Source organism: Thalassophryne amazonica, chromosome 12, assembly GCF_902500255.1.
Source record: "Thalassophryne amazonica chromosome 12, fThaAma1.1, whole genome shotgun sequence".
NCBI classification, from domain to species: Eukaryota; Metazoa; Chordata; class Actinopteri; order Batrachoidiformes; family Batrachoididae; genus Thalassophryne; species Thalassophryne amazonica.
Genome location: NC_047114.1, coordinates 102692742 through 102764830, shown reverse-complemented (window position 1 = coordinate 102764830; position 72089 = coordinate 102692742). Strand labels below are relative to the sequence as shown.

At 42.4% G+C, this 72089-nt stretch overlaps 1 protein-coding gene across 1 annotated transcript; it reads left to right on the top strand.

Annotated features, from left to right (window-relative positions):
• The first annotated feature begins 18621 nt into the window (after positions 1–18621).
• On the top strand, positions 18622–57289 carry c12h7orf25 (chromosome 12 C7orf25 homolog). The gene is made up of 2 exons (XM_034183661.1): positions 18622–18726; positions 55456–57289. The coding sequence occupies exon 2, from the start codon at positions 55469–55471 to the stop codon at positions 56777–56779; it is 1311 nt and encodes a 436-aa protein (XP_034039552.1). The 5' UTR covers positions 18622–18726; positions 55456–55468; the 3' UTR covers positions 56780–57289.
• Positions 57290–72089: the final 14800 nt, after the last annotated feature.

Sequence of the window (72089 nt, the reverse complement as noted above, 5' to 3'; positions counted from 1 at the left end):
AGATAACATTCTGATCATTGGTGACTTTAACGTTCATATAAATAAGCCTTCTGATCCCCTCTGCAAATCATTTATGGAAGTTGTGGATGCATTAGGATTTCGGCAATGCGTTCGGGATTCGACGCACATTAGTGGAAATACCCTGGATTTGGTTCTCGCACGTGGTATTGCTGTCACGAATATTGACATCATGCCTCTTACATCAGTGGTCTCTGATCACTCATTAAGTTTACAGTTTCACTGCCGTGTTTAGTGGAACAACAACCTTATATATCATTACGGCGATGCATCAACTCCTCAACTAAAACTGAACTAGAAGCTAAACTGCCTGATGTCTTAGCCTCACTTCTGACAAATACCCAGTCAGTAGACAGACTTATGGATAGTTTAAACTCAGTGCTCAAAATGACACTCGATATGACTGTACCACCTGTGTTAAAACCGTGCTCCCCAAATCGCAGTCACCTTGGTTCAATGATTACCTGCGTGACCTCAAGCATAAAGCAAGAGGTGTAGAACGGAAATGGCATCGTTCAAAATTAGAAGTATTCCACCTTGCGTGGCGTGATGCTATCTTAGACTATAAACATGCATTACTGGCTACAAAGTGGACCTATTACTCTGATTTGATCAACAAAAACAAGCATAACTCAAAGTTCTTGTTCAACACGGTGGCAACACTTATTCATGGACAACCACCTGTAGTTCGCTCTCCTTTTACAGCACAAGATTTCCTGGACTACTTTGACAAGAAAATAGATGACATTAGGTTAAACATATCCCAGCATGCCTTAATCCAGCCACTACACCCTGCTATTGAGGTGGGCGCCACTACTGACGTATTACCTAGATTTACAGAATTTGATGGTGTCTCTCGAGGCGTGCTGATGAAACTCGTAATGTCAACAAAAAGCACAACCTGTTTATTTGATCCTATACCAACAAAACTGTTTAAGGACCTGTGGTCCACTCTTGAACCGACTGTGCTGGAAATTATTAATCTTTCTTTAACTTCTGGATCTGTTCCTAAATGTTTCAAATATGCAGTGATTAAACCATTACTTAAGAAACCTAATCTTGACCCTAGTGTATTGACAAACTATCAGCCGATATCAAATCTATAATTTTTCTCTAAAATTCTGGAAAAAGTGGTGTCACGGCAGCTTGTAGACTATTTTACTGAGAATAATCTCTTTGAGCCACTGCAGTCTGCTTTTAGAAAATATCATTCCACAGAGACGGCTCTCACTAAAGTGGTGAATGATCTGCTTACAATGGATTCAGACACCACTACGGTTCTGGTGCTGTTAGATCTCAGTGCTGCATTTGATACAGTGGATCATCATATTCTTCTTGATAGACTGGAAAATCATTTTGGGATTACTGGGAGTGCCCTTGCATGGCTGACATCATACTTGACCAGTCATTCTCACTGTGTTTTGTACAGTAACACTACCTCTAACCTTAGTGACATGAAATTTGGGGTTCCTCGGGGGTCTGTCTTAGGCCCCTTGCTTTTTTCCCTTTATATAGCACCCCTTGGGCACATATTGCGACAATTTGGGATTACCTTTCACTGCTATGCAGATGATACTCAGTTATATATGCCGATAACTGATGGAAATCTCGTTCACATAAAATCCTTAGAAGACTGCCTTGCATCAGTGAGAAGTTGGATGTCTAGAAACTTCCTACTTTTAAACTCTGAAAAGACTGAAATGATGGTTCTTGGTCCAGTGAGACATCGGCATCAATTTGACCAGTTAACACTCAGCCTCGGCTCGTGTGTCATACATCACACAGACAAAGTGAGGAACCTTGGGGTAATTTTTGATCCTTCGTTGTCCTTTGGTCTCCATATTAGAAATATTATGAGGACTGCTTTCTTCCACCTGCGAAATATAGCGAAGATTTGTCCCATCCTGTCTATGGCTGATGCCAAAACCCTGATCTATGCGTTCATCTCTTCTAGATTGGACTACTGCAATGTTCTATTTTCTGGTTTACCACAGTCCAGCATTAGGGGTCTCCTGTTGGGAAAGTGTAGGAACACGGACCCACAACAGGGGGCGCAAATGAACGGACAATGGAGTAAGTCAAATAACAACGCTTTACTGTTGTGAATGTGCACAACGAATACAACCAATCACAGAAATGGACAACAGTCAATTTACAAAAGTGTCGTGTGGGCAGGCTCGAAGATAGGAGACGCCTCTCCAAGGTAAGACCAGTACCACACCGCTTCCTCCGCCACAGGACCCCGGGTATACTGGAGCCGCCAAGTCCCGAACTCCCAGGTGGCCACTGCCTCCGCGTGTCGGACCTGGTACTGCTGGCGAGGAACAAAAACACAATTAAAGGTGGGCGCGTTTGCACCCAGTAATCCACACGGCAGGAAAGCTACCTCCACCTCTCGTTGGAAAAAAAGGTCTGTTATCACTCACAAAAGTCACAAAAGGTTACTGTCAAGCAGTCAGCTGAGAATATTACCTTCCAGGTAGAACGATATCTCGGCAATGAGGTGGAGATGCCGTCCTGCTGATATACCCCACTGATGATTGCCGTCAGCTGTCTCAGGTGATGGGTGACAGCTGTCACCGAGGCTGCTCCCGTGAGGCGGCGGCGCCCTCTGGTGCCTGGAGCCCGCACTCCAGGCAGGGCGCCCTCTGGTGGTGGTGGGCCAGCAGTACCTCCTCTTCAGCGGCCCACACAACATCTCCAATTGGTTCAGAATGCTGCAGCCAGACTTTTGACACGAAGCAGAAAGTTTGACCACATTACACCCATTTTGGTGTCTCTTCACTGGCTTCCTGTCCCAGTGAGATCAGATTTTAAGGTTCTGCTACTAACCTATAAAATTATTCATGGACTGGCACCTCCCTACTTAACTGACCTAATTAAACCTTACGTACCGGCCTGGGCTTTACGTTCTCAGGGTGCAGGACTACTTTGTGTCCCTAAGGTGAATAAGAAGTCTGCGGGTCACAGAGCTTTCTCTTATCGTGTCCCTATTCTGTGGAATGATCTCCCTGCATCAATAAAACAGCCAGATTCTGTGGAGACTTTCAAGTCCAGACTTAAGACGCACTTATTTTCCCTTTCATATGGCAGCATACTGGTACAGTTTTGTTTTACGCTTTTTACTCTTTTAATTCATGTTATTAGTAATTGAAGTGGGCCGCGGCCTCAACTTTATCTAAATTCTGGGTCTTTTAGTGAAGTTTAGGGCTAGTGGCCGGCGATCACCTTAGTATTTCTTCTGTTTTTGTTGTTGATTAATGCTGACAAATTATACAGTATTTGTTGTCTTTCTGATGCCTGATTCTGTTTTTTGTCTGTTTAAGGTGCAGCTCCATCCAGAGATGGGAGTTGTGTTTGTGTTGGCGAACCTCCTGTCCTGTGCACCAACAACAATTCATGTATATTTGTCCGTGAATTGTTCAGTGAATTATTTCTGTAATTTATGTTTGTATCATGGCCCAAGCAGAGGGTCACCCCTTTGAGTCTTTTTTTTTTTTTATAAAACGGGTCTGTTTGATACTCACTCTGACACCATGTTTTGTCCCCTCTAGTTTCCACAATAATCCATGGACACGTGTTCTTTTTGGGGCCCTACATGCAGATAGCTTTATTTTCCTCTTACGAGGTCTATTAGATAAGAAACCGACCCTTTTATTTTTTTTTTAACTATATGGATTTGAATGACGTGCGATTACACCAATCATGCTTGAACCCTCGTGTGCATGCGTGAGTTTTTTCACGCGTGTCGGTGACGTCATTTCCCTGTGGGCAGGCCTTGAGTGAGATGTGGTCCCGCCCTCTCGGCTGAATTCCTTTGTTTCACACGCTGCTCGAGACGGCGTGCGTTGCTTTATCAACATTTTTTCTGGACCTGTGAGGAATATCTGAGTGGACACTATTTGAGAAATTAAGCTGGTTTTGGTGAACAGTTTAACGGCTGATGAGAGATTATGGGGTGTTTCTGTCGGTGTAAGGACTTCCCACAGAGCGGGACGTCGCGCAGTGCTTCCAGGCGCCGTCGTCGGCCTGTTTCGACCTGAAAACATCCTGATTTAAGGCTTAATTCACCCAGGACGTTGTGAGAGAACAGAGAAGATTCAGAAGAGGCCGGCATGAGGACTTTATGCGGACATTCCACTGTTTAAGGACATTTTGTAATGAAAGACGTGCGCGCAAATTCGCCGAGTTGTTTCCGCGACAGGAAAAACACCTCCGTGTTGAAAACCATTTGTAAAATTCAGGCGGCTTTTGATGGCTTTCAACAAGTGAGTAACTGAGAAATTGTTTAACAGCTTGGGCATGTTCCAACTTGCCCGTTAAGGTTTCCAACCGAGGTGTTTTTCCTGTCGCGACCCCCCGCCGTCGGGTCCGGCCCGACATGCGACTCTGCCCGCACGTTCTTTCATTACAAAATGTCCGTTAACAATGGAATGTCCGAATAAACTCCTCATGCCGACTTCTTCTGAAAGTTCTCTGACGACTTACTGGGTCAACAGAGCCTGAAATGTGGAATTTTTCAACTTGAAACGGCGAGACGCTGCCGCCTCGAAGCGCAGCTCGCCGTCAGGCTTTGTGGGCCGTCCTTAAAGCGACACTACCAGACCAAAATCTCTCATCAGCCTTTAAAATTTTTACCGAAAACCAGCTGAATTTATTGAATGGTGTCCACTCAGTTGTGCCTTACAGTTTTTGAAAAAATTTTTATCAAACAAAGCAGCAGTCTCTGAGCCATTCATAAACAATGAAAAAATGACGAGAGGGTGGGCGATTCCTCACTCAAAGACTGCCCACAGGCGAATGACGTAACCGACAGGCGTGAAAAAACTCTCGCATGCCCACGAAGGTTCAAGCATGTCTGATGTAATCACACGTGATTCAAATCCATATGGTTTTTGAAAAAAATAATAAGGTCGGATACTTTTCTAACAGACCTCGTACGTCCACCATGCCGTCATGCTCGTGGACCCTGATAGGTATACATGACCCGCCACCTAGTGGGCGGCGCTATTATAGCAATTCCGGCCTTTCAAAATAAAAGTAGACGTCCATCTAACGTGGATATTACAATGTGTATGCAGGCTATACAAGTCTGGAAATACTTTCCATTTTGGTGAGAAATATTCTTCCCAGAATAGATAAATCTCTCTGCGACCAATTATTTAGGCGGCCGCCATGGAAATGTAGACCTATATTTAGGTCTATGTAACGGAGGCCAGCAGGTGTCGCTGTGCAGATGTAGTTAGTAAATCTCACTCCCAATAGCTCAAAAGGATTCTCTGGTCACAAGGCCAGGGCCCTGGGTTTGCAGCCGCTACATCTATATTTATAGGTCTCGGCCCCTGCTCAGTGATTGGCGCTGACGAGCCATGGGGCCGCCATCTTAGGCAGGTCATCTGACCCGCTCCACTCAGTACTGTTCAACGGGCGCAGCGCATTTAATCCATCACAACTCTCTAAACTGATTTTCACACTTTTTTTTTCTGCAAACGTCATACATGCATCTATGATACAGGACAAATGGTTCGTCGTATTTTAATATTCATATTGGGATTAATAGTAATAGAATATTCTGATAGAGCCCTGCAAACAGGTATGACACAGACACATTATATATACATATATACACACACACTAATATATGATAGAGAAGCAGATAGTGGCAGTAAAGTCAACTGTTTTACTAATTTGAAGAGACAATATATGATTATGCTATATCTAAATATTTATATATAAACAAAATACTGACTAATGAATACATTATATTCTATATAAAATATAACAATAGACATAAGGTTATATATCAGAGAAAATGAATATATATATGAGGTTTGTTAGAAAAGTATCGGACCTTTTTATTTTTTCAAAAACCTGATGGATTTGAATCACGTGTGCTAGCATGAACAAACCTTGAACCTTCGTGCGCATGCGTGAACTTTTTCACGCCTGTCGATTGCGTCATTTCCTGGTAAGCAGCCTTTGTGTGAGGACGTGTGTCATGTGCTCGGTGGATTTTCATTTCAAGGAAAAAGACAGAACGACTGGAGCAGCGCTGCATCTAATTTTGCCAGAAACTGGGCGACAGCCAGGTGGAAACCATTTGGATGATTCAGACGGCTTTCGGTGATGATCCTCTGGGCATCACACAGATTAAGGAGCGGTACAACTGGTTTAAAGACGGCCGCACGGTGGAGAGCGAGCCGCGCTCCGGTCGGCCATCAACATGCTGAAATGACTGGATCATTTCCAAATTGCGGAAGAGGTGGACATCAGCACTTTTTCGGCACATTCCACTGTGACAGTCTCATAGGACATGCTGTGACATGCCCACCTCTTCCACAATTTCTCGGATAGTCACATGACTGAAAAGTCACCGAAAGCCGTCTGAATCATCCGAATGGTTTCCACCTGGCAAAATTTGATGCGGCGCTGCTCCAGTCGTTCCGTCTTTTTTCTTGAAAGGTCGGATACTTTTCTAACAGACCTCGTGTGTGTGTGTGTGTGTGTGTATATATATATATATATATATATATATATATATATGTTTTATTCAGCATCCACATAAACAAAATACCAACATAAAAATCTCTTACTAACATAACAAATCAAAAAACAGAAGAAAATACAACAATAACTCAAACGATTTCCCAATTGGGTGCAGCCGAAAGGGCTGAAGCAACAGCTGATAAACGTCAACCCCATACAACCAGTTACTATACACATTTAAATACACTCAAAACAAGTTAACAATCAGAAAATAACATAACTGAACAGAACAATCAATAATGTGATGTGCAAATCAACAAAAAAGAACCACAAAAACAATTAGCCTAATATAACATACTATATAGTAAGAAATTGCATTGTTTTTATAAAGCCTTTTAACCCCTACCAATGAACCACTTGATTTAATACCATCAGAACAATTATTCCAAATTCCAACACCTTTTACAGAAATACAATGACTTTTAACAGTAGTTTGAATCTTTCCTCTCAGATGTCAGTGTTCCTCGCAAATGATAACTGGACTCCCTCATTTTAAACAACTCCTGAACGTGTAGAGGCAAAAGATTATTTTTAACTTTGTACATGATCTGTATCGTAAAATAATCCACTAAATCTTGAAATTTCAAAATACACAGACAAGCAAACAATTGGTTTGTTGGTTCATAATAAACAAACCAATTGTTTGCTTGTCTCTTTGTTGCTTCATAATCCCTCCTGTGGGTTCACCACCTGCAGAGGGGGCCATTGGGGACAGGTGCAGAGAGGATTGGGTGGCGGTCGAGGGTGGGTGGCTTGGTGGCCCGGTCCACGCTCACAGCCTCTGGCTGTTGGGATGTGGAATGTCACCTCGCTGGGGGGGAAGGAGCCTGAGCTTGTGCAGGAGGTTGAGAGATACCGACTAGAGATAGTCAGGCTCACCTCCACGCACAGCTTGGGCTCTGGTACCCAACTCCTGGAGAGGGGCTGGACACTCCACTTTTCTGGCGTTGCCCACAGGGAGAGGCAGAGAGCTGGGGTAGCATTGCTTATTGGTCCCCAGCTCAGTCGCCACGTGTTGGAGTTTACTCCGGTGAACGAGAGGGTTGCGTCCCTACACCTTCAGGCCAGGGACAGGTCTCTCACTGTTGTCTTGGCCTATGGGCCGAGCGGCAGTGCAGAGTACCCGACTTTCTTGGAGTCCCTGGGAGGGGTACTAGATAGCGCTCCGACTGGGGACTCCATTGTTCTCCTGGGGGATTTCAACGCCCACGTGGGTGGAGACAGTGAGACCTGGAGGGGGGTGATCGGGAAGCATGGCTTCTCCGATCTGAACCCGAGTGGTGTTCAGTTGTTGGACTTCTGTGCTAGTCACAGTTTGTCCATCATGAACACCATGTTCAAGCACAAGGGTGTCCTTAAGTGCACGTGGCACCAGGACACCCTGAGCCGGAGGTCGATGATCGACTTTGTAGTCGTATCATCTGACCTTCGGCCACGTGTCTCGGACACTCGAGTGAAGACAGGGGCTAAGCTGTCGACCGATCACCACCTGGTGGTGAGTTGGATCCGCTGGGTGGGGAGGAAGCCGGTCAGACCTGGCAGGCCCAAACGTATTGTGAGGGTCTGCTGGGAACGACTGGCAGAACCCTCTGTCAGCGAGGTCTTCAACTCCCACCTCCGAGAGAGCTTCTCCCAGATCCCGGGGGAGGTTGGAGACATGGAGTCTGAGTGGACCATGTTCTCCACCTCCATTGTTGATGCGGCCGCTCGTAGCTGTAGTCACAAGGTCTCTGGTGCCTGTCGCAGCGGCAATCCCCGAACCCGGTGGTGGACGCTGGAAGTAAGGGATGCCGTCAAGCTGAAGAAGGAGTCCTACTTGTCTTTGTTCGTAAGTGGGACCCCGGATGCAGCTGACAGGTCCTGGCAGGCCAAGCCTGCTGCAGCCCTTGCGGTCGCAGAGGCAAAAACTCGGGTCTGGGAGGAGTTCGGGGAGGTCATGAAGGAGGACTATCGGTCGGCCTCGAAGAAATTCTGGCAAACCGTCCGGTACCTCAGGAGGCGGACGCAGCTCTCCACCAGCACTGTCTACGGTTCGGGTGGGGAGCTGTTGACCCTGACTGGGGATGTTGTCGAACGGTGGAAGGAATACTTCAAGGATCTCCTCAATCTCATCGTCACGTCTTCCGAAGAGGAAGCAGAGACTGGGGACTCAGAGGCAGATTCATCCATTACCCAGGCTGAAGTCACCAAGGTGGTTAGAAAGCTCCTCGGTGGCAAGGCTCCTGGGGTGGATGAAATCCGTCCTGAGTACCTTAAGTCTCTGGATGTTGTGGGACTGTCTTGGCTGACACGCCTCTGCAACATCGCGTGGCGGTCGGGGACAGTGCCGTTGGATTGGCAGACCAGGGTGGTGGTCCCTCTGTTTAAGAAGGGGGACCGGAGGGTGTGTTCCAACTACAGTGGGATCACACTCCTCAGCCTCTCCGGTAAGGTCTATTCCAGAGTACTGGAGAGGAGAATTCGACCGATAGTCGAACCTTGGATTCAGGAGGAGCAGTGTGGTTTTTGTCCTGGTCGCAGCACATTGGACCAGCTCTACATGCTCCATCAGGTGGTCGAGGGTTCATGGGAGTTCGCCCAACCAGTCCACATGTGCTTTGTGGATCTGGAGAAGGCGTTCGACCGTGTCCCTCTGGGCACCCTGTGGGGGGTGCTCCGGGAGTACGGGGTCCGGGGTCCTTTGCTAAGGGCTATCCGGTCCCTGTACAACTGCAGCAGGAGCTTGGTTCGCATTGCCAGTAGTAAGTCAAACCTGTTTCCAGTGCACGTTGGCCTCTGCCAGGGCTGCCCTTCGTCACTGGTTCTGTTCATTATCTTTATGGACAGAATTTCTAGGCCAGGGTGTAGAGGGAGTCTGGTTTGGAACCACAGAATCTCATCTCTGCTGTTTGCGGACGATGTGGTTCTGTTGGCTTCGTCAAATCACGACCTTCAGCGTGCACTGGGGCGGTTTGCAGCTGAGTGTGAAGGGTCCAGAATGAAAATCAGCACCTCCAAATCCGAGGCTATGGTTCTCGACGGAAAAAGGTGCTTTGCCTTCTTCAGGTAGGTGGAGTGTCCTTGCCTCAAGTGGAGGAGTTTAATTATCTCGGGGTCTTGTTCACAAGTGAGGGACGGATGGAGCGTGAGATCGATAGATAGATTGGTGCAGCATCTGCAGTGATGCGGTCGCTGTATCGGACCGTCATGGTGAAGAGAGAGCTGAGTAGGGGGGCAAAGTGTTGTGAAAGTGTCGTGACACGGACCCACAACAGGGGGCGTAAATGAACGGACAATGGATAAGCCAAAAGTAACAATTTAATGTTGTGAATCGCACAACGACGTACAGACAATAACAATAAAGTGACTGTCAATCATACACCAGGTGACGTGTGGGCAGGCTCGACGATAGAAGACGCCTGGCGAGAGAAGAGCCGATCCCACACAGCTTCCACTGCCAACGGAGCTGAAGAACACCGGAGCCGCCAAACCCTGCGCCCCAGGTGGCCGCTGTCTTCAGCAGTCAGACCCGGTACTGCTGGCAGAGAACAGAAACAGTCCTGATGAGTGTGAGGTCGCACACTCAGTAATCCCACAGTCTGTATTCAGTAAGGAGGGAGAACCTCCACCTCCAATCACACACTCGTGCAGCTCCTGAGATAACCACTTATCTGGGTGGGGTGTGAGGCGAAGCCGTCGCAGTCCACACCAAACGCCAACTCCACAGACAGGGTATCCGTCCCAGGAAAACGGCTGCAAAAAAAGATCTGACTAGTACTTGAATTAAGGTTTAGCAGAGAATTACCTGATTGGTAGTTGATTTCTCAGCGGGGAGGTGGAGTTGCAGTCCAGCCTTTAAGGTGGTGGTGATGATGTGGATGAGTGACAGCTGATGCTGATGACGAGTAACAGCTGTCACTCCCGGTTGCTATGACGCCCTCTCGTGCTTGAAGCCTGCACTTCAAGCAGGGCGCCATCTGGTGGTGGTGGGCCAGCAGTACCTCCTCTTCAGCGGCCCACACAACACAAAGCTCTCGATTTACCGATCGATCTACGTTCCGATCCTCACCTATGGTCATGAGATTTAGCTCATGACTGAAAGAACGAGATCGTGAGTACAAGCGGCCGAGATGAGTTTCCTCCGCAGGGTGGCTGGGCGCTCCCTTAGAGATACGGTGAGGCGCTTGGTCACTCGGGAGTAGCTCGGAGTCGAGCCACTGCTCCTCTACATCGAAAGGAGCCAGTTGAGGTGGCTCGGGCATCTTTTCCAGATGCCCCCTGGACGCCTCGCTGGAGAGGTGTTCCGGGCACATCCCATCGGGAGGAGGCCCCGGGGAAGACCCAGGACACGCTGGAGGGACTACGTCTCTCGACTGGCTTGGGAACGCCTTGGGGTTCCCCCGGAAGTGCTGGGGGAGGTGTGTGTGGATCGGGAGGTCTGGGCGCCTTTGCTTGAGCTGCTGCCCCCGCGACCCGATAAAGTGGAAGAAAATGGATGGATGGATGGATGGATGGATGGATGGATGGATGGTTCATAATGTGTTTTTTTACTTATCACTCTTATAGCTTTCTTTTGTAACAGAAAAACTGAATTGTTTTTATTTTATATGTGTTTCCCCAAACCTCAATACAATAGGTTATATATGGGACAAGTAATGAATGATACAGCGTGACCAACGAATGTTGGGGGAGAAAATATTGTGGTTTATACGAAATTGAAATAACCTTTGAATTTTTAAATGGAGAATTGAAATTTTAGATTTGACATAATTTATGTGAGTTTTCCAACTTAATTTATCATCAATAAAAATGTCAAGAAATTTAGTTTCAGATATAATTTCAGTTTCAACAATGTTGAATGATAAGTTTCTATTTAGATTCCTGGGCTTATTTCCAAATATAGTACACTTAGTCTTATCAAAATGAAGTGACAATTTATTAGAATCAAACCAATATTTAAAATTTAATAATTCCTTTTCCATCCTTTCCAAAACTTGTCCCAAATTGTCCCCACTACCGAACACAGTCATGCAATCGGCAAACAAAATACAACGCACAGACTTTGACACCAAACTTATATCATTAACATACAACAAAAACAGCAAAGGCCCAAGGACTGACCCTGGGGCACCCCACATGTGAAACTCAATCATTCTGAATTTGTCGCTGCAAAATGAACACACTGATACCTATTTCATAAATAACTAGCTAACCAGTCAAGGGCTAATCCTCTAATGCTGCACTTTTGTAATTTGTCCAATAATAAAGAATGATCTACGGTATCACATGCTTTCTGTAAATCAAAGAAAACCTCTACAGTATATTGCTTCTTCTCTATTGCATTTGTAACTTGTTCAACAAAATCAATTATAGCCAGAGAAGTGGTGCAACTTTTTCTAAAACCATTCTGCTGTTCACTAAGTATATGATGTTTGGATATAAAATCATTCAACCTCTTTACAAATATTTTTTCCAGAATTTTAGAAAACTGTGATAACAAAGAAATTGGCCTCTAATTTGAAAAGACATGCTTGTCACCAGATTTAAACAAAGGTATCACCTTAGTGGGAATTTCCCAGTCATTAGTGACAAATTGCAAATATAAGTTAAGTAAAAGTAAAAGTAAGTCCCTTCAGCTGCTCCCTTGTTTGCACTTGGGGTCGCCACAGCAAATCCAAGGTGGATCTGCATGTTGAATTGGCACAGGTTTTACGCCGGATGCCCTTCCTGACGCAACTCCACATTACATGGAGAAATGTGGCAGGGGTGGGATTTGAACCCGGAACCTTCTGAACTGAAACCAAGCGCATTAACCACTTGGCCACCACCCCTGCATAAGTTAAACATTTAATAATAAAATGAATAATATTTTTCATCAAAACATACTAAAGTTATCACAGTCAGTTGATTTTTCCCCCTTAATTTATAAACGATGATCATTTCATTTTCATTTACTTCTCTAATGAATATAGAATCCAAAACAGTATTAATTAATTTATTGTCGTCCATAGAATGTTTTACAAGATATAATTGAATTTGATAAATTTTTACCCATGTTAACAAAATAATTATTGAAATGATCTGCAATAACTTTATTGTTTTTTTACGGTTTTATCAGAATCTGTAAAAAAAAGAAAAGAAAAAGAAGTTGGATAATCTTTAACTGCGTTTATCTTGTTAATGATTTTGTTTTAATATCTTCCAAGGTTTGTCAGTTTTTTGAGCATTTTTACTTTGTGGCACCAGCGGACCATATCTCTCGTACAAATTCGAAATAATGGTAATAAAAGATTCACATGATTTGTTGATGTCATCATTATAAATATCACACCAATCCTGCTGCATTAATTCCTTTCTAAAATTCTCAAGAGTAACTTCAGTTAATTTTCTTTTGGTCATATCCATCAACTAAACCTGGAAAGCTGCAAAAACCGGCATATGATCGCTGACATCACTACACTGAAAAAAAAGAATGTTTGAACCAACTTAAAAGAGTGTTACAATTTATAAAAACCTGAATGAATTAAGTTGTTTGAAAGTTAAATCAACTCTAACTTACAAACTTAAGCTCAAATGACTTAATTAATTTATTATTATTATTATTATTATTATTATTATTATTATTATTCATTTACAAATTCAGTTATTTGTAACTGACCATACGGATTAAAAAAAAATCCATATTAAAGTCTCCACAGACAAATAAACGCTTATTTTTCACTGTATTGTACATTTCAGTCAATTTATACACAAATGTATTTATATTTGATCCTGGAGCTTTATAAACACAACTTATGATGATATTTTGTGATTTTTTTTTTCTTTTTTACATTTAATTTCCACAGTGACACATTCCATGATGTTTTCCAAAGAAAATGACATGTTTTGTATAATTTCACATTGATGATTTGAAGATACTTAAAGTGCCACCCCTCCACCATGTTTTTGCATCCTGTTTATGGCAAAAAAACAAACAAACATATCCCTCAATCTGCACGGCATCAACTAATTCCTCTCTCAACCACGTTTCAGTACTTGCAATAACTGAAAAATGTTAATTAGACATTCTTAAACAGTCCTGTATTTTTGAGAAATTTGCAAGAAGACTTCTGTTAGAATGGAGGAAGTCGTATTCGTAATAGGATAATCCTTCAATTGTTCTTCAGTAAAGTAGCAACACTGATGACTAATATTTTCACGAAAAACAATCAGGAACAATATTAGTCGTGAAATCAGTGTTCAGTATCTTCAAAAATTCTTAAGTTAAGTGCCTGAGCAGGAATTTCATCATCAGATGAACAAAAACAGTCTACAACCCCTGGCAATAATGATGGAATCACCGGCCTCGGAGGATGTTCATTCATTTGTTTAATTTTGTATAAAAAAAAAGCAGATCACAGACATGACACAAAACTAAAGTCATTTCAAATGGCAACTTTCTGGCTTTAAGAAACACTATAAGAAATCAAGAAAAAAAATTGTGGCAGTCAGTAACGGTTACTTTTTTAGACCAAGCAGAGGGAAAAAAACATGGACTCACTCAATTCTGAGGAAAAAATGATGGAATCATGAAAAACAAAAGAACGCTCCAACACATCACTAGTATTTTGTTGCACCACCTCTGGCTTTTCTAACAGCTTGCAGTCTCTGAGGCATGGACTTAATGAGTGACAAACAGTACTCTTCATCAATCTGGCTCCAACTTTCTCTGATTGCTGTTACCAGATCAGCTTTGCAGGTTGGAGCCTTGTCATGGACCATTTTCTTCAACTTCCACCAAAGATTTTCAATTGGATTAAGATCCGGACTATTTGCAGGCCATGACATTGACCTTATGTGTCTTTTTTCAAGGAATGTTTTCACAATTTTGCTCTATGGCAAGATGCATTATCATCTTGAAAAATGATTTCATCATCCCCAAACATCCTTTCAATTGATGGGATAAGAAAAGTGTCCAAAATATCAACGTAAACTTGTGCATTTATTGATGATGTAATGACAGCCATCTCCCCAGTGCCTTTACCTGACATGCAGCCCCATATCATCAATGACTGTGGAAATGTACATGTTCTCTTCAGGCAGTCATCTTTATAAATCTCATTGGAACGGCACCAAACAAAAGTTCCAGCATCATCACCTTGCCCAATGCAGATTCGAGATTCATCACTGAATATGACTTTCATCCAGTCATCCACAGTACACGATTGCTTTTCCTTAGCCCATTGTAACCTTGTTTTTTCTGTTTAGGTGTTAATGATGCCTTTCGTTTAGCTTTTCTGTATGTAAATCTCATTTCCTTTAGGCGGTTTCTGTTATGTGTCGGACGCAGCTCGGAGAACCGACCAGCGTTTGAAGGACCCAGTATGAAATAAGCAGAGCACGGTACAAAGGCTAACTGAATTTAATACATAACAGTGATGTGATACAAAACAACAAAAGAGTGTGCGGTCTGGCGTGGTGGTGATACGGTGCGCTCCCAGCAGCGCTAACGGTCCGGAGCCAGAAGCCGTTCGGACCCAAGGACCCCGCCGACACCCCCCAGGTGACCGCAACAAACCGAGTCTGTGAAAGAAGGAACCATTATGTGAGTCCACACTCTACACACAGAGAGACCACTCAAAGGTGTACATAAACAGCAAACACTTCCTGGCTTAATTACTAATCAGCTTCCCAACCTGCAGGCATGGAACATCCAGTTCACAAAACTCCACTGCAGTGGAAGCCAATACATGACTAACATACAGCTCAATATAATAAGGTGTGAGGGACACCACATTTACTGACTGTATAAACGTTAGTCACAAAATCTAACGTACCTCAGGAAGTGTGCTGACGAGCGTGAGACCTCACCCCCTCCTCTTTCACAGACCGTGCATCAAACCCTGGACGTTCTCTGCATCCACTGATGATGAGATGGCTCCCGAGACGACGATCTCACCCGTCTGGTCACAAGGTCGGGTCTCTGGCAAAAACACACTGTATACTCCAGTCTTAAATGCCACCATGTTCCAATCCATATAGATGCACCACAGCTGTGAGTCCTGACGAGCCGCAGGTGATCAGGGTGAGGTCCTGATAACCTCAGCAACACAGCCACTCAGTCCCAAATGCAAGCCACCTGGAAGGAAAAACAAAAGACAGAAACAAAAAGGCAGCCAGGCCCCCCAGCCATACAACAGTTTCTTACAGTTCGGTCACAGACGTTGACTCCAGTTTCCTCCCATTCGTTCCTCATTTGTTTTGTTGTGCATTTTCGATTTTTGAGACATATTGCTTTAAGTTTTCTGTCTTGATGCTTTGATGTCCTCCTTGGTCTACCAGTATGTTTGCCTTTAACAACCTTCCCATGTTGTTTGTATTTGGTCCAGAGTTTAGACACAGCTGACTGTGAACAACCAACATCTTTTGCAACATTGCGTGATGATTTACCCTCTTTTAAGAGTTTGATAATACTCTCCTTTGTTTCAATTGACATCTCTCGTGTTGGAGCCGTGATTCATGTCAGTCCACTTGGTGCAACAGCTCTCCAAGGTGTGATCACTCCTTTTTAGATGCAGACTAACGAGCAGATCTGATTTGATGCAGGTGTTAGTTTTGGGGATGAAAATTTACAGGGTGATTCCATAATTTTTTCCTCAGAATTGAGTGATTCCATATCTTTTTCCTCTGCTTGGTCTAAAAAAGTAACCGTTACTGACTGCCACAATTTTTTTTCCTGATTTCTTATAGTTTTTCTTAAAGCCAGATAGTTTCCATTTGAAATGACTTTAGTTTTGTGTCATGTCTGTGATCTGCTTTTTTTCTACAAAATTAAACAACTGAATGAACATCCTCCGAGGCTGGTGATTCCATAATTATTGCCAGGGGTTGTGTAAGATTAGACACTGATTTTATATGAGGATGTCACCATTTTGTTTCCTTGTTTACACCTTTCTTCAGTTATACGTCTCCACATCTTGTTCATCTGTAATACAGTGTTTTAGCTTCTTCTGGTTATCCATGTAGTTTAATACAGATTTTACAATTTGATGTCCATGTAGCCTGTATGATTGAAAAAATAAATTATGAAACTGAAAATTAAAGTTTTGTAATCTGAAAATAAAAAAAGATTGAAAAAATTAATTTTGAAACTGAAAATTCAATGTTTGTTCTTGAATTTTATAATCATTTAAAAAGTATTATTAAAATCAAAATAAGTGTAAGATATATGTTTTTTTTTCAGTTTAAATAAATTTTTGATTCAGCTCTGTAATTTTTTTGATCAAATAATTTATTTTCATTCATATTTCTTTTTTCCACCTTCAGATCTTTTTTTCACTTTGAGATCTTATTTTTTCGGTTTAGAGAGAATGAAAGTTTATTACGAGGCTTTAAACCCTCGAGATAAAGCTGTTTGTTGTGATCGATGTGTAGCAGTTGGTTCAGTGGATCGGTATGTTGTACCGGATAGTGAATTTAATGACGATGTAACAAAGTCGACCGCCCGTAAATCCAAAGCTGCCCGTAAGAGCGCTCCGGCTACCGGCGGAGTGAAGAAGCCTCACTGTTACAGGCCCGGTACTGAGAGAGATCCACCGCTACCAGAAATCCACCGAGCTGCTGATCCGCGAGCTGCCGACGAGGTCAGCCTCGCCGGCCTCCTGCAGAGCATCACAGCGGAGCTCTGAAAGCGGGGGTCGGTCTTAAAGTCTCACCAGGTGCTGGAAGGGCAGCTTGTGGATCAGCAGCTCGGTGGATTTCTGGTAGCAGCGGAGTGCCACAGTGCCAGTGTTCTGTAACGGTGAGGTTTCTTCATACCGCCGGTAGCCGGAGCGCTCTTCTGGGCGGTCTACTTGGTTGTGTCCATATTAAAGCTACCTTCAGATCTGCTGAGCCTGGACTCTCTGTGTGTGTCACTGAGAAAGCTCGTAACTCTTCACTGCAGCCTGTAAAATGAGCGATTACAGGCTGCGATGCTGCGCTGCGTTCACGGTCTTGTGTGGATTTGGGACACATTGGTTTTTTAGGGATAGGTGTTAAACTTTACAATCTTGCATATTTTCCAGTTTTTAAACATCAAAAATGACCAAGAGTGGTCTAGAATGACTTGTAATAAACATCTTTAGCATCACTTTATTTACAGGTATCAAGACAACACAGTGAAGAGAAAGTGTTAAATCAGTATCTATCAAAGTACCCACGTTTCCTGAAAGCAACATCATGTGAGGACTGATTGCTCTGGGGTCACTCACAATTCCACGCCCCTCTCAATTGAAGCCACGCCCTCCCACGCCAGAACGGGCCACAAGTTTGAAACCGAAAAAATAAGATCTGAAAGTGGAAAAAAAGATCTGAAGGTGGAAAAAATAAATTATTTGATCAAACACAGAACCTATCAATATACTTCATATCAGGTCAGAGAAAGAGTTCCAAGGCCGTACAAAGCAGAGAGAGAATTAAAATGTAATGTAAATGTAAATTGTCAAATTAACACAAGAACATGACGTCCTGCTCCAAACCATATTTACACACGTACAAACTCTCTCGTGAGAGTTTTCCAGTTTAAAGCCCTGAAGGAGCTCGCTGCACCTTATTATTATTATACTAATAATAATGCATTATATTTCTATAGCGCTTTACACAGTGCTAAAAGACACTTTACAGAACAGAGAAGATAACAAAGAACAAAGCAACTTTATTATAGAAAGATTAAATAAATAAATAAAAATAAGAATATAAAATCAAACATCTGTGTCTTGTGATGGAATCACTACGATGACCGCTCCAAGATGGCGGCCGCATTTCTTGCACCTCAGCATCCAATGCGACGTCTACTCCTGTTTTTAATGTCTATGTGTGTAGGAGGCAGGGACGAAGGGACTACTTTCTTTCTCTGTGCCATCAGCTTGGAGATTTGTGTTTAAGTTCCTTAAGAACACAGGACTTTTTGATAGGATTTAGTTGACCTCATTTATCTAGTTATTTATTTCTTTGTTTTGTTTTGTTTTTGTCACTCCTTCGTCGATGCTCCACATCTGTAGTTACACAATTGCACAGTTGGTGGCTGTAATGCAACATTCCGGATGCCAACCGCCAATAAATTACAAGAAGAAGAAGAAGCTGAAGCTGAAGCTGCTAGCACTATTAGCTGTGAATTTGAATGATTTAAGTGATCACAACCCGCTGGTTAAAGCTCACGATTCCGTAAGTGAAACTTGTTTGTCTTTAAACGAAGTATTTGAATTGTCATCATGAAAAAAGTGTTTGTGGCTGTAGGGTGACGTCACGTCAGTAGCCGCTTGTTAGAATAACGAAACCAAACAAAATGAAAAAAAAAAGCCGCTGGCTACTTTAGAGATGTAGGGATGGACCTGTTGTCTGCCGGGGTGGTTGACATCCAGGACTGAAGGCGGGCCCGTGGTGTGGTTTGGACTTTTGTAGTGTTTGCTGCATGTTTTATTACCTAAATGTGTCTGTCGTGTGTGTTGTCAGTACATCGGCGGGTCACAAACCAGTGACCATCCAGAAACATTTCAAAAAAGAGCTCGGTGTGGACTCTTGAGTTTATTCTAGAGTTGCAAACATTCATTGATGATTAATCCACAACTAAATTAATCACCAACTTTTTTTCATAGTCTTGCAATTAACCACAATAAGTGACGGGTTTACTACGATGATAAGTGACGGGTTTACTACGATGATAAGTGACGGGTTTACTACGATGGTAAGTGACGGGTTTACTACGATGGTAAGTGACGGGTTTACTACGATGGTAAGTGACGGGTTTACTACGATGGTAAGTGACGGGTTTACTACGATGGTAAGTGACGGGTTTACTACGATGGTAAGTGACGGGTTTACTACGATGGTAAGTGACGGGTTTACTACGATGATAAGTGACGGGTTTACTACGATGGTAAGTGACGGGTTTACTACGATGGTAAGTGACGGGTTTACTACGATGGTAAGTGACGGGTTTACTACGATGATAAGTGAGGGGTTTACTACAATGGTAAGTGACGGGTTTACTACGATGATAAGTGAGGGGTTTACTACGATGATGTGAGGGGTTTACTACGATGATAAGTGAGGGGTTTACTACGATGGTAAGTGAGGGGTTTACTACGATGGTAAGTGACGGGTTTACTACGATGGTAAGTGACGGGTTTACTACGATGGTAAGTGACGGGTTTACTACGATGGTAAGTGAGGGGTTTACTACGATGGTAAGTGAGGGGTTTACTACGATGGTAAGTGAGGGGTTTACTACGATGGTAAGTGAGGGGTTTACTACGATGGTAAGTGAGGGGTTTACTACGATGGTAAGTGAGGGGTTTACTACAGTGGTAAATGAGGGGTTTACTACAGTGGTAAATGAGGGGTTTACTACAGTGGTAAATGAGGGGTTTACTACAGTGGTAAATGAGGGGTTTACTACAGTGGTAAATGAGGGGTTTACTACAGTGGTAAATGAGGGGTTTACTACAGTGGTAAATGAGGGGTTTACTACGATGGTAAGTGAGGGGTTTACTACAGTGGTAAATGAGGGGTTTACTACAGTGGTAAATGAGGGGTTTACTACAGTGGTAAATGAGGGGTTTACTACAGTGGTAAATGAGGGGTTTACTACGATGATAAGTGAGGGGTTTACTACAGTGGTAAATGAGGGGTTTACTACAGTGGTAAATGAGGGGTTTACTACAGTGGTAAATGAGGGGTTTACTACGATGATAAGTGAGGGGTTTACTACAGTGGTAAATGAGGGGTTTACTACGATGATAAATGAGGGGTTTACTACAGTGGTAAATGAGGGGTTTACTACGATGATAAGTGAGGGGTTTACTACAGTGGTAAATGAGGGGTTTACTACGATGATAAGTGAGGGGTTTACTACAGTGGTAAATGACGGGTTTACTACGATGATAAGTGAGGGGTTTACTACAATGGTAAGTGACGGGTTTACTACAATGATTGTTGGGGAAAGTGTAGTGACACGGACCCACAACAGGGGGCGCAAATGAACGGTCAATAGATGAGCCAAAAGGTAACAATTTAATGTTGTGAATGTGCACAACGATGATACAGACAATCACAGAATCTGACAGCAGTCAATACACCAAGGTGACGTGTGGGCAGGCTCGAGGATAGAAGACGTCTGTCCTGAGAAGAACCGGAACCACACGATTTCCACCGCCACAGATCCCGGAGAATACTGGAGCCGCCAAGTCCTGAATTCCCAGGTGATCACCGTTCCCGACTGTCGGATCTGGTACTGCTGGCGAGGAGCACAAACAGTGAGATGTGGGTGTGTGCACACCCAGTAACAAAAACAGAAGGTGGAAAATCACCTTCACCTCTAATCACACACACGTGCAGCTCCTGTTAAACCACTTATCTGGTTGGAGTGTGAAGCGAAGCCGTCGCTGATCACACCAAACGCCAATCCCACAGATAAGGAAACACTTACTGGAAAACGGCTGCAAAGAAGTTCAGACTATTAGTCAGTGTTTTCAGTTTAGCAGAGAATTACCTTCACAGGTACATGATATCTCGGCAGCGAGGTGGAGATGACATCCGGCTTTTATAGAGTGATGAAATGAAGATGGGTGACAGCTGTCATGAGTTGATGTGTGACAGCTGTCACTCCCAGTTGTGTCTGTGGCGGCAGCGCCCTCTCGTGCCTGAAACCCGCACTTCAGGCAGGGCGCCCTCTGGTGGTGGGCCAGCAGTACCTCCTCTTCTGGCGGCTCACACAACAGTGATAAGTGACGGGTTTACTATAATGATAAGTGAGGGGTTTACTACAATGATAAATGACGGGTTTACCACAGCAATAAATGATGAGGGGCCTGCAGTTTACCACGATAAGTGAGGGGTTTACTACAATGATAAATGACGGGTTTACTACAATAAGTGAGGGTTTTACTACAACCCCTGGCAATAATTATGGAATCACCGGCCTCAGAGGATGTTCATTCAGTTGTTTAATTTTGTAGAAAAAAAGCAGATCACAGACATGACACAAAATTAAAGTCATTTCAAATGGCAACTTTCTGGCTTTAAGAAACACTATAAGAAATCAAGAAAAAAATTGTGGTAGTCAGTAACGGTTACTTTTTTAGACCAAGCAGAGGGAAAAAAATATGGAATCACTCAATTCTGAGGAATAAATTATGGAGTCACCCTGTAAATTTTCATCCCCAAAACTAACACCTGCATCAGATCAGATCTGCCCATTAGTCTGCATCTAAAAAGGAGTGATCACACCTTGGAGAGCTGTTGCACAAAGTGGACTGACATGAATCATGGCTCCAACATGAGAGATGTCAATTGAAACAAAGGAGAGGATTATCAAACTCTTAAAAGAGAGTAAATCATCACGCAATGTTGCAAAAGATGTTGGTTGTTCACAGTCATCTGTGTCTAAACTCTGGACCAAATACAAACAACATGGGAAGGTTGTTAAAGGCAAACATACTGGTAGACCAAGGAAGACATCAAAGCATCAAGACAGAAAACTTAAAGCAATATGTCTCAAAAATCGAAAATGCACAACAAAACAAACGAGAAACGAATGGGAGGAAACTGGAGTCAACGTCTGTGACCGAACTGTAAGAAACCGTCTAAAGGAAATGGGATTTACATACAGAAAAGCTAAACAAAAGCCATCATTAACACCTAAACAGAAAAAAACAAGGTTACAATGGGCTAAGGAAAAGCAATCGTGGACTGGGTGTTGTGAAAGTGTAGGAACACGGACCCACAACAGGGGGCGCAAATGAACGGACAATGGAGGAAGTCAAATAGCACTTTTACTGTTGTGAAATAAGCACAACAAACACGGCAAATTACAATAGTAGACAATGAAGTCAAATCACAAAGGTGTCATGTGGGCAGGCTCGAAGATAAAAGACGTCTGTCCAAAGCAGAACCGGAACCACACGATTTCCTCCGCCACCGAACCCCGGGAATACTGGAGCCGCCAAGTCCCGAACTCCCAGGTGGCCACTGCCTCCGCTTGTCGGATCTGGTACTGCTGGCGAGGAACAAAAACAGTTAGATGTGGGTGTGTTTGCACCCAGCAACACGTATGGTGGAAAAAACCACCTCCACCTCTCATCAGAAAAAAACTGGTAAGTGCAGGAGTGTGAGTACTTATCCAAGAGGTAGGAAAAAAGTCCAATACAGTCCCCAGCTGTACTACTCACTATCTGCTATCCAACACACAAGCAACAAAGTATTATTGTCTGGTAGACAACACAATTGGCTGAGTACGTTACCTCCTCGGTAGAGCGATATCTCGGCAAAGAGGTGGAGATGACGTCTTGCTGATATACCGATGCAGATCAGATGATTGGTGACAGCTGTCGTAGGTGATAAGAGACAGCTGTCACCCCGGCTGCTCCTGTGAGGCGGCAGCGCCCTCTGGTGCCTGGAGCCCGCACTCCAGGCAGGGTGCCCTCTGGTGGTGGTGGGCCAGCAGTACCTCCTCTTCAGCGGCCCACACAACACTGGGTAGTTGTAAAACAGCTAACTGATCATCTGCAGAGGAATGGTCTATTTGAAGATTTTGTCAGGTTTTAGAATTCATCATAGTACAGAAACAGCATTAGTGAAGGTTACAAATGATCTTCTTATGGCCTCGGACAGTGGACTCATCTCTGTGCTTGTTCTGTTAGACGTCAGTGCTGCTTTTGATACTGTTGACCATAAAATTTTATTACAGAGATTAGAGCATGCCATAGGTATTAAAGGCACTGCGCTGCGGTGGTTTGAATCATATTTGTCTAATAGATTACAATTTGTTCATGTAAATGGGGAATCTTCTTCACAGACTAAAGTTAATTATGGAGTTCCACAAGGTTCTGTGCTAGGACCAATTTTATTCACTTTATACATGCTTCCCTTAGGCAGTATTATTAGACGGTATTGCTTAAATTTTCATTGTTACGCAGATGATACCCAGCTTTATCTATCCATGAAGCCAGAGGACACACACCAATTAGCTAAACTGCAGGATTGTCTTACAGACATAAAGACATGGATGACCTCTAATTTCCTGCTTTTAAACTCAGATAAAACTGAAGTTATTGTACTTGGCCCCACAAATCTTAGAAACATGGTGTCTAACCGGATCCTTACTCTGGATGGCATTACCCTGACCTGTAGTAATACTGTGAGAAATCTTGGAGTCATTTTTGATCAGGATATGTCATTCAAAGCGCATATTAAACAAATATGTAGGACTGCTTTTTTGCATTTACGCAATATCTCTAAAATTAGAAAGGTCTTGTCTCAGAGTGATGCTGAAAAACTAATTCATGCATTTATTTCCTCTAGGCTGGACTATTGTAATTCATTATTATCAGGTTGTCCTAAAAGTTCCCTAAAAAGCCTTCAGTTAATTCAAAATGCTGCAGCTAGAGTACTAACGGTGACTAGAAGGAGAGAGCATATCTCACCCATATTGGCCTCTCTTCATTGGCTTCCTGTTAATTCTAGAATAGAATTTAAAATTCTTCATCTTACTTATAAGGTTTTGAATAATCAGGTCCCATCTTATCTTAGGGACCTCGTAGTACCATATCACCCCAATAGAGCGCTTCGCTCTCAGACTGCAGGCTTACTTGTAGTTCCTAGGGTTTGTAAGAGTAGAATGGGAGGCAGAGCCTTCAGCTTTCAGGCTCCTCTCCTGTGGAACCAGCTCCCAATTCAGATCAGGGAGACAGACACCCTCTCTACTTTTAAGATTAGGCTTAAAACTTTCCTTTTTGCTAAAGCTTATAGTTAGGGCTGGATCAGGTGACCCTGAAACCATCCCTTAGTTATGCTGCTATAGACGTAGACTGCTGGGGGGTTCCCATGATGCACTGTTTCTTTCTCTTTTTGCTCTGTATGCACCACTCTGCATTTAATCATTAGTGATCGATCTCTGCTCCCCTCCACAGCATGTCTTTTTCCTGGTTCTCTCCCTCAGCCCCAACCAGTCCCAGCAGAAGACTGGCCCTCCCTGAGCCTGGTTCTGCTGGAGGTTTCTTCCTGTTAAAAGGGAGTTTTTCCTTCCCACTGTTGCCAAGTGCTTGCTCACAGGGGTCGTTGTGACCGTTGGGGTTTTACATAATTATTGTATGGCCTTGCCTTACAATATAAGGCGCCTTGGGGCAACTGTTTGTTGTGATTTGGCGCTATATAAAAAAATTGATTGATTGATTGACTGTGGATGACTGGATGAAAGTCATATTCAGTGATGAATCTCAAATCTGCATTGGGCAAGGTGATGATGCTGGAACTTTTGTTTGGTGCCGTTCCAATGAGATTTATAAAGATGACTGCCTGAAGAGAACATGTAAATTTCCACAGTCATTGATGATATGGGGCTGCATGTCAGGTAAAGGCACTGGGGAGATGGCTGTCATTACATCATCAATAAATGCACAAGTTTACATTGATATTTTGGACACTTTTCTTATCCCATCAATTGAAAGGATGTTTGGGGATGATATCATTTTTCAAGATGATAATGCATCTTGCCATAGAGCAAAAACTGTGAAAACATTCCTTGCAAAAAGACACATAGGGTCAATGTCATGGCCTGCAAATAGTCCGGATCTTAATCCAATTGAAAATCTTTGGTGGAAGTTGAAGAAAATGGTCCATGACAAGGCTCCAACCTGCAAAGCTGATCTGGCAACAGCAATCAGAGAAAGTTGGAGCCAGATTGATGAAGAGTACTGTTTGTCACTCATTAAGTCCATGCCTCAGAGACTGCAAGCTGTTAGAAAAGCCAGAGGTGGTGCAACAAAATACTAGTGATGTGTTGGAGCGTTCTTTTGTTTTTCATGATTCCATCATTTTTTCCTCAGAATTGAGTGATTCCATATTTTTTTCCTCTGCTTGGTCTAAAAAAGTAAACGTTACTGACTGTCACAATTTTTTTTTTCCTGATTTCTTATAGTGTTTCTTAAAGCCAGAAAGTTGCCATTTGAAATGACTTTAGTTTTGTGTCATGTCTGTGATCTGCTTTTTTTCTACAAAATTAAACAACTGAAGAAACATCCTCCGAGGCCAGTGATTCCATCATTTTTGCCAGGGGTTGTACAATGATAAATGACGGGTTTACTACAATGATAAGTGACGGGTTTACTACAGTGATAAACGACGGGTTTACTACAATGATAAACGACGGGTTTACTACAATGATAAATGACGGGTTTTACTACAGTGATAAACGACGGGTTTACTACAGTGATAAACGACGGGTTTACTACAATGATAAACGACGGGTTTACTACAATGATAAACGACGGGTTTTACTACAGTGATAAACGACGGGTTTACTACAATGATAAGTGACGGGGTTTACTACAATGATAAGTGACGGGTTTTACTACAATGATAAATCAATCAATCAATTTTTTTATATAGCACCAAATCACAACAAACAGTTGCCCCAAGGCGCTTTATATTGTAAGGCAAGGCCATACAATAATTCTGTAAAACCCCAACGGTCAAAACGACCCCCTGTGAGCAAGCACTTGGCTACAGTGGGAAGGAAAAACTCCCTTTTAACAGGAACAAACCTCCAGCAGAACCAGGCTCAGGGAGGGGCAGTCTTCTGCTGGGACTGGTTGGGGCTGAGGGAGAGAACCAGGAAAAAGACATGCTGTGGAGGGGAGCAGAGATCGATCACTAATGATTAAATGCAGAGTGGTGCATACAGAGCAAAAAGAGAAAGAAACAATGCATCATGGGAACCCCCCAGCAGTCTACGTCTATAGCAGCATAACTAAGGGATGGTTCAGGGTCACCTGATCCAGCCCTAACTATAAGCTTTAGCAAAAAGGAAAGTTTTAAGCCTAATCTTAAAAGTAGAGAGGGTGTCTGTCTCCCTGATCTGAATTGGGAGCTGGTTCCACAGGAGAGGAGCCTGAAAGATGAAGGCTCTGCCTCCATTCTACTCTTACAAACCCTAGGAACTACAAGTAAGCCTGCAGTCTGAGAGCGAAGCGCTGTATTGGGGTGATATGGTACTACGAGGTCCCCAAGATAAGATGGGACCTGATTATTCAAAACCTTATAAGTAAGAAGAAGAATTTTAAATTCTATTCTAGAATTAACAGGAAGCCAATGAAGAGAGGCCAATATGGGTGAGATATGCTCTCTCCTTCTAGTCCCCGTCAGTACTCTAGCTGCAGCATTTTGAATTAACTGAAGGCTTTTTAGGGAACTTTTAGGACAACCTGATAATAATGAATTACAATAGTCCAGCCTAGAGGAAATAAATGCATGAATTAGTTTTTCAGCATCACTCTGAGACAAGACCTTTCTGATTTTAGAGATATTGCGTAAATGCAAAAAAGCAGTCCTACATATTTGTTTAATATGCGCTTTGAATGACATCCTGATCAAAAATGACTCCAAGATTTCTCACAGTATTACTAGAGCTCAGGGTAATGCCATCCAGAGTAAGAATCTGGTTAGACACCATGTTTCTAAGATTTGTGGGGCCAAGTACAATAACTTCAGTTTTATCTGAGTTTAAAAGCAGGAAATTAGAGGTCATCCATGTCTTTATGTCTGTAAGACAATCCTGCAGTTTAGCTAATTGGTGTGTGTCCTCTGGCTTCATGGATAGATAAAGCTGGGTATCATCTGTGTAACAATGAAAATTTAAGCAATACCGTCTAATAATACTGCCTAAGGGAAGCATGTATAAAGTGAATAAAATTGGTCCTAGCACAGAACCTTGTGGAACTCCATAATTAACTTTAGTCTGTGAAGAAGATTCCCCATTTACATGAACAAATTGTAATCTATTAGACAAATATGATTCAAACCACCGCAACGCAGTGCCTTTAATACCTATGGCATGCTCTAATCTCTGTAATAAAATTTTATGGTCAACAGTATCAAAAGCAGCACTGAGGTCTAACAGAACAAGCACAGAGATGAGTCCACTGTCCGAGGCCATAAGAAGATCATTTGTAACCTTCACTAATGCTGTTTCTGTACTATGATGAATTCTAAAACCTGACTGAAACTCTTCAAATAGACCATTCCTCTGCAGATGATCAGTTAGCTGTTTTACAACTACCCTTTCAAGAATTTTTGAGAGAAAAGGAAGGTTGGAGATTGGCCTATAATTAGCTAAGATAGCTGGGTCAAGTGATGGCTTTTTAAGTAATGGTTTAATTACTGCCACCTTAAAAGCCTGTGGTACATAGCCAACTAACAAAGATAGATTGATCATATATAAGATCGAAGCATTAAATAATGGTAGGGCTTCCTTGAGCAGCCTGGTAGGAATGGGGTCTAATAAACATGTTGATGGTTTGGATGAAGTAACTAATGAAAATAACTCAGACAGAACAATCGGAGAGAAAGAGTCTAACCAAATACCGGCATCACTGAAAGCAGCCAAAGATAACGATACGTCTTTGGGATGGTTATGAGTAATTTTTTCTCTAATAGTTAAAATTTTGTTAGCAAAGAAAGTCATGAAGTCATTACTAGTTAAAGTTAATGGAATACTCAGCTCAATAGAGCTCTGACTCTTTGTCAGCCTGGCTACAGTGCTGAAAGAAACCTGGGGTTGTTCTTATTTTCTTCACTTAGTGATGAGTAGAAAGATGTCCTAGCTTTACGGAGGGCTTTTTTATAGAGCAACAGACTCTTTTTCCAGGCTAAGTGAAGATCTTCTAAATTAGTGAGACGCCATTTCCTCTCCAACTTACGGGTTATCTGCTTTAAGCTACGAGTTTGTGAGTTATACCACGGAGTCAGGCACTTCTGATTTAAAGCTCTCTTTTTCAGAGGAGCTACAGCATCCAAAGTTGTCTTCAATGAGGATGTAAAACTATTGACGAGATACTCTATCTCACTTACAGAGTTTAGGTAGCTATTCTGCACTGTGTTGGTATATGGCATTAGAGAACATAAAGAAGGAATCATATCCTTAAACCTAGTTACAGCGCTTTCTGAAAGACTTCTAGTGTAATGAAACTTATTCCCCACTGCTGGGTAGTCCATCAGAGTAAATGTAAATGTTATTAAGAAATGATCAGACAGAAGGGAGTTTTCAGGGAATACTGTTAAGTCTTCTATTTCCATACCATAAGTCAGAACAAGATCTAAGATATGATTAAAGTGGTGGGTGGACTCATTTACTTTTTGAGCAAAGCCAATAGAGTCTAATAATAGATTAAATGCAGTGTTGAGGCTGTCATTCTCAGCATCTGTGTGGATGTTAAAATTGCCCACTATAATTATCTTATCTGAGCTAAGCACTAAGTCAGACAAAAGGTCTGAAAATTCACAGAGAAACTCACAGTAACGACCAGGTGGACGATAGATAATAACAAATAAAACTGGTTTTTGGGACTTCCAATTTGGATGGACAAGACTAAGAGTTAAGCTTTCAAATGAATTAAAGCTCTGTCTGGGTTTTTGATTAATTAATAAGATGGAATGGAAGATTGCTGCTAATCCTCCGCCCCGGCCCGTGCTACGAGCATTCTGACAGTTAGTGTGACTCGGGGGTGTTGACTCATTTAAACTAACATATTCATCCTGCTGTAACCAGGTTTCTGTAAGGCAGAATAAATCAATATGTTGATCAATTATTATATCATTTACCAACAGGGACTTAGAAGAGAGAGACCTAATGTTTAATAGACCACATTTAACTGTTTTAGTCTGTGGTGCAGTTGAAGGTGCTATATTATTTTTTCTTTTTGAATTTTTATGCTTAAATAGATTTTTGCTGGTTATTGGTAGTCTGGGAGCAGGCACCGTCTCTACGGGGATGGGGTAATGAGGGGATGGCAGGGGGAGAGAAGCTGCAGAGAGGTGTGTTAGACTACAACTCTGCTTCCTGGTCCCAACCCTGGATAGTCACGGTTTGGAGGATTTAAGAAAATTGGCCAGATTTCTAGAAATGAGAGCTGCTCCATCCAAAGTGGGATGGATGCCGTCTCTCCTAACAAGACCAGGTTTTCCCCAGAAGCTTTGCCAATTATCTATGAATGACGGTTTTACTACAATGATAAATGACGGTTTTACTACAATGATAAATGACGGGTTTACTACAATGATAAATGACGGGTTTACTACAATGATAAATGACGGGTTTACTACAATGATAAGTGAGGGGTTTACTACAATGATAAATGACGAGCGGCCCACAGTGTACCACGATAAATGAGGGGTTTACTACAATGATAAGTGAGGGGTTTACCATAGCAATAAATGAGGAGGGGCCCGCAGTTTACCACGATAAATGAGGGGTTTACCATAACAATAAATAACGGGTTTACCACAGCAATAAATGAGGAGGGGCCCGCAGTTTACCACGATAAATGAGGGGTTTACCACAACGATAAATGACAGGTTTACCATAGCAATAAATGGTGAGTGGCCCGCAGTTTACTACGATAAATGAGGGGTTTTCTATAATGATAAATGACGGGTTTACCACAGCAATAAATGATGAGGGGCCCGCAGTTTACCACGATAAATGAGGGTTTTACCACAGCGATAAATGACGGATTTACTACAGCAATAAATGACGAGGGGCCCGCAGTTTACCACGATAAATGAGGGGTTTACCACAATGATAAATTACAGGTTTACCATAGCAATAAATGGTGAGGGGCCCGCAGTTTACTACGATAAATGAGGGGTTTTCTATAATGATAAATGACGGGTTTACCACAGCAATAAATGATGAGGGGCCCGCAGTTTACCACGATAAATGAGGGTTTTACCACAGCGATAAATGACCGATTTACTACAGCAATAAATGATGAGGGGCCCGCAGTTTACCACGATAAATGAGGGGTTTACCATAACAATAAATGAGGGGTTTACCACAGCAATAAATGACGAGGGGCCCGCAGTTTACCACGATAAATGAGGGGTTTACCACAACGATAAATAACGGGTTTACCACAGCGATAAATGACGAGGGGCCCGCAGTTTACCACGATAAATGACGCGTTTACCACAGCAATAAATGACGAGGGGCCCACTGTTTATAACGATAAGTGAGGGGTTTACTACAATGATAAATGAGGGGTTTACCACAGCAATAAATGACGAGGGGCCCACTGTTTACCACAATAAGTGAGGGGTTTACTACAATGATAAATGAGGGGTTTACCACAGCAATAAATGACGAGTTGCCCGCAGTTTACCACGATAAATGAGGGGTTTACCATAACGATAAATGACGGGTTTACCACAGCAATAAATGACGAGAGGCCCACAGTTTACCATGATAAATGAGGGGTTTACCACAACGATAAATAACGGGTTTACCATAGCAATAAATGACGAGGTGCCCGCAGTTTACCACGATAAATGAGGGGTTTACCATAGCAATAAATGACGAGGGGCCCGCAGTTTACCACGATAAATGAGGGGTTTACCACAGCGATAAATAACGGGTTTACCATAGCAATGAATGACGAGGGGCCCGCACTTTACCACGATAAATGAGGGGTTTACCATAACGATAAATAACGGGTTTACCACAGCAATAAATGACGAGGGTCCGCAATTACCATGATAAATGAGGGTTTACCAACGACGATAATGAGGGGTTTACCATAAACAATAAATAACGGGTTTACCACAGCAATAAATGACGAGGGGCCCGCAGTTTACCACGATAAGTGAGGGGTTTACCACAGTGATAAATCAGGGGTTTACCATAGCAATAAATGACGAGGGGCCCGCGGTTTACCACGATAAATGAGGGGTTTACCATAACGATAAATAACGGGTTTACCACAGCAATAAATGACGAGGGGCCCGCAGTTTACCATGATAAATGAGGGGTTTACCACAGCGATAAATGAGGGGTTTACCATAACGATAAATAACGGGTTTACCACAGCAATAAATGACGAGGGGCCCGCAGTTTACCACGATAAATGAGGGGTTTACCACAGTGATAAATGAGGGGTTTACCATAGCAATAAATGACGAGGGCCCGCAGTGTACCACGATAAATGAGGGGTTTACCATAAGGATAAATAACGGGTTTACCACAGCAATAAATGACGAGGGGCCCGCAGTTTACCATGATAAATGATGGGTTTACCACAGCAATAAATGATGAGGGGCCCACAGTTTACCACGATAAATGATGGGTTTACCACAGCAATAAATGATGAGGGGCCCACAGTTTACCACGATAAATGAGGGGTTTACCACAGCGATAAATGATGGGTTTACCACGGCAATAAATGACGAGGGGCCTGCTGTTTACTACGATAAATGAGGGGTTTACCATAACGATAAATGAAGGGTTTACCACAGCAATAAATGACGAGGGGCCCGCAGTTTACCATGATAAATGAGGGGTTTAACATAACGATAAATAAGGGTTTACCATAGCAATAAATGACGAGGGGCCCGCAGTTTACCACGATAAATGAGGGGTTTACCACAGCGATAAATGACGGGTTTACCATAGCAATAAATGACGAGGGGCCCGCAGTTTACCACGATAAATGAGGTGATTACCACATCGATAAATGAGGGGTTTACCATAGCAATAAATGACGAGGGGCCCGCAGTTTACCACGATAAATGAGGGGTTTACCATAATGATAAATAACGGGTTTACCACAGCAATAAATGACGAGGGGCCCGCAATTTACCATGATAAATGATGGGTTTACCACAGCAATAAATGATGAGGGGCCCACAGTTTACCACGATAAATGAGGGGTTTAACATAACGATAAATAACGGGTTTACCATAGCAATAATGACGAGGGGCCCGCAGTTTACCACGATAAATGAGGGGTTTACCACAGCGATAAATGAGGGGTTTACCATAGCAATAAATGACGAGGGGCCCGCAGTTTACCACGATAAATGAGGGGTTTACCACAGCGATAAATAACGGGTTTACCATAGCAATAAATGACGAGGGGCCCGCAGTTTACCACGATAAATGAGGTGATTACCACAGCGATAAATGAGGGGTTTACCATAGCAATAAATGACGAGGGGCCCGCAGTTTACCACGATAAATGAGGGGTTTACCATAACGATAACGGGTTTACCACAGCAATAAATGACGAGGGGCCCGCAGTTTACCATGATAAATGAGGGGTTTACCACAGCGATAAATGAGGGGTTTACCATAACGATAAATAACGGGTTTACCACAGCAATAAATGACGAGGGGCCCGCAGTTTACCACGATAAATGAGGGGTTTACCATAGCAATAAATGACGAGGGGCCCGCAGTGTACCACGATAAATGAGGGGTTTACCATAAGGACAAATGACGGGTTTACCACAGCAATAAATGACGAGGGGCCCGCAGTTTACCATGATAAATGATGGGTTTACCACAGCAATAAATGACGAGGGGCCCGCAGTTTACCACGACAAATGAGGGGTTTACCACAGCGATAAATGAGGGGTTTACCATAGCAATAAATGACGAGGGGCCCGCAGTGTACCACGATAAATGAGGGGTTTACCATAACGATAAATAACGGGTTTACCACAGCAATAAATGACGAGGGGCCCGCAGTTTACCATGATAAATGAGGGGTTTAACATAACGATAAATAACGGGTTTACCACAGCAATAAATGACGAGGGGCCCACAGTTTACCATGATAAATGAGGGGTTTACCACAACGATAAATAACAGGTTTACCACAGCAATAAATGACGAGGCGCCCGCAGTTTATAACTGAGGGGTTTACCACAACGATAAATAACAGGTTTAACACAGCAATAAATGACGAGGCGCCCGCAGTTTACTCTATAACTGAGGGGTTTACCACAATGATAACGGTTTTACCACGGCAATAAATGACGAGGGGCCCGCTGCAAACAGTCAATTTACAAAGAACAGAAAAAGGTACACACATTGGTCGGTTGGTCGGTAACTCACAACTTACTGAAACGTGTGGTGGGTTTTACAAATAAATCTGTATTTGTAAATATGTAATTTTTTTCATTTGTAAAAAAAAAAAAAAAGGCAATTTAAAAACTGAAAATTCGGTTTAAGTGGATCTACACTTTTAGTGAATGTGTGGCATCAAATGTATTCATACTGCCATGAACACAGTGTGAATTTTCAGTTTGCAAATTGCCTTTTTTTTTTTTTTTTTTTTTTACAAATGAAAAAAACATTTACAAATAGATTTATTCGTAAAACTCACCTCACGTTTCAGTAACTGTGTGTTATACCGACCAGCCAACCACTGACATCAGGAAACTAATGTACCCATAATGTAATGCGGCATGTGTGTCCAAACGCTAAAACCTTCAAAATTTCAGCGTTACTTTAAAACTAAAACATATAGCTGATGTTTTACTTTGTAAAATGACGGAACCTTGTAATATTACCATTTCTAAAAAAATAAAGCACTCCAAAGAAATAAATTAAATGCAGTGACTTTATACGATATTTTTTCAAGAAGCTCTGGAGGAAATTTCAAGAACTCACTGTGGTTTTATTTTACAGCTTATTACTCTTTTAAAAAAAAAAACTCGCTTTTTTTGGCTGGATCCTCCTCTGTGTCGTCCTCAGGTTGTGGAGAGCTGCTGTCATCAGTCTCCTCCGACGTGCTGTTTACATCATCATCTGTGTATATGAGCGCGTTGGTTCGACTGTGTTCATGCACTTTACAGCATCACTTCCTGTTTTATTCAGTGAATCACTCTGCTAATAAACTCCTGGGATAACTTGACACGAATCACCAACATTAACCTGAACTAAATCTACACATTTGGGTAAAAGTATGTCTCGTTTAAAAAAAAAAAAGGAATGATGCGTTAGCGTGATTTTTACTTCCAGGCGTTCCGGTGCGTCTGGTAAACTTTCCTCTGGCGAAAACCGACATCTCCTCCAGTGTCCTCCTTGGAGAGCAGTCGACCTCCAATTATTTCTCCGTTAATTCATAATACAGGGAGCTGGTTGGAGCTGCGCAACTTCTGCTCATTTTAAAATTCTTTCTTGTAAAGTCCAGCTGTGTTTTTCCGCCGCCATTTTCGCGAACACAGAGCAGGAAGCATCACGTGGTGATGTGACGTAACAGGCATGCGCCACAACAGGCAGGCAATCCGACGTGCAGGTTACATGGAAGCCGATCGGGTTAGAAACAGGCTTGCACCACCTCCTCTGACCCAATCATAATTCGATCAGATTTGTTGAATCTGATCAGATGAAGCTGTTTGATGTCTGTCTGATTGTTCCATCTGATTGTTCAATCAGATTACTTATGGTCCATGTAACTGCAGCTACTGAGACAGTCTACAGAGATGAAGTTGACAGGCTGAGTGAATGGTGCACAGAAAGTAATCTGATCCTGAATGTCAAGAAAACCAAAGAGATCATAGTTGACTTCAGGAAACACAAGGACACCCCCCCCAACCATTAAAGGATTAAAGGTAATCATTGAGGATCTTAAATGGTAAGTAAACACATTTGCTGTGGTCAAAAAGGCGCATCAGAGGCTTTATTTTCTACTAACACTTAAGAAGAACGACCTGTCGGCTGAGCTGCTCGAGGCCTTTTATCACTGCTCCATTGGCAGCGTTTTAACCTGTTATATTACAGCACGGTTTGCTAACTGCTCTGAAAACAAAAAGAAATCCATCAAACGAGTCATAAGAACACCAGAAAAAAATCATTGATCTCCCTCTGCCCTCATTGGATGATATTTTTAGGACCCGCTGCCTCCACCCAGCAAGCAGTATTCTGCAGGAGGGAACACACCCCTCACACCACCTCTTCTCTCTGCTTCCATCCGGCAGCTGTTATCGGGCCTTCAAAGCCCCACCACAAGGCTAAAAACAGCTTCTTTCCTAGAACTGAACAGACACCCCCAAGATCCAGTCACAACATCTGCATTGTTCTAATTAAAACAATGGGGGACATGTGGAATATTTGATTGAACTATTTTAACTTTTTAGGTATATTTGTTAAATGTTGGATTGATTTTTAGCTATTTAAAGTTGGGTATTTTAAACGTTAACTGACATTTTAGAGGGACATGTGCAGTGTGGGATGAAGACAGTGTGGGATTAGTGCGGGATGTGTGGGATATGAGACATAGGTCTGAGTGGAATGGTGTAATTTAGAGGTTTCTGAGTTCACCTCATCCCCCCCCCCCCCCCCACACACAAAAAAACTCTCCTGATGTTCTTAATATTTACTGAAGTATGTGTGTGCGTGAGTCATGTGTGAGGGTCAGCATTGTTTTTGAGGATGTACAAGCAAATTCCATTGTGCTAGTTTACTGTGCAGTGACAATAAATGTGATTCTGAAAAAAATACCAGGTACAAGTTCACAGGGATCCAAATTCCTTGCAAAAGAATCTTCAAAATCTGAACAGAGAAAAGAAGAGTTTAATTGAAATAATGACATCTAAAGAGCAACACCCACACTTAAAGTAAACCAAAATTTGGATATTTTATACTTTCAATTAATTCAAATCTTTAAATTTGTTAAGAAATCCTTTTTTTTCTTTATCAATTTCATTCAGAAAATTATGTCAATGAAAATACTACTACTAATAATAAAGACTTTGTTTTCTATCGCGCATTTCATGATACCCGAAGTCGTTTCACAAGAGTGGGAGGAGGGAGGTAGAGGGCAGGCGGGGTGGGGGGGGTGGGGGGGGATAGGCAAGAGAGGTGTGTTTTGAGGTGCTTTTGGAACTGTGTCAGAGAAGTGGCAGAATGGATGAGAGGGGTAGGCTGTTCCAGAGGGTAGGGGCAGTTACACAGAAAGCCCCATCTGCAGAGGTTCTGAGTCTGGTGCATTGAGTGGAGAATAGGTCCTTGCTGGTAGAGTGCAGGGACCGTGACTGGCAGTAGGGGTGAAGAAGGTCACCATTGCACTAGTCTAGACGGGAGGTGATGAAGGCATGGATGAGTGTTTCGGTGACTGAGCCAGTGAGTGACGGCCGAAGTCTTGAAATGTTATACAGGCGGAAGAAGGCAGATTTGGTGATGCTCTTGACACGGGAACTGAATGAGAGTGTTGAGTCCAGAATGACACCCAGGTTCTGCACTTCGGATGTTGGAGAGGTGGCGCAGCTGTCAGTGACCAGGGTGAGGTCTCCAACTGTTTGAGCAGTGTTGCTGGGGCCACCACCAGGAGCTCTGTCTTGTTGGTGTTAAGTTTCAGTAGGTTGGTGTCATCGAAGTTTTGATATCCTGCAGACAGTTGTTGAGTTGTATTGGTAGTAGTTGTGAGGAGGGCCTGGTGCTGATGGCTCGAGGCAATAACCAATTGAATTACATAATCGCTACAAAGCTAAAAGCTGGGTGATGCAAGTAACAGATTAATATAAAAAATCAACAGATAGTAAAAATGAAAGTCCAGGTATTCACTCTAAAACGTAATGTAAATGAATTCTATATATTCACATACTTACCAAACCAAGGGAGACAAATAGATCAAATTTAAAATCAAAAATACCCCTCAGTAATTATTATAAAAGTATTTAAAAATAATCAAACATTTAAAACCAAATAAAATACAATGGCCCACCACCGACAGATGGCAGCACATCCCAGAAGTCATGGAGGGTACTTCTGCCTTCTTCTTCTCTCCCTCCGTTTGTAGCGAGCTTGGTAGCTCCCTGCTCACTACTACCGTTACTAATAACAGTGGTGGGCACAGTTGCGCTAACCACTAATTGTTGAAGCTGATGTTTTCATTATCGGATTAGCTTTTCAGATAATTTTGAAAACCATCAGCGGACTAATTATCTTCCGATAAATTTTGGTCCGATAATTTTTAGACCGCTAACATATTTTTACAGGTGTGGTGTTGTGTGTTGGGGGGGGTTTGGCTGGACATTTTGGTGTTCTTTTCTTTTCTTTGCTCTCCATGTGGTATGCAAACTGATTTATTGTCTGTGGAGAAGGTGCTGGCAGAAGAGTCCTTCACCCTCATCAACGTGATATGCAGCACCTGTGGATGATGCTCACGTGCAACCTTAAAGACTTTCAGCTGAAGCAGATAATGAGATGGCGTTCTGCATTTAAGCCATGTGTGATTGAAGCAGAATTGCCGGGAACTCGACCTTGTGATGTTCGTTTGTGAGACGCTGAGGACCGCGCCTGGGTTTGACACATCGTGCCTGTGAAGGAGGACGGGTGAGGGACACATGCTGTCAGCACACATCAGAGGTGATTTGATTGTCTGAATAATTGTTAACAGTAATTTGGTATTTTGTTACGCAGTATATGTGAATATTGATGAGAGTTGTGCAGCTTGCTTCTCACGGCCGTGGCGTGTGGACAGATGATCCTCCACCTGTTGTGAGAAGCTGCTCATTTACATAAAGCTTCAATTCAGACCTGAATGTGTTGCTGATAGTGTGTGCCGTTGAAGGATATTAGTTGTAGCTGCTGACTTACCTCACCTTTTCTATCCTTCACAGAGTCGGTTTGTCGTGCCCACCTGGGGGGTGTTTGGCGGTGAACGTGGGTCCAGAGGCGCCGGGCTTCGATCCCTTTGGGCGCTGGAGAGCGCACCGTCCTTCACTCCGCCAGACAGACGCGTTTTATGTTTGTACACCGAGTATTGCACAAAAGGGGGAAAATAAATTGTTTTGTTATTGGAACCGCTTTCTGGTTATTTTAGCGCTGGGTTCAGTCAGACGCAGGTCCGCTCCTCAACCCGCGTCGACACATAACAGTAGTTCCCGGCCATTCTAAAATGGACCCAGCGGCAGAGGCGGTTCCATTTGCCAAAAGAGTTCAAGAACACTTGGAGAAAATACGGGAGCAATTACAGCATCTCGCAAACCAAATTAAACAAACAGACGCCCGTGTTACGGAGCTTGCAGTGCAAGCCGTTTCGCTTCCTGCTGCTCCAGCTGCGGCACCATTGATACCGGTGCAGATAACTCCGTCACCCAGAGATTCGGCGTCCGAACCGATTATTTGTCATCCGGAGCCTTATGCGGGAGACGTTGAAGCCTGTGCTCCGTTTTTGATGCAATGTTCTCTGGTTTTTGCTCAATGACCGGCTTCCTTCTCTTCTGATGGTAGCCGTGTCTCATATGTGACAAATTTGCTCCGAGGTGACGCCTTAGCTTGGGTCACTGCGTTGTGGAGTAATAACTCGCCATTGTTAGGATCCTTTAAGGATTTCTCCCGGGAGTTCCGATTGGTTTTTGACCATCCGGTGAAAACAAATACCGTTGCCCAACGGTTGCTGAATCTCAGGCAGGGGAGGCGGAGTGCAGCGGAGTATTCCGTGGATTTCCGAATTTTTTCTGCTCAGTCCGGTTGGAATGCCACAGCTTTACGAGGAGTATTTGTGGATGGTTTAAATGATTCATTAAAAGACGAGCTAGCAGTCCGTGACGAACCAAACGATTTAGATGAGCTAATATCTTTGGTGATTCGTCTAGATGATCGGATAAAGGAGCGTGGACGCGAGAGAGGGCGGCCATCAGAACGGGTTTTTTCGTCTCGGGGCTTTCCCCGACACAGATCTGGGCTGCCTCTTCTTCGCCCCACTGAGACTCCTCCGACGGGACCTCTGGCTCCTCTCGCGGATGAGCCCATGCAGCTCGGACGAGCTGAAGCCGCTATATTGCCCCGTCATATAAGCGTCAAGAAAAATAGTGGTGACGTATCTCCAGGAGTTCTGGGACAGGCAAAATAATACACACACAAAAAATAAATAAATATTTGGGCTGTTTTTGTTTTTGCAAGGGGTTATAGATTGTTTGGGGAGTTAGTGGCGGTTCTGGTGGAGTGAACGACTGGCAGTTCGGAGCTCGGCTGGACTCAGTTGATCGTTGGTTTTTATTATTTGTACTTAGGTATTTTCTGTTTGGGTCTGGGGTCGTTTTGTTTTGTTATTTTTTATTTCCCTGCTTCCCTAACCCCAACCTCACTCGCCCCAAGACCGTTCATCTTGTGGGTTGTGGGGTGGTGCAGGTTGGTCACGCTGAGCGTTCTCAGAAGACCTCTGCACCTGGGGGGGGGGGGGTTGTCAGGGGCGTTTTTTTTGGTTTGGTTAGGACCCGGTTCCACTCCAGCCTCGGTGGGCCTTTGTACCGTTCGTCATTGGTGTTGTCGGGGTGTGGTGCAGCGGGAACATACCTCTGTCGGAGGGGTGGGCCGATCTGTTGCCGTTCGCCATTTCGGTAGTTCCACCCCTCCCGATAGGCTGGGGTATGGTCGGGTTGGGGCACCGGACGTGTTTCCGGTTTTCCGCTGCGCCTTGGGGTTGGGGCCGGGTTAGTTTTTCCTGTTCCCTTCCCCGGCTTGGTAATTTTGTTGCCGTTCGCCAAAATTGAGCCGACGGAGGGCTCTGGGAGTGATCTGGGGTCTTCCGGGGTGCTGGGGAAGGTAACAGGGTTTATCGGTTGTTTTATTTGCCCCCGGGGTTGTTTAATGTAGTCCACCGGGGGTTGGAATTTTGTGTTTCTTCTGTTTCCTTCCAGGTTCCACCTCCAGGGTTGATGGGACGGTCCTCTGGGGGGGAATTGGCTTGTGGGGCCGACTAGCCAAGTGTGGCCGGGTCTGGGGTTCCTGGGTTGTGGGGAGGGTGCCTCCTGGGGTTTGATGGTACGGTCCTCTGGGGGGGCGCCGTTGCTCCATGTGTACCTGGGGACCTCTGTGGGATTCCGGCTTTGGCTATTTCTCCTGGAACTGGCGGTAAAGGCCTTCTGGGGGGTGTTGGGCTCTGCAAGTCGTTCTGGGGGGGTTGTTTGTTATTTTTCTTTGTGCATTTATGTTTGTATTGTGTTTGTGGGGCTGTGTTGTGTTTTTGCATTTGGGAGTTTTTCTTTTCTTCCCGGGGTTGGATGGGACGGTCCCCTGGGAAGGTTTTGGGTGGGTTTTGTGGTTTTTTTTTTTTTTTTTTTTTTTGTATGTTAGGTTGTACTTGGGACTCTTTTGGGGTTTTTGTTGATGCCAGCCGGCCTTCCAGCTGCGGTGCCCTGTCCTGCTGTCTGCGGTGGACCTTGGGAGCGTTACGCTGTCTGCTTCCTGACGAGGACCCCGGAGGGAGGTGCTGTTCTCGGACCTGGTCTGTTCGGTCGCCGGGAGGCTTCCCGTTAAAGGGGGGGTACTGTTGTGTGTTGGGGGGGTTTGGCTGGACATTTTGGTGTTCTTTTCTTTTCTTTGCTCTCCAGGTGGTATGCAAACTGATTTATTGTCTGTGGAGAAGGTGCTGGCAGGAGTCCTTCACCCTCATCAACGTGATATGCAGCACCTGTGGATGATGCTCACGTGCAACCTTAAAGACTTTCAGCTGAAGCAGATAATGAGATGGCGTTGTGCATTTAAGCCATGTGTGATTCAAGCAGAATTGCCGGGAACTCGACCTTGTGATGTTCGTTTGTGAGATGCTGAGGACCGCGCCTGGGTTTGACACATCGTGCCTGTGAAGGAGGACGGGTGAGGGACACATGCTGTCAGCACACATCAGAGGTGATTTGATTGTCTGAATAATTGTTAACAGTAATTTGGTATTTTGTTACGCAGTATATGTGAATCAATCAATCAATCAATCAACTTTTTTCTTGTATAGCGCCAAATCACAACAAACAGTTGCCCCAAGGCGCTCCACATTGCAAGGCAAGGCCATACAATAATTATGAAACACAGTCTACGTCTAAAGCAACATAACCAAGGGATGGTCCAGGGTCACCCGATCCAGCCCTAACTATAAGCCTTAGCGAAAAGGAAAGTTTTAAGCCTAATCTTAAAAGTAGAGAGGGTATCTGTCTCCCTGATCTGAATTGGGAGCTGGTTCCACAGGAGAGGAGCCTGAAAGCTGAAGGCTCTGCCTCCCATTCTACTCTTACAAACCCTAGGAACTACAAGTAAGCCCGCAGTCTGAGAGCGAAGCGCTCTAATGGGGTAATATGGTACTACGAGGTCCCTAAGATAAGATGGGACCTGATTATTCAAAACCTTATAAGTAAGAAGAAGAATTTTAAATTCTATTCTAGCATTAACAGGAAGCCAATGAAGGGAGGCCAACACGGGTGAGATATGCTCTCTCCTGCTAGTCCCCGTCAGTACTCTAGCTGCAGCATTCTGAACCAACTGAAGGCTTTTTAGGGAACTTTTAGGACAACCTGATAATAATGAATTACAATAGTCCAGCCTAGAGGAAATAAATGCATGAATTAGTTTTTCAGCATCACTCTGAGACAAGACCTTTCTGATTTTAGAGATATTGCGTAAATGCAAAAAGGCAGTCCTACATATTTGTTTAATATGCGCTTTGAATGACATATCCTGATCAAAAATAACTCCAAGATTTCTCACAGTATTACTAGAGATCAGGGAAATGCCATCCAGAGTAACGATCTGGTTAGACACCATGCTTCTAAGATTTGTGGGGCCAAGTACAATAACTTCAGTTTTATCGGAGTTTAAAAGCAGGAAATTAGAGGTCATCCATGTCTTTATGTCTGTAAGACAATCCTGCAGTTTAGCTAATTGGTGCGTATCCTCTGGCTTCATGGATAGATAAAGCTGGGTATCATCTGCGTAACAATGAAAATTTAAGCAATACCGTCTAATAATACTGCCCAAGGGAAGCATGTATAAAGTGAATAAAATTGGTCCTAGCACAGAACCTTGTGGAACTCCATAATTAACTTTAGTCTGTGAAGAAGATTCCCCATTTACATGAACAAACTGTAATCTATTAGACAAATATGATTCAAACCACCGCAGCGCAATGCCTTTAATACCTATGACATGCTCTAATCTCTGTAATAAAATTTTATGGTCAACAGTATCAAAAGCAGCACTGAGATCCAACAGAACAAGCACAGAGATAAGTCCACTGTCCGAAGCCATAAGAAGATCATTTGTAACCTTCACTAATGCTGTTTCTGTACTATGATGAATTCTAAAACCTGACTGAAACTCTTCAAATAGACCATTCCTCTGCAGGTGATCAGTTAGCTGTTTTACAACTACCCTCTCAAGAATCTTTGAGAGAAAAGGAAGGTTGGAGATTGGCCTATAATTAGCTAAGATAGCTGGGTCAAGTGATGGCTTTTTAAGTAATGGTTTAATTACTGCCACCTTAAAGGCCTGTGGTACATAACCAACTAACAAAGATAGATTGATCATATTTAAGATTGAAGCATTAAATAATGGTAGGACTTCCTTGAGCAGCCTGGCAGGAATGGGGTCTAATAAGCATGTTGATGGTTTGGATGAAGTAACTAATGAAAATAACTCAGACAGAACAATCGGAGAGAAAGAGTCTAACCAAATACCGGCATCACTGAAAGCAGCCAAAGATAACGATACATCTTTGGGATGGTTATGAGTAATTTTTTCTCTAATAGTCAAAATTTTGTTAGCAAAGAAAGTCATGAAGTCATTACTAGTTAAAGTTAATGGAATACTCAGCTCAATAGAGCTCTGACTCTTTGTCAGCCTGGCTACAGTGCTGAAAAGAAACCTGGGGTTGTTCTTATTTTCTTCAATTAGTGATGAGTAGAAAGATGTCCTAGCTTCACGAAGGGCTTTCTTATAGAGCAACAAACTCTTTTTCCAGGCTAAGTGAAGATCTTCTAAATTAGTGAGACGCCATTTCCTCTCCAACTTACGGGTTATCAGCTTTAAGCTACGAGTTTGTGAGTTATACCACGGAGTCAGACACTTCTGATTTAAAGCTCTCTTTTTCAGAGGAGCTACAGCATCCAAAGTTGTCTTCAATGAGGATGTAAAACTATTGACAAGATACTCTAACTCCCTTACAGAGTTTAGGTAGCTACTCTGCTCTGTGTTGGTATATGACATTAGAGAACATAAAGAAGAAATCATATCCTTAAACCTAGTTACAGCGCTTTCTGAAAGACTTCTAGTGTAATGAAACTTATTCCCCACTGCAGGGTAGTCCATCAGGGTAAATGTAAATGTTATTAAAAAATGATCAGACAAAAGGGAGTTTTCAGGGAATACTGTTAAGTCTTCTATTTCCATACCATAAGTCAGAACAAGATCTAAAATATGATTAAAGTGGTGGGTGGACTCATTTACTTTTTGAGCAAAGCCGATAGAGTCTAATAATAGATTAAATGCAGTGTTGAGGCTGTCATTCTCAGCATCTGTGTGGATGTTAAAATCGCCCACTATAATTATCTTATCTGAGCTAAGCACTAAGTCAGACAAAAGGTCTGAAAATTCACAGAGAAACTCACAGTAACGACCAGGTGGACGATAGATAATAACAAAACTGTTTTTTGGGACTTCCAATTTGGATGGACAAAACTAAGAGACAAGCTTTCAAATGAATTAAAGCTCTGTCTAGGTTTTTGATTAATTAATAAGCTGGAATGGAAGATTGCTGCTAATCCTCCGCCCCGGCCCGTGCTACGAGCATTCTGACAGTTAGTGTGACTCGGGGGTGTTGACTCATTTAAACTAACATATTCATCCTGCTGTAACCAAGTTTCTGTTAGGCAGAATAAATCAATACGTTGATCAATTATTATATCATTTACCAACAGGGACTTAGAAGAAAGAGACCTAATGTTTAATAGACCACATTTAACTGTTTTAGTCTGTGGTGCAGTTGAAGGTGCTATATTATTTTTTCTTTTTGAATTTTATGCTTAAATAGATTTTTGCTAGTTATTGGTGGTCTGGGAGCAGGCACCGTCTCTACGGGGATGGGGTAATAGGGAGATGGCAGGGGGAGAGAAGCTGCAGAGAGGTGTATAAGACCACAGCTCTGCCTCCTGGTCCCAACGCTAGACAGTCACAGTTTGGAGGATCCCAAAAAATTGGCCAGATTTCTAGAAATGAGAGCTGCTCCCTCTAAAGTGGGATGGATGCCGTCTCTCCTAACAAGACCAGGTTTTCCCCAGAAGCTTTGCCAATTATCAATGAAGCCCACCTCATTTTTTGGACACCACTCAGACAGCCAGCAATTCAAGGAGAACATGCGGCTAAACATGTCACTCCCGGTCTGATTGGGGAGGGGCCCAGAGAAAACAACAGAGTCCGACATTGTTTTTGCAAAGTTACACACCGATTCAATGTTAATTTTAGTGACCTCCGATTGGCGTAACCGAGTGTCATTACTGCCGACGTGAATTACAATCTTACCAAATTTACGCTTAGCCTTAGCCAGCAATTTCAAATGTCCTTCGATGTCACCTGCTCTGGCCCCTGGAAGACAATTGACAATGGTTGCTGGTGTCGCTAACTTCACATTTCTCAAAACAGAGTCGCCAATAACCAGAGTTTGATCCTCGGCGAGTGTATCGTCGAGTGGGGAAAAACGGTTAGAGATGTGAACGGGTTGACGGTGTACACGGGGCTTCTGTTTAGGGCTACGCTTCCTCCTCACAGTCACCCAGTCAGCCTGCCTTCCCGACTGCACGGGGTCTGCCAGGGGGGGAACTAACGGCGGCTAAGCCACCTTGGTCCGCACCGACTACAGAGGCCTGGCTAGCTGTAGAATTTTCCACGGTGCGGAGCCGAGCCTCCAATTCGCCCAGCCTGGCCTCCAAAGCTACGAATAAGCTGCACTTATTACAAGTACCGTTACTGCTAAAAGAGGCCGAGGAATAACTAAACATTTCACACCCAGAGCAGAAAAGTACGGGAGAGACAGGAGAAGCCGCCATGCTAAAACGGCTAAGAGCTAGTAGCTACGCTAAGCTAGCGGATTCCCAAACAGGGAATCCGACACTAGACAGGCTGTGGAGCAGCACAGGTAACGCACGACAACAGTGCTAAAATAAATAAAAATCCACTAGACAGGCTGTGGAGCAGCACAGGTAACGCACGACAACAGTGCTAAAATAAAATAAAAATCCACTAGACAGGCTGTGGAGCAGCACAGGTAACGCACGACAACAGTGCTAAAAAATAAAATAAAATAAAAATAAAAATCCACAGGACAGGCTGTGGAGCAGCACAGGCAACGCACGACAACAGTGCTAAAACAAAATAAAAATCCACTAGACAGGCTGTGGAGCAGCACAGGTAACGCACGACAACAGTGCTAAAAAATAAAATAAAAATAAAAATCCACTGGACAGGCTGTGGAGCAGCACAGGCAACGCACGACAACAGTGCTAAAACAAAATAAAAATCCACTGGACAGGCTGTGGAGCAGCACAGGTAACGCACGACAACAGTGCTAAATCAAAATCCACTGGACAGGCTGTGGAGCAGCACAGGTAACGCACGACAACAGTGCTAAAACAAAATAAAAATCCACTAGACAGGCTGTGGAGCAGCACAGGTAACGCACAACAACAGTGCTAAAAAATAAAATAAAATAAAAATAAAAATCCACTGGACAGGCTGTGGAGCAGCACAGGCAACGCACGACAACAGTGCTAAAACAAAATAAAAATCCACTAGACAGGCTGTGGAGCAGCACAGGTAACGCACGACAACAGCGCTAAATAAAAATCCACTGGACAGGCTGTGGAGCAGCACAGGTAACGCACGACAACAGCGCCAAAAATAAAATAAAATAAAAATCAAAATCCACTGGACAGGCTGTGGAGCAGCACAGGTAACGCACGACAACAGTGGTAAAAAAATAAAATAAAAATCCACTGGACAGGCTGTGGAGCAGCACAGGTAACGCACGACAACAGTGCTAAAAAATAAAATAAAAATCCACTGGACAGGCTGTGGAGCAGCACAGGTAACGCACGACAACAGTGCTAAAAAAAAAAAATAATAATAATAATAAAATAAAAATCCACTGGACAGGCTGCAGAGCAGCACAGGTAACACACGACAACAGTGGTAAAAAATAAAATAAAAATCCACTAGACAGGCTGTGGAGCAGCACAGGTAACACACGACAACAGTGCTAAAAAAAAATAAATAAAATAAAAATCAAAATCCACTGGACAGGCTGTGGAGCAGCACAGGTAACGCACGACAACAGTGCCAAAAAACAAAACAAAAATCCACTGAACAGGCTGTGGAGCAGCACAGGTAACACATGACAACAGTGCCAAAAAATAAAATAAAAATCCACTGGACAGGCTGTGGAGCAGCACAGGTAACACACGACAACAGTGGTAAAAAATAAAATAAAAATCCACTGGACAGGCTGTGGAACAGCACAGGTAACGCACGACAACAGTGCTAAAAAATAAAATAAAAATCCACTGAACAGGCTGTGGAGCAGAACAGGTAACGCACGACAACAGTGCTAAAAATAAAATAAAAATCCACTGGACAGGCTGTGGAGCAGCACAGGAATATTGATGAGAGTTGTGCAGCTTGCTTCTCACGGCCGTGGCGTGCGGACAGATGATCCTCCACCTGTTGTGAGAAGCTGCTCATTTACATAAAGCTTCAATTCAGACCTGAATGTGTTGCTGATAGTGTGTGCCGTTGAAGGATATTAGTTGTAGCTGCTGACTTACCTCACCTTTTCTATCCTTCAGAGTCGGTTTGTCGTGTCCACCTGGGGGGTGTTTGGCAGTGAACGTGGGTCCAGAGGCGCCGGGCTTCGATCCCTTTGGGCGCTGGAGAGCGCGCTGTCCTTCACTCCGCCAGACAGACGCGTTTTATGTTTGTACACCGAGTATTGCACAAAAGGGGAAAAATAAATTGTTTTGTTATTGGAACCGCTTTCTGGTTATTTTAGCGCTGGGTTCAGTCAGACGCAGGTCCGCTCCTCAACCCGCGTCGACACATAACGTGGTGAACAAAAGTTAACAATTACAAACATGTATGAAGTCTGAAATCAAAGATTTGAGTACCTACCTGTTAAATGTTTTGTAGTAGATCTACAGTTCTATCCTCTGCAAACAGAGAAGAGCTGGTTCCAGAAGAAACCGCTCTATCCTCTGCGAACAAAGGAGAACTGGTCACAGAAAAGAAAGAAAGCAAAAGAAAAAAAGCTCATTTCTTTTGACCCCATACTGATTCACTGGCAATATCACACAAGTCATCCAGAAGCATACAGTTTTAACTTTAACTAATTTCAGACAAGTTATTACCTCCGCCAAGGAGGTTATGTTTATGGTCGCATCTGTTTGTTTGTTTGTTGGTTGGTTTGTTAGCAGGATTACTCAAAAAATCCTCAACGGATTTCAATGAAATTTTTACCAGGGGTGTATCTTGGCCTAACTTAGAAGTCATTAAATTTTGGTAATGATCCAGAACACGGTCCGGATCCAGTCATTTTTTTTAAGGATTCTTTATCATTGCAGGATAGGACCAATTTCAACATTTTTGCATCTAACTTCATGAAGACGGGTCACAAAGGCTGAACAAAAATTAAATTACGACACAATAATAATTTAGCATTTGGTTCTCCTCCATTGAATAAACTTGTTATTGGAAAATAAAAAAAAACTTGTGTAGTTCATGCAGTTTCTCTTTATAAATACATTTGCTGAAGATCTAAGGGTTTAACCCTCTTGGACCGACGCCGTCATATACAACGGCTGAGACCAAGCTTTACTAAATTATAAATAACTTTTTAATGATATGAGATAGAAATGTACTTTTTTTTTTTTTTTTTTTTTTGCAGAAAAGTTAACTCTGCGGACTTTCGACCCACCGTATACCATTTTTGTACTCCTCATAGAAGCTGTGTCATGATGTGAGTAATGTGAGTGTCCAGTCGGAATTGGTTCACCTTCACATGGTTTTCCACAATCCAATCTTAGGGTAGATTCACCTCACATGACACACCAAAGATTGTTTTTAGGAGTGATGTGTTACTAGTTTATTATAGTTTGCTGTGTGTTTTGAATAAATGTGTGTGGAAAATTATTTTCCGCTTTACTTTTTCCTTTCTTATTTCTGATCGTAAACCTTTATTACACTTATAAAACACAACTGTAGCATATATATTTTGAAATTACAGGTTGTCCTGAAAAAAGAGACATAAAACTTGATTGTGGGATGCAGGGAGAGCTGTTAACAGAAATAATAAAACATTTATGCCAGGCGAGTGAACTGTCCAAAAAATGCCATCGGACCCCAGAGGGTTAACCACTGAATCTGAAACATGACGGTAGATGCGTGAAACAACGTGGAATAAGTCTCTTTGCCAAAGGGTATTCCAAGTGACGTCAGTGACCCTATGGCCTTGGTGGAGGTTTGTGCTCTCCAAGTGCTTCTAGTTTAAATTAACATCACGTCTGAAGTTTTATAAAGTGAAAATATCAGATATTTAGTTTTAAAGTGATGCACTAATTTTGAAGGTTGTAGTGTGGACATGCTGTGTCCAGGTGCATTACAAACCCGGGCAATAATTATGGAATCACCGGCCTCGGAGGATGTTCATTCAGTTGTTTAATTTTGTAGAAAAAAAGCAGATCACAGACACGACACAAAACTAAAGTCATTTCAAATGGCAACTTTCTGGCTTTAAGAAACACTATAAGAAATCAGGAAAAAAAAATTGTGGCAGTCAGTAACGGTTACTTTTTTAGCCCAAGCAGAGGGAAAAAAATATGGAATCACTCAATTCTGAGGAAACAATTATGGAATCATGAAAAACCAAAGAACGCTCCAACACATCACTAGTATTTTGTTGCACCACCTCTGGCTTTTCTAACAGCTTGCAGTCTCTGAGGCATGGACTTAATGAGTGACAAACAGTACTCTTCATCAATCTGGCTCCAACTTTCTCTGATTGCTGTTGCCAGATCAGCTTTGCAGGTTGGAGCCTTGTCATGGACCATTTTCTTCAACTTCCACCAAAGATTTTCAATTGGAATAAGATCCGGACTATTTGCAAGCCATGACATTGACCCTATGTGTCTTTTTGCAAGGAATGTTTTCACAGTTTTTGCTTTATGGCAAGATGCATTATCATCTTGAAAAATGATTTCATCATCCCCAAACATCCTTTCAATTGATGGGATAAGAAAAGTGTCCAAAATATCAACGTAAACTTGTGCATTTATTGATGATGTAATGACAGCCATCTCCCCAGTGCCTTTACCTGACATGCAGCCCCATATCATCAATGACTGTGGAAATTTACATGTTCTCTTCAGGCAGTCATCTTTATAAATCTCATTGGAACGGCACCAAACAAAAGTTCCAGCATCATCACCTTGCCCAATGCAGATTCGAGATTCATCACTGAATATGACTTTCATCCAGTCATCCACAGTCCATGATTGCTTTTCCTTAGCCCATTGTAACCTTGTTTTTTTCTGTTTAGGTGTTAATGATGGCTTTCGTTTAGCTTTTCTGTATGTAAATCCCATTTCCTTTAGGCGGTTTCTTACAGTTTGGTCACAGACGTTGACTCCAGTTTCCTCCCATTCGTTCCTCGTTTGTTTTGTTGGGCATTTTCAATTTTTGAGACATATTGCTTTAAGTTTTCTGTCTTGACGCTTTGATGTCTTCCTTGGTCTACCAGTATGTTTGCCTTTAACAACCTTCCCATGTTGTTTGTATTTGGTCCAGAGTTTAGACACAGCTGACTGTAAACAACCAACATCTTTTGCAACATTGCGTGATGATTTACCCTCTTTTAAGAGTTTGATAATCCTCTCCTTTGTTTCAATTGACATCTCTCGTGTTGGAGCCATGATTCATGTCAGTCCACTTGGTGCAACAGCTCTCCAAGGTGTGATCACTCCTTTTTAGATGCAGACTAACGAGCAGATCTGATTTGATGCAGGTGTTAGTTTTGGGGATGAAAATTTACAGGGTGATTCCATAATTTATTCCTCAGAATTGAGTGAGTCCATATTTTTTTCCCTCTGCTTGGTCTAAAAAAGTAACCGTTACTGACTACCATAATTTTTTTCTTGATTTCTTATAGTGTTTCTTAAAGCCAGAAAGTTGCCATTTGAAATGACTTTAGTTTTGTGTCATGTCTGTGATCTGCTTTTTTTCTACAAAATTAAACAACTGAATGAACATCCTCCGAGGCCGGTGATTCCATAATTATTGCCAGGGGTTGTATAGGTAATCTCAGTACATTCATGACAGAAGAAATGTATTTGAGACGCTCTGATCAGGCTCCACATGGACAGCAGCATTAAACGTTTTGTATATTGTGCCTAAAACTCTCGTGAATATATTCTCTGGGTTTATAGACGTTGTTATTGTGTTTGTTTTATGTAAAAATGCCAGAAGAAGCTCAGGTTGCTTCTCCATTATTTTCAGTTGGAATCATTGTGAGCTGCAGTCGCTTCCTGTTTGCTCTTAACGTCTTGTTTATGTCAAACACTGTTTGTCCTCTTTGTTCTGAAATTCAGTTTGTGTTTATTAAATTCTGTGCAGCTTAAATGTAGCAGACACGGATTATTTATTTGGAATATTTGTTTTGGCAAGTTTTCATGGTCTCTACTGCCATCTACTGGCCAGTATTTATTTGGAATATTTGTTTTGGCAAGTTTTCATGGTCTCTACTGCCATCTACTGGCCAGTAGTGTTCATGACAGTATTCACCCTAAGTATTGAGATATCTCATAATCCTTTGCGCATGAGAGAGATGCTGCAGCTGATGAAAAGAAATAAAAATGTACATTTTGGTTGTATAATATTCATTTACAATTGTCATCGTGTTTTCTCTCTGTGCTGTTTAAACCGCAGCAGCAAGGATTATGGGTTAGGGTCTGAGCGTCTGGGTGCCAGTAGATGGCAGTGTTCTATTTATTTTGACCCCGGTTATATCAGACAGTTGTCTAATCACAACTTGACTTTTGGCTTCTGCAATTTATTTTTTTTTTTTTTTTTACAAATTAAAAAAATGGCATATCTTACAAAAGCACATTTATATGTAAACACCAACACACACCTCACATTAACATGTTGGTTTTTACATAGATTGAATGAGTCAATCAGTCAGTGTTAGGCCCATTTTATCCATAATCCTTTTGTCTTATGTCTGTAGGGATGGATATCAAGAACTGGTTCCTTTCGGGTATTGTTAAGAAATGAGTTGATCCACCGACATCAATAAGCTTTTTACTTAACGATTCCCTTATCGGTCCTTCAGAGTGGCCGTTGTTTTTGGGGGTGTTTGTCAGGAAAATGATCATTTCTCTACATTGATTACAGACCCTGCAGCGGGTCTGTAATAAACTTTTCTGCAGCACTGCTTTGCTTTGAACCTTGAACCAATCGAAGCAGTGATTTGCAGATCGAAGTAGTGCTTTGATCATTGCTTCATTGATTAATTTTTTTCTTTCGCTTTCCCCTGCTAAAACCCTAAAGAGCATATGGCTGTGAGTATTATTTACCTTTTTTATGTTAAACCGACCTGTTATGGTCTTCTGAAACAGTTGATAGATGTATTTTATAACTTAAAAATGGGACCGATGCTAACACGTTACCATGTCTATGGCATTTTCAATATTAAAATTAGCATTAAGCAGTTACAGCTGTCAAGCGTTTGTTGTTGTAAAAGAGTCAAATGTATTATAATATTTTTTTTATTTATTTTTGTTTATATATTAATAATAGCAAGCACAACAATAATAGTAAAAATAACTAATCTAATGATTTTATACAATTTTAGAGAAAGAGACAAAAAGAACCTGAATAAAAACACAACAGAAAATATAAAACCAACTAACAATGAACAAACATAAATAAATATCGATAATGTCATTGATATCATGTCTGTGTTTGTTGCAAAACTTCAGAATTAGTGCATTATTTAAAATTGAAAGATGTGTGTTATATTTTAACTTTGTACAAATGACAGAATTGACATTAATGGAGTTATTCTATCCGGATTATTTTGATTTATAAATCAAAACCATAAGTCAAAACTGCTTTATTTTCCAAGACCTCTGGCTCACGGTGGCACTGCTATATGAGGTTATGGAATATTGATGTGTGTGTGTGTGTGTGTGTGTGTGTGTGTGTGTGTGTGTGTGTGTGTGTGTGTGTGTGTGTGTGTGTGTGTGTGTGTGTGTGTGTGTGTGTGTGTGTGTGTGTGTGTGTGTGTAGAGTTGAGTTTAGTTCCTCTCAACTGCTTCACTTCTGCAAAATATGTAGTAAACAGGAGCTTCCAGCAGTGGGCAGGGCGCACAAAGACAGAAGTGCTGACTCCTTTGGGTTTGTGGTCGCCTTTGACGTTACCAGAAGCGATCGTTTCTTAGTAGTTGCAGCTGTACATTTTTATTTTAAAAATCAGATAGCAGCTAACGTAAATTGAATGCAGCCCCACCAAATCGTGCTGTTAAATCCTCGTGTTTCACCGATCATAAACTCTCATCGACAAGACAAAGACCAAACGATGCACAGCAATGATTGACATTAAATCAAACAAACATCCTTTGTTTAAAAGCCACCAGGCAACAACCCATTTTCCCCCAAATGTTTACGGAAAAACAGAAAATAAAAGGTCCATGGTTCGTCATCTTTCGTTTATTGTCATCGTATGTCCAGCAATGTGTCGTGTAGCCATGCCCTCCTCTCAGGTCCCACTCGGAAAAGGCCCTCCTCTAAAGGTGGTCTATGCAGGAGATAGGCAGTGATAATGTGGTTGGCAGTCTGCTCAGGCTCCCTGCACTCGCACGCTGCGCTGTCTGTTAGGCCCCACTTTTTCTTGGACGCTTTGAAGCAGCCGCCTCCTGTGTGTAGGCGGTTCAGGAGGATCCACTGCCGGCAAGGTAGGTCTTCTCCTACGATGCCATCTCCAGGATCCGGGACATAATGGTGTAGACGTCTATGTCCTGCCGACTCCCACTCCTGCTTCTATGCCGCCTCCAGCCAGGCTTTGGTTGTCAGATCCTCCGTGATGGAAGTAAGCATCTCTTGCACAGCCTGGTTGTATGAGTGGCAGGACTTGAGTCTGCCTGGAGGTGTTGCCATGGAGGAGGTGCCAATCGTGTTCCTGGGCTTTCCTTGCCAGGGCAAGGGTAGTAGCCTCTTGCTGTAGGCTGGCTGACTCTATTCCTGCTAGGAATGGCGTCCTGACTGCCTACCGTTGCAGGTGGCGCCTGCAACTTAGTACCGGGAAGACCGTGTCAGCAGCATTCCATCTCTGCAACAGAGAAGCAAAAGGAAACTGGAGATCTCCATGGACAACAAACCCCTGGAGTTCCAGCTGGCCCCAAAGTACCTGGGCATACGCTTGGACAGGACACTGTCCTACAAGCAACATCTGAAGGAAGTGAGTACCAAAGTAACAGCAAGGGTCTCACTCATCCATCGCCTTGCTGGCATGACCTGGGGGGCCTCTGCCAAGGTACTACGTATCTCTACACAAGCTCTTGTATTCTCTGTAGCTGAGTACTGTGCTCCAAGTTGGAGCAGAAGCCCACATGTTAAGAAGGTCGATATGGCCATTAACAATGCCCTCTGGATCATAACTGGCTACCTGAAACCCAACCCCCTCCGTGGTTCGTTACAAATAAACATTACATTTAAACAAACAGACAAACATGGATCCAAGTCAACATCACTCGAGTGGAATTTTGCATGCATTATAAGACGCACTTAGAACAACAATCATAAATCCACTACACACAATACCATCAAATAAACACTGTCCCAAAAACAAACTTCACCCCTGCCTCGTTGTCCTACGCCCAAACAAACCCCACAGAACTGAACAGAAGAATTCACACCGTCAGGGGACCCTCTGTAACAGCAAGCAACCCCACATTATGAAAAATAAATTCAGTATTTATTACCAAGGCAAATCACTCCTTTATAATTCGCACCTCATCATAGCAACACTATGGCAAGGACCACCCCCCTCTGCTCCACTTCAAGCTTTCCTTGTCATCGGCCAGACCAACGAACCATGGCCGGACATTTCCCCAACTAGTAAAATTACTGTAAATGTCAGAGAAGGAAAGAAGAAAAAAAAATTTCCACCATGACTTTCAACAACTCTCTAATTACAGAAATTTTAGATGCAGACCATCACTTTAACCAACATCAATTATACAGTAGTCAATATTGCAGAAATTCAATTACAACAGGTTTGCTGCTCACCTGCTAAGGCACTTTTTGTTGGTTGTAAAAAAAAAAAAAAAAAAATCGTATGGTCTATCGTTGTCTGCCGGGAACAGATTTACATCCGGGTCGAACGGCGCCAGTTGCCATTATTCCTGGTTCTTTATGTAATATACTGCCTCTTATAAGGAACCAAATCGGTATATTCCTCAGGTTGAATTTATTGAAAGTCACACTGAAAACCAGGCCCGGGTTCCCAGGAATGGCGCCCACACACGGACTCCATTTCCTGAAAAGACCTCGAACATGGCTAGCACAACACTTTTACACAATAAAGTTTGAGCGTTACAGTGGGTGTGTTTAAGTCTCATAATCCTAATCTTACCGTTTCCCCACAGACGGGGGAGCCCTCCCTTTATCTGAAACTTGTGCTTGTGTGATGGAAGTGAAACCTAACTCTTATGTTGAGACTTTAAACCAGGTTTCAGGCACTTATAAACAGATAACAAAAGCAAATACTTGATAACTAACATAAAATAAGGAATTAGCACAGATATTACCTAACATTTACAACGTGAAAGTCAAAGGCAGGGGGGTAAAAATTTTTAAAATGCACTTCTAATAGACTACAACCCATTGCTTTGTGAGTTTTTAAAAGTATTTCACCAGTCAAAATAAAAAAACAAAGCGTGCAAGGACAGAACTATTCAGAAAGGCCATTTTTACCGTTTTTCATGGTGTCCACCACTAATTATTTTCTATATACCCTGTGCTACATGTGTGCCAAATTTCATGCTTTTTTCTATCATTTGAACAATACTTTTGCTTTGAACCTGTACTATACCACGATCCATGACAAAGGACCCATGATTTACCATGTTTATGAGTTCTTCGACGGTCTTGGTGCTCTTCGTTTGGCCTCTTCACTGATATAGTTTCATGCAGTTCTACAACAGTTGAGGTTTTCTAACGTGGTTTTGGATTGTCTGTGTTGGCTCTCATTGGATTCTCTGTGAATGTCACTCAGACTAACTTCTGTCTGGAATGTGTGTCTTTAGGAATGAAGAAGAAATGTCACTACAGGTGATGGTCCAAGAGCGGATTGGTGTTGCTCAGGAGCTGCTACAGCGGGTGCAACAGCTGAGTCAGTGTCGGCCTCGTACCATCGAGGGGATGGGGAAGCTCTGTGGAAAGCTACGTGCTGAGCTGCGCTTCCTCCGCAAAGTGGAGGCTGGCGAGTTGACGGTGAAAGAGTCGCACTTGCACAGCACCAACCTGACCCACCTCACTGCTATCGTGGAGTCGGCTGAGAGCCTGGAGGATGTGGTTGCTCTTCTGCACGTCTTCGCTTACGAGGATGCTGCCGGTGCAAAGCAGTCACTGGTGGTGGATGTTGTTGCTAATGGAGGTCACACTTGGGTGAAGGCAGTGGGCCGGAAGGCGGAGGCTTTGCACAACATCTGGCAGGGGCAGGGACAGTACGGCGACAAGAGCATCATCCAGCAGGCAGAGGACTTTGTCCAGGCCAGTCACCAGCAGCCTGTCCAGTACTGCAACCCGCACATCATCTTTGCCTTCTACAACGGTGTCTCCAGCCCCATGGCTGACATCCTGCGCCACATGGGCATCTCCATCCGTGGTGACATTGTGGCAGTCAATGCTGTGGCCAAAGAAGAGGCAGCTGACATAAATGAAGACAACAGTGAGGAGCGAGATGAAAGTGATGGTGGAGATGATGACTGTGAGGATGACAACAATGGTGGTGATGATGATGATGGTGATGATGATGATGATGTGTCTGGGCTCAGCCACACCAGAGTGGACCGTGGCACGGTGGTTGCTAGTCTGGCATTCCCTGTCCAGGTGAAGGTGGATGCGTGTCATCGGGCCAACCTGGACATCACCACGCTCATTACGTATGTGTCATCACTCAGTCATGGCCGCTGCCACTTCACCTTCAAGGAGTTTGTGCTCACGGAGCAGGCGGCCCAGGAGCGACTTGAAAAGGTGCTTCCCTGCCTCGATGACTTCATGAAGGGGAAGGAGCTGTTTGCCTGCCGCTCTGCTGTTGATGACTTTCAGGTCATCTTGGACACGCTGGGTGGACCTGGCGAGAAGGCACGTGCGTGCCAGTTGCTGGCTCGTCTCCGTGTGGTGGATGACCAACCATCACAGCGCACACTCTGCCTCAAGCCCAGTGCCAAGGTAAACCGCCGCTCACTCATGATTTTCGGCACTGGAGACTCACTGCGTGCTGTGACCATGACGGCCAATAGCAAGTTTGTCAGGGCTGCAGCCAATCAGGGAGTCCGCTACAGCGTGTTCATCCACCAGCCGAGGGCTTTGACCGAAGGCAAAGAGTGGAGGGCCACACCCGTCTGAGGCGGTAGACGAGCTGCGCATGCAGGAAACCACGACTTCAGATGATGTAAACTATTCACACGAAAATAAAGCAAGGACACGACATCTGTGCCCGTGTCTTACTGGTCAGCGTGATCACATGGTACAACAGTAAAACAGACACTCAGTGAAATCTGTACTACGACAATAATGACATATGTTCAAATCATTGATGTCAATAAAACAAAGTGTCAAAGACGTGACTGCAGTTTGTTCACAGAAGCAATGAAATGTTTTATCGATGTAGAAAATAGACTTTGGAGGATTCACAAGTACTTCAAAGGGCAAAACTTACCAAAACTCTGACGATGGAATGAAGTGAAAAGTTCACGGTGACTAACTGCTTCAGACAGGTCACACAGATCGTGACTAACCTTTCCTCACTTCCACATCATATTTGTCCACATCACTGATCTGTTATTTGAGTCATTTGATTAAAATTATTTCTGTTTCGGTTTCTGACAAGAAAAAGTTATCCTCATGAGTCCAACCCCAGTTCCAATGAAGTTGGGACGTTGTGTAAAGTGTAAATAAAAACAGAATTCAATGATTTTCAAATCCTCTTCAACCTATATTCAATTGAATACACCACAAAGACAAGATATTTAATGTTCAAACTGATAAACGTTATTGTTTTTGTGCAAATTTTGAAATGGATGTCTGCAACACGTTTCTAAAAAGCTGGGACAGTGGTATGTTTACCACTGTGTTACATCACCTTTCCTTCTGACAACACTCAATAAGTGTTTGGGAACTGAGGACACTAATTGTTGAAGCTTTGTAGGTGGAATTCTTTCCCATTCTTGCTTGATGTACTACTTCAGTTGTTCAACAGTCCGGGGTCTCCGTTGTTGTATTTTGCGCTTCATAATGCGCCACACATTTTCAGTGGGCGACAGGTCTGGACTGCAGGCAGGCCAGTCTAGTACCCGCACTCTTTTACTACGAAGCCACGCTGTTGTAACACGTGCAGAATGTGGCTTGGCATTGTCTTGCTGAAATAAGCAGGGACGTCCCTGAAAAAGACGCTTGGATGGCAGCATGTGTTGCTCCAAAATCTGGATGTACCTTTCAGCATTGATGGTGCCATCACAGATGTGTAAGTTGTCCATGCCATGGGCACTAACACACCCCCATACCATCACAGATGCTGGCTTTTGAACTTTGCACTGGTAACAATCTGGATGGTCTTTTTCCTCTTTTGTCCAGAGGACATGACGTCCATGATTTCCAAAAACAATTTGAAATGTGGACTCATCAGACCACAGCACACTTTTCCACTTTGTGTCTGTCCATTTCAAATGAGCTCGGGCCCAGAGAAGGCGGCGGTGTTTCTGGATGTTGTTGATGTTTGGCTTTCACTTTGCATGGTAGAGTTTTAACTTGCACTTGTAGCGACGAACTGTGTTAACTGACAATGGTTTTCTGAAGTGTTCCTGAGCCCACGCGGTAAGATCCTTTACACAATGATGTCTGTTTTCAGTGTTGGTTTTCTGTCTTGCCACTTACATGTAGAAAGTTCTCCAGAATATCTGAATCTTCTGACTATATTATGGACTGTAGATGATGGAATCGCTAAATTTCTTGCAATTGAAAGTTGAGAAACATTGTTCTTAAACTGTTGGACTTTTTCTTTTCATGCAGTTGTTCACAAAGTGGTGATCCTCACCCCATCTTTGCTTGTGAATGGCTGAGACTTTTGGGGATGCTCCTTTTATACCCAATCATGACACTCACCTGTTTCCAAACAGGTGTTCTTTGAGCATTCATAAACTTTCCCAGTCTTTTGTTATCCCGTCCCAGCTTTTTTGAAACGTGATGCAGGCATCCATTTGAAAATGAGCAAATATTTGCACAAAAACAATAAAGTTTATCAGTTTGAACATTAAATATCTTGTCTTTGTGGTGTATTCAATTGAATATAGGTTGAAGAGGATTTGAAAATCATTGTATTCTGTTTTTATTTACATTTCACACAACGTCCCAACTTCATTGGAATTGGGGTTGTAAATCTTGTGCAGACTAACAAGTTGGCACGTTGGCTTAATGGTTAGCACTGGTGCCTCACAGCAAGAAGGACGTGGGATCACTTCCCGGCCTTTCTGTGTGGAGTTTGTGTGTTCTGCCTGTGTGGCTTTCCTCCGGTTTCCTCCCACAATCAAATATAGGGTGTCTCCAAAAAATGTATCCAAAAGTATCTTGACAGCACAGAAAAACCAATCAATATTATCAGACATTTTCTGCATGACCATGTGGCTGAAGCCACAAGTAATGTTTCTCTCCAATGCACAGTTTTCAGTTCAGTCTTTCCTTTTTGATGTTTTAACCCTTTATCTTTTACACCACATGATCAATGTAACCTCCTCGTCTGAACTTTCCGAAGAAACAAATCCTCCGTCTCCACTTTTCCGGAAAACCACCTAGCAAATTCAAGTCTCCTTGTCATTTGCTGGGGAGTTAGTTCGCTCTGGGACTGAATTTTGTATGGGAAGAGATGCAAGTCAGCCCTTAGGATGTGCTTGACAGAACTCCACAATTTTTGTTCTCTGAATTAGGATCAACTGCGGCATTTTTGCTGTACTTTAATGTCTTGCAGAACAAACTTTAGGGTTCCTGAAATGAGAAGAATACCATTATTTCCCAGTAAAACCATTTCCTGATATTCATATTTCAGAGTAGTTTTGGATACTTTTTTTTTTTTGGACACCCCATATTTGTTGTTATTTAGGATTTGCTCCTTTCTCTGCCCCTGAGCAAGGCAGCATCTCTACATCTGGAGTTGGACCCCGCATGCTGGACTGTGGCTGCACACTGGCCCTAGTGGTTGGATCGTGTCTAACTGTAATTTGGACAGTTAAATACAGAGGACATGTTTCATTGTATGTATGTACATATGTACAATGACAAATAAAGGCTCTATTTAGTCCACTGATGAACTGTTTGATGCTGGTGATTCCAGGCAGAGTGCTGATGTTTAAGTTCTGATGTCTCACATTTTTTTTTATTTGTATTTAACTTTTATTTAACCAGATTAGTTCCATTCAGATCAAGATCTCTTTTCCAGTAGAGACTTGGCCAAGAGAGCAGCATCGTGGTTTCATTAATAGTCATAAAAATAAAATAAGAGCAATCAGAGATTTTTGACATCCGCCAATCTGGATCCAGATCACCTCCAAAATTTAATAGTCTTTCGTTGCCTCTATAATAAAATCCCTTTTAAAAAAAAAAAAAAAGTTTAAATTTCTTCACATATTGAATGTGTGACTTAAAAGACAAATGCTCATCAATTAACAATCCTCAGTATTTAAAAGTAGATACTAAATTTGTTGACCTTCCTTATTAAAATCTTTTCAGTCAGTGTTGATCTTGCTATTTTTAAGAACAAGGGTGATGTGCAGAGCTGCAGTAACTACAGAGGCATAAAGTTGATCAGCCACAGCTTGAAGTTATGGCAAAGAGTAGTAGAAACTAGGCTTAGAAAACAGGTGAAGATCTGTGAGCAGCAATATGGTTTCATGCCGAGAAAGAGCACTACAGATGCAGTGTTTGCTCTGAGAATACTGATGACGTATAGAGAAGGCCAGAAGGAGTTACACTGTGTTTGTGGATTTAGAGAAAGCTTATGATAGGGTGCCAAGAGAAGAGTTGTGGTATTGTATGAGGAAGTCTGGAGTGGCAGAGAAGTACATGAGGGTGGTGCAGGACATGTACAAGAATAGTGTGACAGCAGTGACATACGCAGTAGGAATGACAGACTCATTCAAGGTGGAGGTGGGATTACACCAAGGATCAGCTCTGTGAGTCCTTTCTTGTTCACACTGGTGATGGACAGACTGACAGATGAGATCAGGAGGTGGAACTGAAGATGTTGATATTCTGTTTGGGAGTGATGAGGATGGACAGGCTTAGGAATGAACATATCAGAGGGACAGCTCAGGAGCGACGGTTTGGAGACAGAGAGGTGAGACTGAGATGGTTTGGACATGTGCAGAGGAGGGTCCCAGGGTATATAGGAAGAAGGACGCTGAGGGTGGAGTCACCAGGCAGGAGGAGAAGAGGGAGAACAAAGAGGAGGTTTATGGATGTGCTGAGGACATGCAGGTGGTTGGAGAGACAGAGGAAGACACAGAGGACAGGGTGAGATGGAAATGACTGATATGCTGTGGCGCCCCCACCAGGAGCAGCTGAAACAAGTAGAAGAATTTGATCTTGCACTTTTTGAATTGGTCAAGAACATTTTGTTTTGTCTGCATTTCAAACAAGTTGCAGATGAGAACATTGTTCTTGTACTTTATCAAATGCGAGTTGTAAACTGAAAGGCCTCAGGAAGACTGCTACACAGTATATGACAGTGTCATCAGCATAGCAGTGAAAAGTTGAGTTTGGAAGTTTGTCCAAGATTACTTATATAAATAATAATGGGCCAAGCACAGATCCTTGAGAGATGCACTTTTTCACTTGCAATATCTCTGAGGAAGAACTCTCTACTTGAACAACTTGGGATCTGCTTGTAAGATAAATTGCAAACAGCCAAACTTCTTGATGAGAGCAGACCAACACCTGAGTGACGTGCTGACCATCTGAGTTTTTTTTTTTTTTTGGGGGGGGGGTTAAGAGCAATGCATTACTGCTCGTTGGTTTTACACTGACCAGAGGTTGGATTTTGCACAGTGTTTTGCTAATGCCCACTGCCAGTGTGGAAGTGAGCGGAGCACTTTTTCTGCCATTGTTTCACTCAGGTAAGTTGAAAAATCTTCACCCTAAGCTCATTTTGTAGCCAATTACCTCAGGGCGATTCACACAAGTAAATTCGAACCTTAGCAACCCCCAGAGCAACAGTGGTAAGGAAAAACTCCCTCTGAGGAAGAAACCTCAAGCAGACCAGACTCAAAGGGTGACCCTCTGCTTGGGCCATGATACAGACACAAATTACAAAACAATTCGCAAAATGAACATACAGGAAATGTTGGCGGTGCACAGGACGGTTTCCGGAACAGACACCACACCCATCTCTGGATGGAGCTGCACCTCAAACAGAGAGAAAAGAAAAAAAGCACAATCAAGCATCAGAAAGACAAGTACAGTATAATTTGTCAGCACGAAGCAACAAGAAAAACAATAAATACTAAGGTGATCGCCGGCCACTAGCCCGAAGTAGGGCAGTCACAATTATTACAATATTCGCCAATCGCGATTATTTTTCATATTCGCAAATATTTTTCATAATCATGATTACTGTGAATTATTTTATCAACAAAGTTGCATAAAACAACTCAGAATGTGACGTCATCATGCAGCAGCAGCCGCACGCTGCCTCACTCACTTTGTTTCCTCTCATCTTGGTCGGATGGTTAGCGAGGCTCGGATAATAACACGGAGCATGAGGAGGTTCTGGTTCCAGAGCCACGCACTGCTGTGGATGCATTTCAGTTTTGTAGGGCTGGCTTGACTAGCCACGACTACGTCGACGATTGAAATCGTTAACAACTAATTTAGTAGTCGAGTTGTTTTTTATTTAAGTCTTTGTTTTTCTCTCAATTCATAGTTAGATGGTCTAGTGGTTAAGGTGTTGGGATTGAGTCCAGAAGATCATGGGTTCAAATCCCCGCCTGACTGGGAAAATCACTAAGGGCAAGGCCTTTAATCCCCTATTGCTCCCAGTGTGTAGTGAGCGCCTTGTATGGCAGCACCCTGACATCAGGGTAAATGTGAGGCATAATTGTAAAGCGCTTTGAGCGTCTGATGCAGATGGAAAAGCGCCATATAAATGCAGTCCATTTACCATTTATGAGATCATGAGATGAAATAAACGGTCAAATATCCTTAAAACATCCTTAAAAAATGAGAATATATAAAAGAACTGAGCAAAAATTACAGAAAAGCTGTGCAGTGATGTTCAGAGGCACAGATCACAAAAAGCTGAACTTTAACAGCTGTTATTTTCCAAAGGTATGTATTTGTTCAATCTTGAGCTTAATGTCATGTTCAAGCACAAAACGTGACTGATGAGGAAAAAAAAGATGACTTTATCACACTAAAATGAACTGGAGTCAGAATAAAAATACAAGCTCCTGATTTCTGTTATTTTTCAAAGTTATTAAGTTGCAGCTATATGTTTTATTCATTTCAAAGTGAGTTACCTCTTATTGTATTCTGATTTATTTATACAAAAAAAAAAAAAAACATAGGGAGTCTAATCAGCCTGCATTGTTCTGTTCAGTTTATATCAGTTTTCCTGCACGTTTGTGTATTTTTTTCCTTCTTTATAAGAGTTTGGTGTTTGCGACACAAAGTTTTAAAACACAATAACGTGTTCACACTTTTCTTTATAGCACTTCTGTAATTTCAGAAATGCAACAGAAACAACCACAAATCAGAAAAAGTTGGGACTATAAGTAAAATGAAGATAAAAATAAAAATGTTGCACTACTTCTCCACTCAGAGAAGCCAAACGTTCTTCCAGAGTTATGTAATCATACTATGATAGTAGAATATAAAGAAGGGAAAAAAAGAAAAAAAAAAACAGACAATATAATTGTCAATCGCAATTATTTGCCTGACAATTAATTGTCTCCATAAATTCCTAATCGTGACAGCCCTAGCCCCAATCTAGAAGAGATAAATGCAGGAATCAGCGTCTCAGCATCAGCCATAGACAGGATGAGACGAATCTTCGCTATATTTTTCAGGTGGAAGAAAGCAGTCCTCATAATAATGTGGAGGTCAAAGGACAATGTAGGATCAAAAATTACTCCAAGGTTCCTCACTTTGTCAGTGTGATGTTTGACACACGAGCCGAGGCTGAGTGTTAACTGGTCAAATTGATGGTGATGTGATATTAATGCCTCCACACGGGGCAGCAATAATAACGTAATGAATATTAATGCCTCCACACGGGGCAGCAATAATAACGTAATGAATATTAATGCCTCCACACGGGGCAGCAATAATAACGTAATGAATATTAATGCCTCCACACGGGGCAGCAATAATAACGTAATGAATATTAATGCCTCCACACGGGGCACCAATAATAACGTAATGAATATTAATGCCTCCACACGGGGCACCAATAATAACGTAATGAATATTAATGCCTCCACACGGGGCACCAATAATAACGTAATGAATATTAATGCCTCCACACGGGGCACCAATAATAACGTAATGAATATTAATGCCTCCACACGGGGCACCAATAATAACGTAATGAATATTAATGCCTCCACACGGGGCACCAATATAACGTAATGAATTTTAATGCCTCCACACGGGGCAGCAATAATAACGTAATGAATATTAATGCCTCCACACGGGGCACCAATAATAACGTAATGAATATTAATGCCTCCACACGGGGCACCAATAATAACGTAATGAATATTAATGCCTCCACACGGGGCAGCAATAATAACGTAATGAATATTAATGCCTCCACACGGGGCAGCAATAATAACGTAATGAATATTAATGCCTCCACACGGGGCAGCAATAATAACGTAATGAATATTAATGCCTCCACACGGGGCAGCAATAATAACGTAATGAATATTAATGCCTCCACACGGGGCACCAATAATAACGTAATGAATATTAATGCCTCCACACGGGGCACCAATAATAACGTAATGAATTTTAATGCCTCCACACGGGGCAGCAATAATACGTAATGAATATTAATGCCTCCACACGGGGCAGCAATAATAACGTAATGAATATAATGCCTCCACACGGGGCAGCAATAATAACGTAATGAATATTAATGCCTCCACACGGGGCACCAATAATAACGTAATGAATATTAATGCCTCCACACGGGGCAGCAATAATAACGTAATGAATATTAATGCCTCCACACGGGGCACCAATAATAACGTATGAATATTAATGCCTCCACACGGGGCACCAATAATAACGTAATGAATATTAATGCCTCCACACGGGGCACCAATAATAACGTAAGGAATATTAATGCCTCCACACGGGGCAGCAATAATAACGTAATGAATATTAATGCCTCCACACGGGGCACCAATAATAACGTAATGAATATTAATGCCTCCACACGGGGCACCAATAATAACGTAATGAATATTAATGCCTCCACACGGGGCACCAATAATAACGTAATGAATATTAATGCCTCCACACGGGGCAGCAATAATAACGTAATGAATTTTAATGCCTCCACACGGGGCACCAATAATAACGTAATGAATATTAATGCCTCCACACGGGCACCAATAATAACGTAATGAATATTAATGCCTCCACACGGGGCACCAATAATAACGTAATGAATTTAATGCCTCCACACGGGCAGCAATAATACGTAATGAATATTAATGCCGTCCACACGGGGCACCAATAATAACGTAATGAATATTAATGCCTCCACACGGGGCACCAATAATAACGTAATGAATATTAATGCCTCCACACGGGGCACCAATAATAACGTAATGAATATTAATGCCTCCACACGGGGCAGCAATAATAACGTAATGAATATTAATGCCTCCACACGGGGCAGCAATAATAACGTAATGAATTTTAATGCCTCCACACGGGGCACCAATAATAACGTAATGAATATTAATGCCTCCACACGGGGCACCAATAATAACGTAATGAATATTAATGCCTCCACACGGGGCACCAATAATAACGTAATGAGTATTAATGCCTCCACACGGGGCAGCAATAATAACGTAATGAATTTTAATGCCTCCACACGGGGCACCAATAATAACGTAATGAATATTAATGCCTCCACACGGGGCACCAATAATAACGTAATGAATTTTAATGCCTCCACACGGGGCAGCAATAATAACGTAATGAATATTAATGCCTCCACACGGGGCACCAATAATAACGTAATGAATTTTAATGCCTCCACACGGGGCACCAATAATAACGTAATGAATTTTAATGCCTCCACACGGGGCAGCAATAATAACGTAATGAATATTAATGCCTCCACACGGGGCACCAATAATAACGTAATGAATATTAATGCCTCCACACGGGGCACCAATAATAACGTAATGAATTAATGCCTCCACACGGGGCAGCAATAATAACGTAATGAATATTAATGCCTCCACACGGGGCACCAATAATAACGTAATGAATATTAATGCCTCCACACGGGGCACCAATAATAATAATTGAATATTAATGCCTCCACACGGGGCACCAATAATAACGTAATGAATATTAATGCCTCCACACGGGGCACAATAATAACGTAATGAATATTAATGCCTCCACACGGGGCACAATAATAACGTAATGAATTTAATGCCTCCACACGGGGCACCAATAATAACCTAATGAATTTAATGCCTCCACACGGGGCACCAATAATAACGTAATGAATATTAATGCCTCCACACGGGGCACCAATAATAACGTAATGAATATTAATGCCTCCACACGGGCAGCAATAATACGTAATGAATATTAATGCCTCCACACGGGGCACCAATAATACGTATGAATATTAATGCCTCCACACGGGGCACATAATAACGTAATGAATATTAATGCCTCCACACTGGGCACCAATAATAACGTAATGAATATTAATGCCTCCACCGGTGCAGCAATAATAACGTATGAATATTAATGCCTCCACACGGGGCAGCATAATAACGTATGAATATTAATGCCTCCACACGGGCAGCAATAATAACGTAATGAATATTAATGCTCCACACGGGGGCAGCAATAATAACGTAATGAATTATAATGCCTCCACACGGGGCAACCAATAATAACGTAATGAGTATTAATGCCTCCACACGGGCAGCAATAAATAACGTAATGAATATTAATGCCTCCACACGGGGCACCAATAATAACGTAATGAATATTAATGCCTCCACAACGGGGCACCATAATAACGTAATGAATATTAATGCCTCCACACGGGCACCATAATAACGTAATGATTTTAATGCCTCCACACGGGGCACCAATAATAAGCGTAATGAATTTAATGCCTCCACACGGGGCACAATAATAACGTAATGATATTATGCCTCCACACGGGCACCAATAATACGTAATGATAGTAATGCCTCCACACGGGCACCAATAATACGTAATGAATTTAATGCCTCCACACGGGCAGCAATATAACGTATGAATATTAATGCCTCCACACGGGGCACCATAATAACGTAATAATATTATGCCTCCACACGGGCACCAATAATAACGTAATGAATATTAATGCCTCCACACGGGGCACCAATAATAACGTAATGAATATTAATGCCTCCACACGGGGCAGCAATAATAACTAATGAATAGTAAGTGCCTCCACACGGGGCAGCAATATACGTAATGAATTTAATGCCTCCACACGGGGCAACCAATAATAACGTAATGAATTTTAATGCCTCCACACGGGCAGCAATAATAACGTAATGAATATTATGCCTCCACACGGGGCACCAATAATAACGTAATGAATATTAATGCCTCCACACGGGCACCAATAATAACGTAATGAATTTTAATGCCTCCACACGGGGCAGCAATAATAACGTAATGAATATTAATGCCTCCACACGGGGCAGCAATAATAACGTAATGAATATTAATGCCTCCACACGGGGCAGCAATAATAACGTAATGAATATTAATGCCTCCACACGGGGCAGCAATAATAACGTAATGAATATTAATGCCTCCACACGGGGCAGCAATAATAACGTAATGAATATTAATGCCTCCACACGGGGCAGCAATAATAACGTAATGAATATTAATGCCCTCCACACGGGGCACCAATAATAACGTAATGAATATTAATGCCTCCACACGGGGCAGCAATATAACGTAATGAATATTAATGCCTCCACACGGGGCACCAATAATAACGTAATGAATATTAATGCCTCCACACGGGGCAGCAATAATAACGTAATGAATATTAATGCCTCCACACGGGGCACCAATAATAACGTAATGAATATTAATGCCTCCACACGGGGCACCAATAATAACGTAATGAATATTAATGCCTCCACACGGGGCACCAATAATAACGTAATGAATATTAATGCCTCCACACGGGGCACCAATAATAACGTAATGAATATTAATGCCTCCACACGGGGCACCAATAATAACGTAATGAATATTAATGCCTCCACACGGGGCAGCAATAATAACGTAATGAATATTAATGCCTCCACACGGGGCACCAATAATAACGTAATGAATATTAATGCCTCCACACGGGGCAGCAATAATAACGTAATGAGTATTAATGCCTCCACACGGGGCAGCAATAATAACGTAATGAATATTAATGCCTCCACACGGGGCACCAATAATAACGTAATGATATTAATGCCTCCACACGGGGCACCAATAATAACGTAATGATATTAATGCCTCCACACGGGGCAGCAATAATAACGTAATGAATATTAATGCCTCCACACGGGGCAGCAATATAACGTAATGAGTATTAATGCCTCCACACGGGGCAGCAATAATAACGTAATGAATATTAATGCCTCACACGGGCAGCAATAATAACGTAATGAATATTAATGCCTCCACACGGGGCAGCAATAATAACGTAATGAGTATTAATGCCTCCACACGGGGCAGCAATAATAACGTAATGAATATTAATGCTCCACACGGGGCAGCAATAATAACGTAATGAGTATTAATGCCTCCACACGGGGCAGCAATAATAACGTAATGAATATTAATGCCTCCACACGGGGCACAATAATAACGTAATGAGTATTAATGCCTCCACACGGGGCAGCAATAATAACGTAATGAATATTAATGCCTCCACACGGGGCAGCAATAATAACGTAATGAGTATTAATGCCTCCACACGGGGCAGCAATAATAACGTAATGAATATTAGGCCTCCACACGGGGCAGCAATAATAACGTAATGATTATTAATGCCTCCACACGGGGCAGCAATAATAACGTAATGAATATTAATGCCTCCACACGGGGCAGCAATAATACGTAATGAATATTAATGCCTCCACACGGGGCACCAATAATAACGTAATGAGTATTAATGCCTCCACACGGGGCAGCAATAATAACGTAATGAATATTAATGCCTCCACACGGGGCAGCAATAATAACGTAATGAATATTAATGCCTCCACACGGGGCAGCAATAATAACGTAATGAATATTAATGCCTCCACACGGGGCACCAATAATAACGTAATGAATATTAATGCCTCCACACGGGGCAGCATAATAACGTAATGAATATTAATGCCTCCACACGGGGCAGCAATAATAACGTAATGAATATTAATGCCTCCACACGGGGCAGCAATAATAACGTAATGAATATTAATGCCTCCACACGGGGCAGCAATAATAACGTAATGAATATTAATACCTCCACACGGGCACCAATAATAACGTAATGAATATTAATGCCTCCACACGGGGCAGCAATAATACGTATGAATATTATGCCTCCACACGGGGCACCAATAATAACGTAATGAATATTAATGCCTCCACACGGGGCACCAATAATAACGTAATGAATATTAATGCCTCCACACGGGGCACCAATAATAACGTAATGAATATTAATGCCTCCACACGGGGCAGCAATAATAACGTAATGAATATTAATGCCTCCACACGGGGCAGCAATAATAACGTAATGAATTATTAATGCCTCCACACGGGGCAGCAATAATAACGTAATGAATTTAATGCCTCCACACGGGGCAGCAATAATAACGTAATGAATATTAATGCCTCCACACGGGGCAGCAATAATAACGTAATGAATATTAATGCCTCCACACGGGGCAGCAATAATAACGTAATGAATATTAATGCCTCCACACGGGGCAGCAATAATAACGTAATGAATATTAATGCCTCCACACGGGGCAGCAATAATAACGTAATGAATTTTAATGCCTCCACACGGGGCAGCAATAATAACGTAATGAATTTAATGCCTCCACACGGGGCAGCAATAATAACGTAATGAATTTTAATGCCTCCACACGGGGCAGGCAAATAATAACGTAATGAATTTTAATGCCTCCACACGGGGCAACAATAATAACGTAATGAATTTTAATGCCTCCACACGGGGCAGCAATAATAACGTAATGAATTTTAATGCCTCCACACGGGGCACCAATAATAACGTAATGAATATTAATGCCTCCACACGGGGCACCAATAATAACGTAATGAATATTAATGCCTCCACACGGGGCAGCAATAATAACGTAATGAATATTAATGCCTCCACACGGGGCAGCAATAATAATGTAGAAAGTAGTGATTATTGGTGATTTGAGTGGAGACACTTTGCTTTACATATATTCAGGCCTCACTACGGGGACCCTTGATATGTAGCATTTAGTTGTAGTTAATAAGTAATTAAACTCCCAAATTGAATTAGACTGGATTAGGCCCCAATATCACAGGTCACCAAAATAACTGATTTCGGGTTTAATACTTATTATTTAAGCATTAATGGGGAACCACCTATTTATTGTTAAGAGCGTAGGTACTCTGATTTAAACATTAATTTATCAGTCTCAAATTAATTAATTAGTCTCGATTTGGTTTAATCAATCTCTGATCTGAAAATCATGAATTCTTCAATACGGTTGACCAAGAGTTTCCATCTGTACCCAAAATAAACCACAGTAAAAAATATTTACAATTTATTTACAATTTATACAAGAAATGAACATTTGACTGGCATTTTATAGACAGTGATGAAAAATACGTTCATTCAGCGAAACAGTTTTCTTACTCACTCATGAGACGCTGGAAGGGAGAGGTGAATTAATTTGGAAGGCAATTATGAAATAGAATATTATAAGAATGTCAAGGAGATGAGGAGCCACCTGCACCCTAAGACAACAAACCTTCATGGAGCCTGGACTGGGTCGATTAGCTGCTGTCGGAGGGCTGGTTCCGTCCGTCTGTCGTCGATATCGGGCAGCGTGAGCTCACCTGGGTCGGAGGGGTTCACTCAGGTGTGTCCCCGGTGTGATCCCAGGGCTGGTGTTGGCTGGTTTCACCGGCTGCTGCAGTCAGGTTTGGAATCAGCTGCGTGTCAGCGTGCAATGACCCAGAGGTGGAAAGTGTTTGTTGAAAAAGGGTTCTTAGTAGCTTTCAAAATGGTTGGAGCCAAATTAAAGTCTTTGTGACTTTAAAAAAAAAAAAGTAAAACTTTAATAAGAGTGTTGAAAATTGAATGAAAAAGGAAAAGTCGCTTTTTCTGTAAATTCGCTCTTAATTTGAAAAGCTCGGCTCGGAAGTTCCATTAAAAATTCAACAGCTTGACGTTTGACCTTTAAAGAGTCAGGTTAAACTTTGAGTTTGTCCCAAAGGTAAAGAATCAAAGAACGTGGTAGCTTAGCTTAGCAATGTCTCTTGGCCCAAAATAGAATTAAGCGCTAAGCAAAACAGAGAGGAAAAGCAGAGTGCTGAGCGGGGGAGAAAGGAAAAAGAGAGAAGGGAGAAAAAGACTCTGTTCTAACTTTTAAAGGAGGACTTACGTCACTAAACTCCGCCCATTGAGGGTGTGTGATCTCACAGACACTTCATGTCTTAGAGCAGGCAGAAATGATTCAACTATTTAAACACATTAATTAATTTGAAATACTATTTGTTCTAAGGCACCCAAATGAACACATTATTATGAGACATTTAAGGGCATCCTTTGGATAAACAGAGTACTTCAACATCAGCAGAAAGGTCACACACACACACACACACACACACACACACACACACACACACACACACACACACACACACACACACACACACACACACACACACACACACACATCAGTTAACATGAGCACATCAATAATGGAATGACTACAACCCCTGGCAATAATTATGGAATCACCGGCCTCGGAGGATGTTCATTCAGTTGTTTAATTTTGTAGAAAAAAAGCAGATCACAGACATGACACAAACTAAAGTCATTTCAAATGGCAACTTTCTGGCTTTAAGAAACACTATAAGAAATCAAGAAAAAAAGATTGTGGCAGTCAGTAACGGTTACTTTTTTAGACCAAGCAGAGGGAAAAAAAATATGGAATCACCCTGTAAATTTTCATCCCCAAAACTAACACCTGCATCAAATCAGATCTGCTCGTTAGTCTGCATCTAAAAAGGAGTGATCACACCTTGGAGAGCTGTTGCACCAAGTGGACTGACATGAATCATGGCTCCAACATGAGAGATGTCAGTTGAAACAAAGGAGAGGATTATC

What these genes read in the sequence shown, in the direction of transcription:
- c12h7orf25 (XM_034183661.1), top strand. Translation starts at nt 55,469, where the DNA reads ATGTCACTACAGGTGATGGTCCAAGAGCGGATTGGTGTTGCTCAGGAG.